Source organism: Hordeum vulgare, chromosome 4H, assembly GCF_904849725.1.
Source record: "Hordeum vulgare subsp. vulgare chromosome 4H, MorexV3_pseudomolecules_assembly, whole genome shotgun sequence".
Taxonomy (NCBI): domain Eukaryota; kingdom Viridiplantae; phylum Streptophyta; class Magnoliopsida; order Poales; family Poaceae; genus Hordeum; species Hordeum vulgare.
Genome location: NC_058521.1, coordinates 35,069,841 through 35,141,929, shown reverse-complemented (window position 1 = coordinate 35,141,929; position 72,089 = coordinate 35,069,841). Strand labels below are relative to the sequence as shown.

Here is a 72,089-nt window from a genome sequence, read left to right as displayed (position 1 = left end):
TTAACGGAGATATTTGCATTTGAATTCTTTTGCATTTCCATTCGTTTTCTTCGTGCAAGAAATGTCGGGAAAATTCTTTCGTCTTTTGTTTTGCATTTCCATCGCGCGAGAAAAGCCCGGGGAAAAACTCTCTTGCACGCAAGAGAGAGGAGAGCGGAGGAATATGACACTCCAAAGTGCGGGCAATTTTTGAAATGTTGGAGCCAAGAAAACCCAAAGTTCTTTTGCAAAAATAATTGCAAAAATAAATAAAGCAAATTGGGAATTTCTGAAAAAACATTTTTTTTCAAGTTTTTATTTTTGGCTTTAAAAAATGTTATTCGGGTAGAGATTTATTTTCAGATTTTTTTGGTATATAATACCATATATAGATATTTTGATTAATTTTTTTTTAGCTTTTATATTTTCTGTTTTGGAAAAGCTAGATAATAGGAAATATTTTTTTCCTTAGAACCGCAGCCGCCCTGGGCGCATCTTAGCTTGGGCCGATCCCCACTCCATGGGATCCGAGATCCCCATCCCCTAGCCGGCCGCCACCCCTACCTTTCCCTCCCCCCCTCTCTGCCCAAGGGGCCCTGCCCGAGCCCCCTCTCCCTCCACGTCACCTTCCTTCTCCTTCCTCCCTCGTCCCCTTCCTTTCTCTGCTCACCCGAGACCGAGCCCCTCCCCACCAGCGATTTCTTCCCTACTGCCTCCCTCTCCTTCCATAGTACCACCCCCACCTAGCCTATATAAGCCCCACCCCTCGGCCACCCCGTTCCCAACCCTAGTCGCCGCCGCCGCCGCCCGAGCTGCCGCCACGAGCCGCCACCGGTGCAAGTACTGCACCACTTCGGCCTCACCCTCGAGGAGCCCCCCCGAGCCCCTTCGCTCCACCGACGCCTCCCTCTCGGAGGAGGACCCCGCCGCCACCTCCCCCGAAGCCCCACCGCCCCCGGAGCTACACCCCTCCCTCGCCGGCAGCCCTCCCTCGCCGGTGCAGGCTACTGCCAGGAAGGTAGCTCCCTCCTCTCTCTAGTATTTCATGTCCTCTTTTGATAGCCATTAGATCTTAACTGGATGGTGTGGATTAAATCAATAGATACCCCTTCGGTCTAATAAGAAAAACCAGTAGGTTTTTTTTGTCACTTAAGTTTTAACCGGAGACTTTGCTAACCTTCGGCCGTTTGCCCGAAGCGCTACAACAAACACCCTCCGCAGCCAATAGCAACCTGCCACGTGTACCCCTCTGTTATTACTAGTTAGCTGCAGTTTTCTGTCTAAATTACAAAAAAAACAGAAAGTTTCAATTTTGTTTTGGCCACAACTTTTGATCCCGAAGTCCAATGACATTGATTCTTTTTCCAGTAGCTCACAAATGTCCTGTAGTTTTTCAAAACATATAATTTGTCTATGTTTGAAATTTTCAAATATAAGTTAGATCAGATTTAGTTTAAACCTTGTTTTGCCTATTCCAGGAGTTTGAAAAATGATTTTGAGTTGATTCTTTTTGCTACTGCTTTCTAGTGACAAAATATTACTGTGGTAGAAGTTTCAGAATTTTTAAAGTACTGTTACTGGTGTTTTCAACAGAAACAAGTTTCTGCCATACCGGCGCGCGATAAATTCTTTTGCTTAGACTTTCGCAAATCCTTACTCGTGATGTTATTTCTACTTGTTGTTTGATTGAAGTGCTTATGGTGTGCTTTGTGTTTGTATCGGTAGATCATCCGGAGTGCGAAGGGTGTTACTTAGAAGCGCTCGAGCAAGACAACTATCATCAAGGCAAGTCACTTTGATCATACTATCACCTATGTTTTTTATGCATCGTAGTTCTACCATCCTATGCCCATTTGCATGCTGCTTAGGTACTTGGAAATTTTAGTATAGATTGTAGTATCATGTGGTAGGCACACAACAACCCCGATACTTGGCCCCGGGACGACGATTTCTTAATGCTATGCTCGAGTAGACGGGTTTTCGGTTGAGTGTATATCACGAGTGATGCGAGGTTGATTAAATAATCAAGACCGGTTAAGACAAGATCTTCAAGACCTCGGACGCAATGCAACACTGGGTGAAGGACGGTTGATCGGCTCCCTGGAAAACCCAGTGGATGCCCGGGATGCTGGAGAGGCCATGTCATCCTGCGGAAAGCTTCACCCAGGCTCGAAGAGACGGATGGAGACTTCAAGACTCAAGGCTTACCTGCACAGCCACAAGTCATTATGGGCTCTGGCTTGGTTGAACAACGCGGCGACTCTGGACAGGCGGTGCTAGCAGATGTAGACGAACGGTAGGAATGGATGGGCACCGACAGGGATTCAGAGGGACCCGTTGAAAGACCATGTTTTGATCATCCGGTCTTCAAACACCCTGAAGTGCGAGGACATACTCGGAGGCGATCAAATCTTGTGGGGAACGTGTGCAAAACTCTGCAGAGTACTCAAACCTAATCGATTAGCCGTGTCCACGGTCATGGACAACTTGAGCCGAAGGCATTGAATTTCCCCTGAACTCTCGACACAACTTAATAATGATGTGGGTGTTAACAACTATTCGGGTACGAGAATTGGTTGGCGGAACCATCTCGTTAACAACAAACAATGTAGTAACATTTTGCTTTTCGCCCTCTTGATGTAGGAGAAAACTTGCTTTTTGCTAAAAACTTATAGCCCCACCTGCCATATATGCATATAGTATAGATGATTACTTTTCACCCCTCTCTTATGTGACTTGCCGGCGTATTCAATATGCTGACCTACACGGCTGCAACGTCTTATGTTGCAGATATTTTTCTTCGACGAGTAAGAGTACGATTTTGGGTTATGGTCTACACTCAACTTGTCGTTGGTGTTTATTGGGACTCCACTCCCTTGACCGCTTCCGTTGAGATAATTAAGGTATATATCAGTTTTACGCTATTTTACATGTGATTGCACTTTGATATATACATTGATGTACTGTGTGTGCCAGCATACTGATCCAGGGATGGCACAGATACACAGAGGCTTGACTCGTCTTGAGTCGGGTCGCTATAGAGATGGTATCAGAGCACATGTTGACTGTAGGACGTGACCCTAGAAACTGGAAACTTCTTAGGATAGGATCTCTCAAAAAAATTATTTTCAAGAACATCCTTTACTTCTCATCCCTTCTTATTTCATCAAACGTTCTCTCTCACCTCAAATATTTAGACAATGCCTTTTCCCCTTTGACCACGTGAAGGATCAACCGACTCCCACTTCAAAGTAAAGAGGATTTCACCACATATTTGAAGAATTTAAGCTACACCAATTGAAGACTCTCAAGACCCGAAGAATTCGAAGACCCTGAAGTGTTCGAATAATTATATGACCATTAGAAGTCCAAACCCCTATTATATACCACGTTAGATACGATGATTTGTGAGCCGTCTTTGGTGTGTGTTTTCCGACGGCCACAAATAAAACCCATTCTCAAACATGTTGTTTGTATTGTGTGTATCTCCCTCCCTCTTACCCATCTCATCCCCAAAACCTCAACCCTACCAGATGGAGTATGAAGCTGGACTTGTAGTCTCTGGACCAATGACCCAGCTGGAAGCTGAGATATGGATTCAGAACATGGAGAACCACTTCGGGAGCAACTTGATCTCAAGGAAGTATGAAGTGGAACACGCTCTTCAGTACTTTACACAAAGTGCTGCAATCTGGTGGAAAATGCATCATGCCATACAAGGATTTAGTGGAGCAGAAAGTTGCGGCGAATTCAAGAACACTCTGTTAAGATCCCGACTTATTCGGAAGTACTATGATAATCCGAAGGAGAATACTTGTGCATGCAAGATCTGTGGAGAAATAGGACACACCCAGGAGGAACACAAGGATGGATGCACTCATTGTGAAGAAAATCACCCACCTGAGGAATGCCCAAGTAGTCAGGTGACTTGTTTCCTTTGTGACGGAACCACCCACTACCCAGCTCAGTGTCACATTTACCCCAAGGTGCAACAAGTTGTCAAGCAGCAGAAAGATGCAGTGAAGGAAACACTCAAGAAGAAGATTCTAGAAGGACCGGTGTTGAACGAAAATATTGAAGACCCTGATGGACAAGGTCTGACCAGATTTTTCTCCAATGCATGCTACTCATGTGGAAAAGAAGGACATTATTCATAGGACTGCACGAAGAGAAGCCAAGAGTATTTGGGATACTTCCCGAAGGAAGAAGTGGAATTTGATCCACTTGAAATAGAAGAACTCGCCAAAATAAAGGAGTCCGGAAAGAAGAAAAAGTACCCTCGGAGGAACCAAACCTGTGCAGATATAGACCTGAGTCATGTCAGATGTTACAAGTGTATGAAATTTGGCCACCACAACTACATGCGCTCAGGAAGGAAGCCGGGAATCTAAGGAGCAAAAGCAGAAGCTAAGAAGCCTCGAGACTGGTCAGAACTCATTTGCTTTTGTTGCAAGGAAGCAGGACATTTTGCTAGCGATTGTCCACAAAGGAAGAAAGCTAAGAAGGAGTACTTAAGTTTTGGCCGCGGCAATTAGTGTAATATAAAGAACTCTTGTTTTTCATGAGATCATGGAGTGAAATTTTTTGTAACAGAAGTCCCCGAGATTGTAATAACATCATGAATAAATGGAATTTATTGTCTCATGATTGCCTATGTTGAAAATGTATGCATTGTTTCTCTATGAGCAAAGATCTCTGAACAATTATGAGGATATGAGAAAATATGGTCTATGCAGACATGAGTATAATTCATTTAAGTGTGGTAGTAATCAGTAAAACCACAGGATCCACTGAGTAGGAATGTACCATAACCAAGGAGACATATACATTCCTCTGAGTACCTATTTATTGGCACCTGCAGATGACAACTCTCTACGAGTCATTCCTCAAGGGCCCATAAACGATAATGACCCTGACCAGTGATCATGATTACCCGAAAATCCTGAAGGACATGATGAAGCACATTCATCTTGAAGGAGATGCAGTCTACAAAGGCTACCCATTTGTGGAAAATGGAGTGGAACTTTGGTACGTGGAAGTACACCTCCACCATGTGAAAGGAGTTTGTCCAAAGACTATGGGGCAATACTTCTTCATTTCACGTGTACCACGAGCAACCTTCTTTGATGCTGTTCGTGAAGCTGCCATGGAAGCCATACGTCAGATCGGAGAAATACTTGAAGCAAGACTCCGTCATACCCAGGAATACCTGAGTGAAGTACGTGCGGAGATGATGGAGATGAAGCTCATGACCACCATGAGAAAGCAAAAGATGGATGATTTCAAGGAGCACATTGGAAAGTTCCAGTGGAACTAAAGTACCTCCAAGAGAGACAGATGAATAAAGTTGGGAGAAATGCTCAACCATACCGAACCATGTGGATGGCAGCATGTGTAATAGAGTACTTTTGAATTGGAGTTTTTGAGGATAAAATTAAGGATGTAATAAAGGATTGATTATGAAATGAATATGATTTATGGAAGAAGCTATGATGGATCAGCAAATGTTTTCTTAGGAGCATACGAAAACCTAAGAGTTGTGAAGATACGATAGATGTTTCGTTCAGCTTGCAGAACCAATGGATTATCCGAACTTCGTTCGTGGACAAGGGAAATTCTGCAACGCTTGTGAGGATGCCCAAGTGTTAGAACGCGAGATTCGCTAAACCTTATACAGAGGAATGATTTGGGTGCGGAATGGATTGATCACCATGACGACTTACTCTTATCATTTATCTTGCTATTCGGAATGGTAAATCTGAGAGAGTTACCCATAGTGAGAGACGACGTTCTTTGAAGCTTTTGTTTAAGCCTTAGAATGGTATGATAAAAGCCCCAAGTACATGGCATTTGTTGTCACGCGTAGGAAATTTTACGGTGAGGATGAAGCCAAGACCTTTCTCTCTGCAGGATAACCACAAATGGTAGACCACCATGAGAACCATCGATATGTTATTTAGAATTGACCACGAGACTGTCAGTTAAGAGGACCCAGTGACGGAAGAAGCTTATATCAATGGGAGAGCATCACCAAAGGATTTAATATGAAGACTGTGCGATGTCAGTTGCCAAAACCCCATAGGATCGTTAAAGCATTTTGAGGGACCAGTATCTCTCATTTTAAGTGTGGTAGCATCCCACCTTGCCGGAGATTGGATTTGTTAGAAGAACCCCAAACCCTAACCTTTCTTTCTAGCCTCTTCGAATCTCGAGGACGAGATTCATTTTAAGTGTGGTAGTTTGTAACATCCCAAAATTATAAATTTTGGAATGTTAATATAATTATTAGATTGTTTGTTAGTTTGTTTGCAGAGTGATTGAAACTTGTGTGAAATTTGAAACTTTTCGAAACTTTTGAATGAGAGGGAATAAAATGACTTTCCCCTTCTCCGGTGAATTCAAATTCAATTTTTTAAAAGCAAAGAGAGAAGATGACATGACTTCTTCAACTATAAATAATTTGAATGGAGATATTTGCATTTGAATTCTTTTGCATTTCCATTCGTTTTCTTCGTGCAAGAAATGCCGGGAAAATTCTTTCGTCTTTTGTTTTGCATTTCCATCGCGCGAGAAAAGCCCGGGGAAAAACTCTCTTGCACGCAAGAGAGAGAGAGCGGAGGAATATGACACTCCAAAGTGTGGGCAATTTTTGAAATGTTGGAGCCAAGAAAACCCAAAGTTCTTTTGCAAAAATAATTGCAAAAAGAAATAAAGCAAATTGGGAATTTCTGAAAAAACATTTTTTTCAAGTTTTTATTTTTGCTTTAAAAAATGTTATTCGGGTAGAGATTTATTTTCTGATTTTTTTGGTATATAATACCATATATAGATATTTTGATTTATTTTATTTTTTTAGCTTTTATATTTTCTGTTTTGGAAAAGCCAGATAATAGGAATTTTTTTTTCCTTAGAACCGCAGCCGCCCTGGGCGCATCTTAGCTTGGGCCGATCCCCACTCCCTGGGATCCGAGATCCCCATCCCCTAGCCGGCCGCCACCCCTGCCTTTCCCTCCCCCCCTCTCTGCCCAAGGGACCCTGCCCGAGCCCCCTCTCCCTCCACGTCACCTTCCTTCTCCTTCCTCCCTCGTCCCCTTCCTTTCTCTGCTCACCCGAGACCGAGCCCCTCCCCACCAGCGATTTCTTCCCTACTGCCTCCCTCTCCTTCCATAGTACCACCCCCCACCTAGCCTATATAAGCCCCACCCCTCGGCCACCCCGTTCCCAACCCTAGTCGCCGCCGCCGCCGCCCGAGCCGCCGCCACGAGCCGCCGTCGGTGCAAGTACTGCACCACTTCGGCCTCGCCCTGGAGGATCCCCCCCGAGCCCCTTCGCTCCACCGCCGCCTCCCTCTCGGAGGAGGACCCCGCCGCCACCTCCCCCGAAGCCCCACCGCCCCCGGAGCTACCTCCCTCCCTCACCGGCAGCCCTCCCTTGCCGGTACAGGCTACTGCCAGCAAGGTAGCACCCTCCTCTCTCTAGTATTTCATGTCCTCTTTTGATAGCCATTAGATCTTAACTGGATGGTGTGGATTAAATCGCTAGATACCCCTTCGGTCTAATAAGAAAAACCAGTATGTTTTTTTGTCACTTAAGTTTTAACCGGCGACTTTGCTAACCTTCGGCCGTTTTCCCGAAGCGCTACAACAAACGCCCTCCGCAGCCAATAGCAACCTGCCACGTGTAACCCTCTGTTATTACTAGTTAGCTGCAGTTTTTTGTCTAAATTACAAAAAAACAGGAAGTTTCAATTTTGTTTTGGCCACAACTTTTGATCCCGAAGTCCAATGACATTGATTCTTTTTCCAGTAGCTCACAAATTTCCTGTAGTTTTTAAAAACATATAATTTGTCTATGTTTGAAATTTTCAAATATAAGTTAGATCAGATTTAGTTAAACCTTGTTTTGCCTATTCCAGGAGTTTGAAAAATGATTTTGACTTGATTCTTTTTTATACTGCTTTCTAGTGACAAAATCTTACTGTGGTAGAAGTTTCAGAATTTCTAAACTATTTTTACTGGTGTTTTCAACAGAAACAAGTTTCTGCCATACCGGCGCGCGATAAATTCTTTTGCTTAGACTTTCGCAAATCCTTACTCGTGATGTTATTTCTACTTGTTGTTTGATTGAAGTGCTTATGGTGTGCTTTGTGTTTGTATCGGTAGATCATCCGGAGTGGGAAGCGTGTTACTTAGAAGCGCTCGAGCAAGACAACTATCATCAAGGCAAGTCACTTTGATCATACTATCACCTATGTTTTTTATGCATCGTAGTTCTACCATCCTATGCCCATTTGCATGCTGCTTAGGTACTTGGAAATTTTAGTATAGATTGTAGTATCATGTGGTAGGCACACAACAACCCCGATACTTGGCCCCGGGACGACGATTTCTTAATGCTATGCTCGAGTAGACGGGTTTTCGGTTGAGTGTATATCACGAGTGATGCGAGGTTGATTAAATAATCAAGACTGGTTAAGACAAGATCTTCAAGACCTCAGACGCAATGCAACACTGGGTGAAGGACGGTTGATCGGCTCCCTGGAAAACCCAGTGGATGCCCGGGATGCTGGAGAGGCCATGTCATCCTGCGGAAAGCTTCACCCAGGCTCGAAGAGACGAACGGAGACTTCAAGACTCAAGGCTTACCTGCACAGCCACAAGTCATTATGGGCTCTGGCTTGGTTGGACAACGCGGCGACTCTGGACAGGCGGTGCTAGCAGATGTAGACGAACGGTAGGAATGGATGGGCACCGACAGGGATTCAGAGGGACCCGTTGAAAGACCATGTTTTGATCATCCGGTCTTCAAACACCCTGAAGTGCGAGGACATACTCGGAGGCGATCAAATCTTGTGGGGAACGTGTGCAAAACTCTACAGAGTACTCAAACCTAATCGATTAGCCGTGTCCACGGTCATGGACAACTTGAGCCGAAGGCATTGAATTTCCCCTGAACTCTCGACACAACTTAATAATGATGTGGGTGTTAACAACTATTCGGGTACGAGAATTGGTTGGTGGAACCATCTAGTTAACAACAAACAATGTAGTAACATTTTGCTTTTCGCCCTCTTGATGTAGGAGAAAACTTGCTTTTCGCTAAAAACTTATAGCCCCACCTGCCATATATGCATATAGTATAGATGATTACTTTTCACCCCTCTCTTATGTGACTTGCCGGCATATTCAATATGCTGACCTACACGGCTGCAACGTCTTATGTTGCAGATATTTTTCTTCGACGAGTAAGAGTACGATTCAGGGTTACGGTCTACACTCAACTTGCCGTTGGTGTTTATTGGGACTCCACTCCCTTGACCGCTTCCGCTGAGATAATTAAGTTATATATCAGTTTTACGCTATTTTACATGTGATTGCACTTTGATATATACATTGATGTACTGTGTGTGCCAGCATACTGATCCAGGGATGGCACAGATACACAGAGGCTTGACTCGTCTTGAGTCGGGTCGCTACATGTGCTTCAAAATAGCACCATGTTCTTCATGATAGAGAGTCTCTCGTTTTGTCACCTCCATATACTAGTGGGAATTTTCATTATATAACTTGGCTTGTATATTACAATGATGGGCTTCCTCAAAATTGCCCTAGATCTTCGTGAGCAAGCAAGTTGGGTGCACACCCACTAGTTTTCCTCTTGAGCTTTCACACGCTTATAGCTCTAGTGCATCCATTGCATGGTTCTCCCTACTCATTCACATTGATATCTATTGATGGGAATCTCCATAGCCTGTTGATATGCCGAGTCAATGTGACCATCTCCTCCTTTTTGCCCACAACCTCCACCACACTTTATTCCACCTATAGTGCTATATCCATGGCTCACACTCATGTATTGCGTGAGAGTTGAAAAAGTTTGAGAAAGTAAGAATGTGAAAACAATTACTTGGCCAATACCGGGGTTGTGCATGATTTAAAATTCGTTGTGTGAGGATGATGGAGCATAGCTAGACTATATGATTTTGTAGGGATAAATTTCTTTGGCCTTGTTATTTCAAAAGATCATGATCACTTTGCTAGTATGCTTGAAGTACTATTGTTTTCATGTGAATAGTAAACTATTGTTTTGAATCTTACGGATCTGGACATTCTTGCCACATGAAAGAAGCTACGAAGGACAAATATGTTAGGTAGCATTCCACATCAAAAATTCAGTCTTTATCACTTCCCTACTCGAGGACGAGATAGAGTTAAGCTTGGTGATGCTTGATACGTCTCCAACGTATCTATAATTTTTTATGGTTCCATGCTATTATCTTGTCAACTTTGGATGTTTTGTATGCATCATTATGCTATTTTGTATATTTTTTGGGACTAACCTATTAACTCAGTGCCAAGTGCCAGTTTCTGTTTTTTCTGTGTTTTTGACCCTTTTCAGAGAAGGATATTAAACGGAGTCCAAACGGAACAAAATCTGCGGAATGATTTTTTTCGTAACAGAAGATACGTAGGGAATTGAGAACCAAGGCAAAGGACCCCGGGGGAGGTCAAAAGCCCCCTAGCCGCGGCCTGGGGGGCGCGTCTACCAGGCTTGTGGGCCCCACGTGGCTCCTTTGCCCTACTTCTTTCGCCTATAAATTCCCTAAATTCCAGAAACACCAGAGGGAGCCACGAACATACTTTTCCGCTGCCGCAAGCTTCTGTCTCCGCAAGATCCCATCTGGGGCCGTTCCGGTGCCCTGCTGGAGGGGGATTCGGACACGGAGGGCTTCTTCATCAACACCATTACCTCTCCGATGATGCGTGAGTAGTTCACCACAGACCTTTGGGTCCATAGCTAGTAGCTAGATGGCTTCTTCTCTCTCTTGGATCTTCAATACAAAGTTCTCCATGATCTTCAGGGAAATCTATCCGATGTAACCTTCTTTTGCGGTGTGTTTGTCGAGATCCGATGAATTGTGGATTTATGATCAGATTATCTATGAATATTATTTGAGTCTCCTTTGATCTCCTATATGCATGATTTCGTATCCTTGTAATTCTCTTCGAGTTGTGGGTTTCGTTTGGCCAACTTGATCTATAATTCTTGCAATGGGAGAAGTGCTTGGTTTTGGGTTCATACCGTGCGATGTCCTCACCTAGTGACAGAAGGGGTAGCGAGGCACGCATCGTGTTGTTTCCATCAAGGGTAAAAAGATGGGGTTTATATCTATTGCATGAATTTATCCCTCTACATCATGTCATCTTGCTTAAGGCGTTACTCTGTTTGTTATGAACTCAATACACTAGATGCATGCTGGATAGCGGTCGATGTGTGGAGTAATAGTAGTAGATGCAGAAAGTATCGGTCTACTTGTCTCATACGTGATGCCTATATGTATGATCATTTCCTTAGATATCATCATGATTTTGTGTGATTCTATCAATTGCTCGACAGTAATTCGTTCACCCACCGTAATACTTGCTATCATGAGAGAAGCCTCTAGTGAACACTATGGCTCCCGGGTCTACTTGACATCATATTTTCAGCTCTACACTTTTACTTTGTTGCACTTTCCACCTTCAGATCTCACCTTGCAATTAATCGTGAAGGGATTGACAACCCCTTTATAGCGTTGGATGCAAGTTTGTTTGTTTTTGCGCAGGTACATTGGTGACTTGTCTTGATACTCCTACTGGATTGATATCTTGGTTCTCAAACTGAGGGAGATACTTACTGCTACTGTGCTGCATCACCCTTTCTTCTTCAAGGGAAAAACCAACGCAATCTCAAGAGGTAGCATAGGGACCCTGATCCTAAGCCATAGGAATCTAGCCTGTAACACATCACATCACTTTGCGGTCTCACGAGTGGTTATCTCCACGACTGCCACCTTACCTTGGCCAGGACCTTTTGCGTCTTTTCACTCGCGTATGTGAATGTGTCGCTAGCATTCCAATGTCAAAGAACCTGGGTTGACATAACTAGTTATAAACCCAAGTGGAACATCCGTAGAGAGACATGCATACATAACCCAGCAATGTAGGTGTCGGTCAACAATGAGTGTAGACGAGTCGTAGCAAGCTACATGGACTCCATTACATCACATGCCATTTCCTCGAAGGGATAGACACAACAGCAAATAAGGATACATGTCGGTCAACCAATGTGTCCGGAGCAGTAGCAAACTACCAAGGCTCAGTGGAAGCACAAAGGGGCATTTCCCTGTAAAGAATACTACTAAAGGCACACAACTAGGTGTCGAACCCCACACATATCGTAGCACATCACACGTACGCATGACATACTCGGTATGCATAGATACAACAATGGCATCACAACATAACCATACAACATCACAACATTAATTTAGAAGGCTCAGAAGAGTCTTGCATAATATGTTCATACAGGTAGGGGTCACATGACCCGGCACTCAAGTCATACACACAAAGTCATACAAGCCATGCGGAAGCTTAAAGTTGTCTAAGTATAGACAGATGAAAGGTAAAAGGTGTTGGGGAACGTTGCATGGGAAACCAAAATTTCCCTACGCACACGAAGACCTATCATGGTGATGTTCATCTACGAGAGGGAGATCGGATCCACATACCCTTGTAGACCACTAAGTGGAAGCGTTAATAAACGCGGTTGATATAGTGGTATGTCTTCATGATCCGTCCCACGAACCGTCCCATGATCCGTCCCACGAACCGTCTCAATATTCGTCCCACGATCCGTCCCGATCAAGTGCCGAACGGACGGCACCTCCGTGTCTCGCACACGTACAGCTCGATGACAATCTCCGCCTTCTTGATCCAGCAAGAGAGACGGGGAAGTAGATGAGTTCTCCGGCGGCGTGACGGCGCGCCGGTGGTGGTGATGATCTATTCCTGCAGGGCTCCGCCCGAGCTCCACAAAAAACCGATCTAGAGGAAGAACTACGAACGAGAGGAGAGGGCAGCACGTGGCAAAGCCGTGTCTCAAAAGCCCTAAACCTCTAGTATATATAGGAGGAGGGGAGGGGCAGCCTTGGCACGCCAAGGAAGACCTCCTTGGGTCGGCCGAAGTGGGGAAGGGAGGAAACCTCCTCCAGTCCCACTTGGACTAGGACTCCTTCCTTATTTTCCCACCTCTTTTGCATTTTCCACTTTTTCCTCATGGGCTTTCCTTGGATGACTTTTTCAGCCCATTATACCTTATTGCGCATCCAATAAACCCATGTGGACCCCTTAGGGCGTGGTGGGCCCACCCAGTGGGCCCCCGAAACCCATTCGTCACTCCCGGTACACTGTCGGCAATGCCCGAAAATCTTCCAGAATCCAAACACCAACTCCCTATATATCAATCTTTGTTTCTGGACCATTCCGGAACTCCTCGTGACGTCCAGGATCTCATCCGGGACTCCGAACAAAACTTCGGTCACCAACACCTATAACTCAACTATACTGAAACGTCACCGAACCTTAAGTGTGCCGACCCTGCGGGTTCGAGAACTATGCAGACATGACATGAGACACTCTCCAGTCAATAACTAACAGCGGGACCTGGATGTCCATATTGGTTCCTACATATTCTACGAAGATCTCTATCGGTTGAACCTCTATTTCAAGGATTCATATAATCCCGTATACTATTCCCTTTGTCCTTCGGTATGTTACTTGCCCGAGATTCGACCGTCGGTATCTCTATACCTAGTTCAATCTTATTGCCGGAAAGTCTCTTTAATCGTTCCATAATACAAGATCCCGTAACTAACTCCTTAGTCACATTGCTTGCAAGTCTTGTTGTGATGTTGTATTACCGAGTGGGCCCCGAGATACCTCTCCATCACACGGAGTGACAAATCCCAGTCTTGATCCATGCCAACCCAACAGACACCTTTGGAGATACCTGTAGAGCACCTTTATAGTCACTCAGTAACGTTGCGAAGTTTGATAACACACAAGGTATTCCTCCGGTGTCTGGGAGTTGCATGATCTCATGCTCGTAGGAACAGATACATTGACATGCAGAAAACAGTAACAATAAACTGACACGATCATATGCTATGTTTATAGTTTGGGTCTTTGTCCATCACATCATTCTCCCAATGATGTGATCCCGTTATCAAGTGACAACACTTGTCTATGGTCAGGAAACCTTGACCATCCTTGATCAACGAGCCAGTCAACTAGAGGCTTACTAGGGACATTGTTTTGTCTATGTATCCACACATGTATTTGTGTTTCCAATCAATATAATTATAGCATGGATAATAAACGATTATCATGAAAAAAGAAATATAATAAATAATAACTAATTTATTATAGCCTCTAGGGAATATTTCCAACAGTCTCCCACTTGCACTAGAGTCAATAATCTAGTTCACCTCACTATGTGATTTTAACGAATCCAACACCCATACAGTTCTGGGGTTTGATCACGTCTTGCTTGTGAGAGAGGTTTTAGTCAACGAGTCTAAACCTTTCAGATCTATGTGTGCTTTACAAATCTCTATGTTATCTTGTAGATGCTACTACTACGTGACATTTGGAACTACTCCAAATGACTACTCCACTATACGAATCCGCTTTACTCCTTAGAGTTATTCGGATTAGTGAAGCTTGCATCGATGTAACCCTTTATGACGAACTCCTTAATAACCTCCATAATCGAGAAAAAATTTCTTAGTCCACTAGTCACTAAGGATAACTTTGACCGATGTTTAGTGATTCAATCTTGGATCACTCTTTGTACCCCTTGACAGACTCATGGCAAGGCACACATCAGGTGCGGTACACAGCTTGGCATACTTTAGAGCCTACGGCTAAGGCATAGGGGACGACCTTCGTCCTTTCTCTTTCTTCTGTCATGGTCGGGCTTTGAGTCTTACTCAAATACACACCTTACAACATAGCCAATAACTCTTTCTTTGCTGATCTATTTTGAACTCCTTCAAAAACTGGTCAAGGCATGCATTTCATTGAAAGTTCTATTTAGTGTTTTGATCTATCTCTATAGATCTTGATGCTCAATGTTCAAGTATCTCTATCCATATTTTCCTTTGAAAAACTCCTCTCAAACAGCCCTTTATGCTTTCCAAAAATTCTACATTACTTCCGATCAACAATATGTCAACCACATATACTTATTAGAAATTCTATAGTGCTCCCACTCACTTCCTTGGAAATACAAGTTTCCCATAAACCTTGTATAAACCCAAAAGCTTTGATCATCTCATCAAAGCGTATATTCCAACTCCGAGATGCTTGCACCAGTCCATAGAAGGATCGCTAGAGCTTGCATACTTGTTAGCATCTTTAGGATCGACAAAACCTTCTGGTTGTATCACATACAACCTTTCCTCAAGGAAACCGTCGAGGAAACAATGTTTTGACATCCTATGTGCAATATTTCATAAATAATGCAGCAACTGCTAACATAATTCCAACAGATTTTTAGCATCGCTATGAGTGAGAAAATTTCATCATAGTCAACTCTTTGAACTTGTCGGAAACATCTTTGCGATAAGTCGAGCTTTTCTTAATAGTGAGTTTTCACCATCATTGTTTGTCTTCCTTTTAAAGATCCATATATACTTAACAGTCTTACGACCATTAAGTAGTTCTTCCAAAGTCTACACTTTGTTTCATACACGGATCCTCTCTCGGATTTCATGGCCTCCAGCCATTTGTCGGAATCTAGGGCCCACCATCGCTTCTCCATAGCTCGTAGGTTCATTGTTGTTCAATAACATGACCTCCAAGACAGGGTTACCGTACCACTTTGTAGTAGTACCTGACCTTGTCGACCTACGAGGTTTGTAGTAACTTGATCCGAAGCTTAATGATCACCATCATCAGTTTCCACTTCAATTGGTGTAGGCGCCACAAGAACAACTTCCTGCGCCCTGCTACACACAGGTTGAAGTGACGGTTCAGTAACCGCATCAAGTTCCACCACCCTCCCACTCAATTCTTTCGAGAGAAACCTTTCCTCGAGAAAGGACCCGTTTCTAGAAACAAACACTTTGCTTCCGGATCTGAGATAGGAGATGTACCCAACTGTTTTGAATATCCTATGAAGATGCATTTATCCGCTTTGGGTTCGAGGTTATCAGACTGAAACCTTTTCACATAAGCGTCGTAGCCCCAAACTTTCAAGAAACAACAGCTGAGGTTTCTCCAAACCATAGTTCATACTATGTCATCTTATCGGAAATACGCGGTGCCCTATTTAAAGTGAATGCGGTTGTCTCTAATGCATAACTCATAAACGATAGTGGTAATTCGGTAAGAGACATTGATACATCCATTTGACATCATGCTTTGATGTTGATATTTATCACTTTTTGGGTTGTTATTTCACTTCACGGTACAATACTTATGCCTTTTCTCTCTTATTTTGCAAGGTTTACATGAAGAGGGAGAATGTCGGCAGCTGGATTCTGGCGTGAAAATGGAGCAAGTTTGAGATACCTATTCTGCGCAACTTCAAACGCCGTAAAAACCAACAAGGATTTTTTTCGGGATTTATAAAAAATACTGGGCCGAAGAAGTGCCAGAGGGGCGCCAACACGTGGCCACAAGCCTGCTAGGCGCGGCCACCCCCCTGGTCGCACCTAGGGGGCTTGTGGGCCCCCTCTTCTGCTATATGAAGGGTTTCGTCCGGGAAAAAAATCAAGAGGAGGCTTTTTCGAGGATTCGCCGCCGCCACGAGGTGGAACCTGAGCAGAACCAATCTAGAGCTCCGGCAGGACGATCCTGCCGGGGAAACTTCCCTCCCGGAAGGGGAAATCATCACCATCGTCATCACCAACACTCCTCTCATCGGAGGGGACTCATCACCATCAACATCTTCATCAGCACCATCTCATCTCCAAACCCTAGTTCATCTCTTGTAACCAATCTCCGTCTCGCGACTCCGATTGGTACTTGTAAGGTTGCTAGTAGTGTAAATTACTCTTTGTAGTTGATGCCAGTTGGATTATTTGGTGGAAGAGTTTATGTTCAGATCCTTGATGCTACTCATTACCTCTCTGGTCATGAAAGTGATTATGCTTCGTGAGTAGTTACTTTTGTTCCTGAGGACATGGGATAAGTCATGCTAAGAGTAGTCATGTGAATTTGGTATTCGTTCGATATTTTGATGTGTTGTATGTTGTTTTTCCTCTTGTGGTGTTATGTGAACGTTGACTACATAACGCTTCACCATTATTTGGGCCTATAGGAAGGCATTGGGAAGTAGTAAGTAGATGATGGGTTGCTAGAGTGATAGAAGCTTAAACCCTAGTTTATGCATTGCTTCGTAAGGGGCTGATTTGGATCCACTAGTTTAATGCTATGGTTAGACTTTGTCTTAATTCTTATTTCGTAGTTGCGGATGCTTGCGAGAGGGGTTAATCATAAGTGGGATGCTTGTCCAAGTAAGGGCAGTACCCAAGCGCCGGTCCACCCACATATCAAACTATCAAAGTAACGAACGTGAATCATATGAACATGATGAAAACTAGCATGACAGAAATTCCCGTGTGTCCTCGGGAGGGTTTTTCCACCTATAAGACTTTGTCCAGGCTTGTCCCTTGCTACAAAAGGGATTGGGCCACTTTGCTGCACCGTTGCTACTTTTTTTACTTGTTGCTTGCTATGAATCATCTCACCACACAACCACTTGTTACCGATAATTTCAGTGCTTGCAGATATTTCCTTGCTGAAAACCACTTGTCAGATCCTTCTGCTCCTCGTTGGGTTCGACACTCTTACTTATAGAAAGGACTATGATAGATCCCCTATACTTGTGGGTCATCAAGACTCTTTTCTGGCGCCGTTGCCGGGGAGTGAAGCGCCTTTGGTAAGTGGAAATTGGTAAGGAAACATTCATATAGTGTGCTGGAATTTATTGTCACTTGTCACTATGGAAACTAATCCTTTGAGGGGCTTGTTCGGGGTATCTTCACCTCGAACGGAAGCACAAAGAGTTGATTCTCAACCTGCTGCACCTACTGAAAATATTTGCTTTGAATTTCCTTCGGGTATGCTTCAGAAACTGCTGGCTAATCCTTTTACAGGAGATGGAACATCACATCCAGACTTGCATCTAATCTATGTAGATGAAGTTTGTGGTTTATTTAAGCTTGCAGGTTTGCCCGAGGATGAGGTCAAGAAGAAGGTCTTTCCTTTATCTTTGAAGGATAAGGCGTTGACATGGTATAGGCTATGTGATGATACTGGATCATGGAACTACAATCAGTTGAAATTGGAATTTCATCAAAAGTTTCATCCTATGCATTTAGTACATCATGATCGGAATTATATTTACAATTTTTGGCCTCATGACAGAGAAAGCATCGCTCAAGCTTGGGGGAGGCTTAATTAAATGTTATTTTCATGCCCCAATCATGAGCTCTCGAGAGAAATTATCATTCAGAACTTCTATGCTCGGCTTTCTCATGATGATCGCACCATGCTTGACACTTCTTGTACCGGTTCTTTTATGAAGAGAGATATTGACTTCAAATGGAATTTATTGGAAAGAATTAAACGCAACTCTGAAGATTGAGATCTTAAAGAAGGTAAGGAGTCAGGTATGAATTTCAAGTTTGATTGCGTTAAATCCTTTGTTAAAACAAAATCATTTGCTGCTCATATTGATCTCCCCAAAGAGAAGTGGTTTAAATATCATCCTCCCTTAGAAGTCAATGTAGTTAAACCCAATCCATTTGAAGAGAAAGTCATTGCCTATAATGATCCTATTGTCCCCGGTGCTTACATTGATAAACCACCTTTCCCTGTTAGGATAAAGGATCATTCTAAAGCTTCAACTGTGACACGTAGAGGCTACATTAGAACACCTACACCCCCTGAGCAAATTAGAGTTGAACCTAGCATTGCTATTATCAAAGATCTTCTGTCCAATGATCTTGAGGGACATAATATTCACTTCTGTGAAGATGCTGCTAGAATTGCTAAACCTCACGCTAGAGACAAACATAGGCCTGTTGTTGGCACGCATGTTGTTTCTGTTAAGATAGGAGATCATTGTTATCATGGTTTATGTGACGTGGGTGCTAGTGTTAGTGCAATACCTCAATCCTTATATGATGAAATCAAAGACGAGATTTCACCTATTGAGATAGAACCTATTGATGTCACTATTCAGCTTGCCAATAGAGATACTATCTGCCCTGTGGGAATTGTTAGGGATGTTGAAGTCTTGTGTGGTAAAACGAAGTATCCTGCTGATTTCCTCATTCTTTCTACCGCACAAGATAGCTTTTGTCCCACCATATTTGGCAGACCTTTTCTCAATACCGTCAATGCTCATATTGACTGTGAGAAGCAAATTGTCACTGTTGGCTTTGAAGGTATGTCACATGAGTTCAATTTCTCCAAGTTTGGTAGACAACCTCATGAAAAGGAGTTTCCTAGTAAGGATGAAACTATTGCCTTAGCTTCTATTGCCGTGCCTCCTACTGATCCCTTAGAGAAATACTTGCTCGAGCATGAAAATGATATGCATATGGATGAAAGGGATGAGATAGATAGAGTTGTCTTAGAAGAATATCCTATCCTTAAAAATAATTTGCATGTTGAACTGCTTGGGGATCCACCCCCACCAAAGGGTGATCCTGTGTTCGAGCTTAAACCGTTGCCTGATACTCTTAAGTATGCTTATCTTGATGAAAAAGAGATATATCATGTTATAATTAGTGCTAGCCTCTCAGAGCATGAAGAAAAGAAGTTATTAAAAACTCTGAGGAAGCACCGTGCTGCTATTGGATATACTCTTGATGATCTTAAGGGCATTGGTCCCACTCTATGCGAGCACAAGATTAAAACTGATCCTGACTCCAAACCAGTTGCTGATCATCAAACGAGATTAAATCCTAAGATGAAAGAAGTAGTGAGAAAAGAAATACTAAAGCTCCTGGAAGCATGTATTATCTATCCTGTTGCTCACAGTGATTGGGTGAGTCCGATGCATTTCGTCCCTAAGAAGGGAGGCATTACCGTTGTCCCTAATGATAAGGATGAATTGATCCCACACAGGATTATTACTGGTTATAGGATGGTGATCGATTTTAGGAAATTGAATAGAGCCACTAGGAAAGATCATTACCCTTTGCCTTTTATCGACCAAATGCTAGAAAGACTGTCTAAACACACACACTTCTACTTTCTAGACGGTTATTCTGGTTTCTCCCAAATACCAGTTGCACAAGCTGATCAGGAGAAAACCACTTTCACCTGCCCTTTTGGTACCTTTGCTTATAGACGTATGCCTTTTGGCTTATGTAATGCACCTGCCACCTTTCAAAGATGTATGATGGCTATATTCTCTGACTTTTGTGAAAAGATTGTTGAGGTTTTCATGGATGACTTCTCCGTTTACGGGTCTTCCTTTGATGATTGCCTCAGCAACCTTGATCGAGTCTTGCAGAGATGTAAAGACACCAATCTTGTCTTGAATTGGGAGAAGTGCCACTTTATGGTTAATGAAGGCATCGTCTTAGGACATAAAATTTCTAAAAGAGGTATTGAAGTGGATAATTCTAAGGTTGACGCGATCGAGAAAATGCCATACCCCACATATATCAAAGGTATAAGAAGTTTCCTAGGTCATGCTGGTTTCTATAGAAGGTTCTTTAAAGACTTCTCTAAGATTTCTAGGCCTCTTACCAATCTCTTGCAAAAGGATATTCCTTTTGTTTTTGACGATGATTGTGAGGAAGCCTTCGAAATACTTAAGAAGGCCTTGATAACTACACCTATTGTTCAACCACCTGATTGGAACTTACCTTTTGAAATCATGTGTGGCGCTAGTGATTATGTTGTTGGTGTTGTTCTAGGGCAAAGAGTTGATAAGAAGTTGAATGTTATCCACTATGCTAGTAGAACTCTAGACAGTGCCCAAAGAAACTATGCTACTACGGAAAAGGAATTTTTAGCAGTCGTGTTTGCATGTGAAAAGTTCAGGTCTTACATAGTTGATTCCAAAGTCACTATTCACACTGATCACGCTGCTATTAAGTACCTCATGGAGAAGAAAGACGATAAACCTAGACTTATCAGATGCGTTCTCTTGCTACAAGAATTTGATTTGCACGTTGTCGACAGGAAGGGTGCTGATAACCCAGTAGCAGATAACTTGTCTAGGTTGGAGAACGTTCTTGATGACCCACAACCTATTCATGATGGCTTTCCCGGTGAGCAATTGAATGTCATCGATGCCTCACGTAATGCACCGTGGTATGCTGATTATGCAAACTATATCGTTGCCAAATATATACCACCTAGTTTCACATACCAGCAAAAGAAGAAATTCTTCTTTGACTTGAGACATTACTTCTGGGATAATCCTCACCTTTATAAGGAAGGAGTATATGGTGTTATTAGACGCTGTGTACCTGAACATGAACAGGGATAGATCCTACAGAAATGTCACTCGGAGGCCTACGGAGGACACCATGCGGGAGATAGAACTGCACACAAGGTATTGCAATCAGGTTTCTACTGACCCGCTCTCTTAAAGGATACTCGTAAGTTTGTCTTGCCTTGTGACGAATGTCAAAGATTAGGTAATATCGGTAAACGTCACGAAATGCCTATGAACTATTCACTTGTCATTGAACCATTTGATGTTTGGGGCTTTGATTATATGGGACCTTTTCCAAAATCCAACGGGTATACTCACATCTTAGCTGCTGTTGATTACGTCACTAAGTGGGTAGAAGCTATCCCCACTGGTAGTGCTGATCACAACACCTCTATCAGGATGCTTAAAGAAGTTATTTTCCCTAGATTTGGAGTCCCTAGATATCTAATGACCGACGGTGGTTCACATTTCATTCATGGTGCTTTCCGTAAAACGCTTGCTAAGTATGATGTCAACCATAGAATTGTGTCTCCCTATCACCCTTAGTCCAGTGGTCAAGTAGAGCTAAGCAATAGAGAGATTAAACTAATTCTACAAAAGACTGTCAACAGGTCTAGAAAGAATTGGTCTAAGAAGCTCGATGATGCACTGTGGGCTTATAGAACTGCCTATAAGAATCCCATGGGCATGTCTCCGTACAAAATGGTGTATGGTAAAGCATGTCATTTACCTCTTGAGCTAGAGCATAAAGCTTATTGGGCAATCAAAGAGCTCAACTTTGATTTCAAACTTGCTGGTGAGAAGAGGTTATTTGATATTATCTCGCTTGATGAATGGAGAACTCACGCATATGAGAATGCCAAGTTGTTCAAAGAAAAGGTTAAGAGGAGGCATGATAAGAGGATACAAAAGCGTGAGTTCAATGTAGGTGATTATGTCTTGCTATATAATTCTCGTTTAAGATTTTTTGCACGCAAGCTTCTCTCTAAATGGGAAGGTCCCTATATTGTTGAGGAAGTATATCGTTCCGGCGCTATCAAGATCAACAACACGGAAGGTAATTGTCCGAGAGTTGTAAATGGGCAGAGAATCAAGCATTATATCTCAGGTACTCCCATAAATGTTGAAAGCAATATCATCAATACCATAACTCCGGAAGAATACCTAAGGGATATTTATCAGCCTATTTCAGACTCCGAAAACAAAGAGGTCTGTGATTCGATAAGAAAACAGACTCCAAAACTTTTCCAGTAGGAATTTTTCTCCGTTTTTGAATTTTTGAAAAAATAGAAAAATTGGAAGTAGTCCGGAAAGCGCGCGAGGAGGCGACAAGCCTGACAGGCGCGGGCCCACCCCTGGCCGCACCTGGGGAGCTTGTGGCCACCTCGTGTGCCTCCCGGACACCGTTTTCGTGTGGAGTACTCCTTTTGGTCTGGAAAAAATCATTATATATTCTCCCGAAAGGTCTCACCCTCGTATCACGCAGATTTCCTCTGTTTTCGTTTCGAGCCTGTTTTCTGCCGCAGATTTAGGTCAACATGTCGTCTCAGGATTCAGAGGGGGAGAGCTACGTGGCTGATTACCTCTCTAACCCCAAGGTCTATGGGGACTTGGATCCTTATGGTTGGACCACTGATGAGGAAGAAGATTATGATCCCAAGGGGAAGGAACAAACAAGTCCCGATGAAGAATAGGCTCCTCTACCTCAACCTAGACACACGCATGTGGACTTCAAGAAGTCGAGCCTCCCTGGCTCAAGGAAGAAGCCTAAGACTTTGTTTATCCCTTCTCGATTCTTGCAGGAGAGTAAGCAGGAATTACGCCAGAGGGTGTTGAAGCTTGAAGAGGAAAATGATGATCTGAGAGAGCGGAATTTTATGCTCAGGTGGAAATTAAACAAGCTCAAGACTTCTGTAACAACTCCACCACCATCACCTCCAAAGGAAGACAACTGAGCATGGGTATGGGCAATCCCCTTGGCTTGTGCCAAGCTTGGGGGAGTTGCCCCGGTATCGTATCACCATCACATCTTTTGCCTTTACCTTTGTTTTAGTTTGTTCCTTTTTCAGTTTTCTCTTTCTCTAGTAGAATAAAGGTCTTAGTGTTTTAGTCTTGAGTTTTGCTTTGTGTCACCCCCGATGTATTCGAGCTCGTGAGCCATATAATAAAGAATGTCTTAGTTGAGGGCTTTGCCTCTTTCCATGATCAAAAGAGTGAGAAAAGAACAAAAGCATGAAAGATCATGTAATAATCTTACGGGAAGTGATGGCTTCACATATAAAAAGAATGTTGATTGAAACTTGTTGAGAGTAGACAAACGTAGACCTTGGTCATTGTTGCAATTAATAGGAAGTGATAAAGAAGGAGAGGTTCACATATAAATACATCATCTTTGACACCATCTATGATTGTGAACACTCACTAAACTATTGCATGCTTAGAAGTAGATGTTGGACAAGGAAGACAATGTAATGAATTGTGTTTGCTTGGTTCCGAACAATGTTATATGATTAGAGATCCCTTAGCATGTGACGATTGCTTCCACCTCATATTAGCCAAAACTCCCGCACCAAGTAGAGATACTACTTGTGCATCCACAAACCTTCAACCCAGTTTTGCCATGAGAGTCCACCATACCTACCTATGGATTGAATAAGATCCATCAAGTAAGTTGTCATCGATGCAAGCAATAAAAATTGCTCCCTAATATGTATGATCTATTAGTGTGTAGAAAATAAGCTTTGTACGAACCTGTGATGAGGAAGACATAAAAGCGACATACTGCATAATAAAGTTCTTTATCACAGGAGGCAATATAAAGTGACGTTCCTCCGCACTAAGAGGACATGCATCCAAAACTCAAAAGCGCATGACAACCTCTGCTTCCCTCTGCGAAGGGCCTATCTTGTACCTTTACTTTTTGCCCTTGAAAGAGTCATGGTGATCTTCACCAATTCCTTGTTTCGCCTTTATCTTGGCTAACGTCATATGCTAGGGAAAGATATATATTCATATGTCAATTTGGAGGTAAGTATTCATGAATTATTATTGTTGACATTACCCTTGAGGTAAGCAGCTGGGAGGCAAAACTATAAGCCCCTATCTTTCTCTGTGTCCAACTGAAACTTTGATCTCATGAGTACCATGTGAGTTGTAGCAATTGTAGAGAACGAAAGGATGATTGAGTATGTGGACTTGCTTTACAAGCTCTTATTTGACTCTTTCTGATGTTGTGATAAATTGCAATTGCTTCAATGACTACAGGCTATCGGTTGTTACATCTCGGTAAGGTTCTTGATCCATACTTTACTTTGTGAAGGAATTGTCACTTTAGCATGAGCGATTATATGTTGGTATTGCTGTTCTGAACATGATCATGATGCCTGCATGTTCGTATCTTGTTTTGTCGACACCTCTCTCCCTAAACATGTGGACATATTTATTGAGCTAGGCTTTCGCTTTAGGACAAGCGAGGTCTAAGCTTGGGGGAGTTGATACGTCCATTTTGCATCATGCTTTCATGTTGATATTTATCGCTTTTTGGGTTGTTATTTCACTTCAGGGTACAATACTTATGCCTTTTCTCTCTTATTTTGCAAGGTTTACATGAAGAGGGAGAATGCCGGCAGCTGGAATTCTGGTCTGAAAATGGAGCAACTTTGAGATACCTATTCTGCGCAACTCCAAACACCGTAAAAATCAACGAGGATTTTTTTTCGGGATTTATAAAAAATACTGGGCCGAAGAAGTGCCAGAGGGGCACCAACAGGTGACCACAAGCCTGCCAGGCGCGGCCACCACCCCCCCAGGCCGCGCCTAGTGGCTTGTGGGCTCCCTGCTGGCCCACTAGCCCCCTCTTCTGCTATATGAAGGGTTTCGTCTGGGAAAAAAGCAAGAGGAGGCTTTTCGAGGATTCGCCACCGCCACGAGGCGAAACTTGAGCAGAACCAATCTAGAGCTCCGGCAGGACGATCCTGTAGGGGAAACTTCCCTCCTGGAGGGGGAAATCGTCGCCATCATCATCACCAACACTCCTCTCATCGAAGGGGACTCATCACCATCAACATCTTCATCAGCACCATCTCATCTCCAAACCCTAGTTCATCTCTTGTAAACAATCTCCGTCTCGCGACTCCGATTGGTACTTGTAAGGTTGCTAGTAGTGTTAATTACTCTTTGTAGTTGATGCTAGTTGGATTACTTGGTGGAAGAGTTTATGTTCAGATCCTTGATGCTACTCATTAACTCTATAATCATGAATATGATTATGCTTTGTGACTAGTTACTTTTGTTCCTGAGGACATGGGATAAGTCATGCTAATAGTAGTCACGTGAATTTGGTATTCGTTCGATATTTTGATGTGTTGTATGTTGTTTTTCCTCTAGTGGTGTTATGTGAACGTCGACTACATAACGCTTCGCCATTATTTGGGCCTAGAGGAAGGCATTGGGAAGTAGTAAGTAGATGATGGGTTTCTAGAGTGACAGAAGCTTAAACCCTAGTTTATGCGTTGATTCGTAAGGGGCTGATTTGGATCCACTAGTTTAATGCTATGGTTAGACTTTGTCTTAATTCTTATTTCGTAGTTGCGGATGCTTGCGAGAGGGGTTAATCATAAGTGGGATGCTTGTCCAATTAAGGGCAGTACCCAAGCGCCGGTCCACCCACATATCAAACTATCAAAGTAACAAACACGAATCATATGAACATGATGAAAACTAGCATGACAGAAATTCCCGTGTGTCCTCGGGAGGGTTTTTCCACCTATAAGACTTTGTCCAGGCTTGTCCCTTGCTACAAAAGGGATTGGGCCACTTTGCTGCACCATTGCTACTTTTGATACTTATTGCTTGCTACGGATCATCTCACCACACAACCACTTGTTACAGATAATTTCAGTGCTTGCAGATATTTCCTTGCTGAAAACCACTTGTCAGATCCTTCTGCTCCTCGTTGGGTTCGACACTCTTACTTATCGAAAGGACTAGGATAGATCCCCTATACTTGTGGGTCATCAGACATCATAGTATGCACCATATCAAATAGGGCGCGGCTATCACGTTCGGACACACCATCACACTATGGACTTCTAGGTGGCATGAATTGTGAAACAATTTCCACATTGTCTTAACTGTGTAACAAAACTTTCAACTCAGATATTCATCTCTATGATCATATCGTAGACAGTTTATCCTCTTGTCATGACGATCTTCACTTTGAAATAGCTTTGAACTTTTCAATTTTTCAGACTTGTGATTCATCAAGTACTCCTGTATCTACTCAAATTGTGAGTGAAGTAAGAACATCATGATATCCAATGTGTCTCGGCACTCATTGGACTGCACACATCAAAATGTATTACTTCCAACAAGTTACTTTCTTGTTCCATCTCACTGGAAAACGAGGCCTTCAGTCATCTTCCCGTGAGGTATGATTTGCATGTCTCAAGTGATTCAAAATCAAGTGAGTCCAAATGATCCATATGCATGGAGTTTCTTCATGCGTTTATACCAATAGGTATGGTTTGCATGTCTCAAATGTTTCAAAAATGAGTGAGTACAAAGATCCATCAGCATGGAGCTTCTTCATGCATTTTACACCAACATGACCCAAGTGGCAGTGCCACAAGTAAGTGGTACTATCATTACTACTTTATATCTTTTGGCATCAATATTATGAACATGTGTATCACTACGATCAAGATTCAATAAACCATTGAAGGTAATTATTCAAGAAAATACAATAAGCATTATTCTCTTTAAATGAATAATTGTATTGCAATAAACACGATCCAATCATGTTCATGCTCAACGCAAACACCAAATAACAATTGTTTAGGTTTTAACACCAATCCCGATGGTAGAGGGAGCGTGAGATGTTTGATCACATCAACCTTGGAAACACTTCCAACACATATCGTCACCTCGCCTTTAGCTAGTCTCCATTTATTCCGTAGCTTTTATTTTGAGTTACTAATACTTAGCAACTGAACCGGTATCTAATACCCTCGTGCTATTAGGAGTACTAGTAAACTACACATCAATATCATGTATATCTAATATACTTCTGTGGACTTCGCCAGCCTTCTCATTTACCAAGTATCTAGGGTAGCTGTGCCTCAGTGACCTTTCCCCTCATAACATAAGCAATTAGTCTCGGGTTTGGGTTTAACCTTGGGTTTCTTCAATAGAGCAGCAACTGGTTTTCCGTTTCATGAAGTATCCCTTCTAGCCCTTGCCCTTCACTAGTGGTTTTAGTAACCATCAACAATTGATGCTCCTACTTGATTTCTACTTTCGCATTGTCTAACATCGCGAATAGCTCAAGGATCATCATATCTATCCTTGAAATGTTATAGTTCATCACGAAGCTCTAGTAGCTTGGTGGCAGTGACTTTGGAGAACCATCACTCTCTCATCTGGAAAATTAACTCCCACTTGATTCAAGCGACTGTTGTACTCAGACAATTTGAGCACATGCTCAACGATTGAGCTTTTATCCTTTACATTGTAGACAAAGAATCTTGTCGGAGGTCTCATACCTCTTAACAAGGGCATGCGCATGAAATCCCAATTTCATCTCTTGGAAAATCTCATATGTTCCGTGGTGTTTCCAAAACGTCTTCGACGCCTCAATTCTAAGTTGTTAAGCATTACGCATTGAACTATCACGTAGTCATCAAAAACGTGTATGACAGATGTTCGCAACATCCACAGACGACGCTCGAGGTGCAGCACACCGAACGGTGCATTAAGGACATAAGCCTTCTGCGCAGCAATGAGGACAATCCTTAGTTTACGGACTCAGTCTGCAAAATTGCTACTATCATCTTTCAACTAAATTTTCTCTAGGAACATATAAAAAACAGTAGAGCTACAACGCAAGCTACAACATAATTTGCAAAGACCTTTTGACTATGTTCATGATAATTAGTTCAATTAATCATATTACTTAAGAACTCCCACTCAAATAGACATCCCTCTAGTTACTTGAGTGTGACATGATCCAAATTCACTAACTCAAATCCGATCATCACGTGAGTTGAGTATAGTTTCAGTGGTGAACATCTCCATGTTGATCATATCAACTATATGATTCATGCTCGACCTTTCGGTCTCTTGTGTTCCGAGGCCATGTCTGTACATGCTAGGCTCGTCAAGTTTAACCCGAGTGTTCCGCGTGTGCAATTGTTTTGCACCCGTTGTATGTGAACGTTGAGTCTATCACACCCGATCATCACGTGGTGTCTTGAAATGACGAATTGTCGCAACGGTCACAGTCGGGGAGAACACAATTTTATCTTGAAATTTTAGTGAGGGATCACCTTATAATGCTACCATCTTTCTAAGCAAGATAAGGTGCATAAAATTATTAACATCACATGCAATTCATAAGTGACATGATATGGCCATGATCTTGTGCTTCTTGATCTCCATCACCAAAGCACCGGCATGATCTTCATCGTCACCGGTGCCACACCATGATATCCATCATCGTGTCGCCATCGAGGTTGTCGTGCTATCTCTGATATTACTACTAAAGCTACAACCTAGCAATATAGTAAACGCATCTGCAAACGCAAACGTTAGTTTAAAGACAACCCTATGGCTCCTGCAGGTTGCCATAGCATCGACTTGCAAGTCGATATTAACTATTACAACATGATCATCTCATACATCCAATATATCACATCATGTCTTTGTCCATATCACATCACAAGCATACCCTGAACAAACAAGTTAGACGTCCTCTAATTTGTTGTTGCATGTTTTATGTGGCTGCTATGGGTATCTAGTATGATCGCATCTTACTTATGCATAAACCACAACGGAGATGTGCAAATTACTATTTAACCTTTCTCCAAGGACTGCCTCGGTCAAATCCAATTCAACTAAAGTTGAACAAACAGGCACCCGCCGGTCATCTTTATGCAACAAGTTGCATCTAAGTCAATGAAACCGGTCTCTCGTAAGCGTATGAGTAATGTTGGTCTGGGCCGCTTCAATCCAACAATACCGTCGAATCGAGAAAAGACTAAGGAGGGCAGAAAATCGAACATCAACGCCCACAAAAACTTGTGTGTTCTACTCGAGATTACATCTATGCATGAACCTAGCTCTGATACCACCGTTGGGGAACGTTGCATGGGAAACAAAAAATTTCCTACGCACACGAAGACCTATCATGGTGATGTTCATCTACGGGAGGGAGATCGGATCCACATACCCTTGTAGATCACTAAGAGGAAGCGTTAATAAATGTAGTTGATGTAGTGGTATGTCTTCATGATCCGTCCCATTAACCGTCCCACGATCCGTCCCGCGAACCGTCTCAAGATCCGTCCCACGATCCGTCCCGATCAAGTGCCGAACGGACGACACCTCCGCGTCCCGCACACGTACAGCTCGATGAGGATCTCCGCCTTCTTGATCTAGCAAGAGAGGCGGGGAAGTAGATGATTTCTCGGGCAACATGACGGCGCGCCGGTGGTGGTGATGATCTATTCCTGCAGGGCTCCGCCCGAGCTCCGAACAAAACCTATCTAGAGTAAAAACTACGAACTAGAGGAGAGGGCAGCACGTGGCAAAGTTATGTCTCAAAAGCCCTAAACCTCTTGTATATATAGGAGGAGGGGAGGGGCAGCCTTGGCGCGCCAAGGAAGACCTCCTTGGGTTGTCCGAAGTGGGGATGGGATGAGTCCTCCTCCAATCCCACTTGGATTAGGACTCCTTCCTTTTTTCCCACCTCTTTTGGATTTTCCACTTTTTCCTCATGGGCTTTCCTTGGATGACCTTGTCAGCCCATTATACCTTATTGCCCATCCAATAAACCCATGTGGACCCCTTGGGGCGTGGTGGGCCCACCCAGTGGGCCCCCGGAACCCATTTGTCACTCCCGGTACACTGCTGGCCATGCCCGAAAATCTTCCGGAATCCAAACACCAACTTCCTATATATCAATCTTCGTTTTCGGACCATTCCGGAAGTCCTCGTGATGTCCAGGATCTCATCCGTGACTCCGAATAAAACTTCGATCACCAACACCTATAACTCAACTATACCAAAACGTCACCAAACCTTAAGTGTGTAGACCCTGCGGGTTCGAGAACTATGCAGACATGACCCGAGACACTCTCGAGTCAATAACCAATAGCGGGACCTAGATGTCCATATTGGTTCCTACATATTCTACAAAGGTCTCTTTCGGTTGAACCTCTATGTCAAGGATTCATATAATCTCGTATACTATTCCCTTTGTCCTCCGGTATGTTACTTGCCCGAGATTCGATCGTCGGTATCTCTATACCTAGTTCAATCTTGTTGCCGACAAGTCTCTTTACTCGTTTCGTAATACAAGATCCCGTAACTAACTCCTTAGTCACATTGCTTGCAAGTCTTGTTGTGATGTTGTATTACCGAGTGGGCCCCGAGATACCTCTCCGTCACACGGAGTGACAAATCCCAGTCTTGATCCATGTCAACCCAACAGATACCTTTGGAGATACTTGTAGAGCACCTTTATAGTCACCTAGTTACACTACGATGTTTGATAACACACAAGGTATTCCTCCGGTCTCCGGGAGTTGCATGATCTCATGGTCATAGGAACACATACATTGACATGCAGAAAACAGTAACAATAAACTGACACGATCATATGCTACGTTTATAGTTTGGGTCTTTGTCCATCACATCATTCTCCCAATGATGTGATCCCGTTATCAAGTGACAACACTTGTCTATGTTCACGAAACCTTGACCATCTTTGATCAACGAGCCAGTCAACTAGAGGCTTACTAGGGACAGTGTTTTGTCTATGTATCGACACATGTATTTGTGTTTCCAATCAATACAATTATAGCATGGATAATAAACGATTATCATGAACAAAGAAATATAATAATAACTAATTTATTATTGCCTCTCGGGCATATTTCCAACAAAAGGCATAAAGCCTAACTATCTACATTTCCCTTCCGAAGGCACCAGATCGTAGCTCGGACACCAGCTACTCGACGCCATCGACATCTAGGTAGAATCCACCTCATGGTTCGTGGGTGTCGTCTACAATAGTTATTAAGCAAACATGAGTACGAAAGTACTCAGCAAGACTTTAAATCAAATCTATCTACTCATGCACATGTATCAACAAGGGTGGTTGTGGGGTTTCATGCAGCAAGCCAGCTTTGACTCTTGGCTAACATGTACTACGACTACGAGTACTTTTGAATAAGTTTGAGAAGTCATACACGAGTCCACTATCTCCACAACAATACACTACCATGGATCCTTTCTCGTCTGCCTACGAGATTGACATCCATGGTACTCACACTTGCCTTGATACTTTTATGTGTACCCATTAAAGTTATCTATGAACAACATATGTTTCCAAGTAGTCCGTATCCAAGGACGCGGCTATTTGAATAGATCATAACCCTGCAGGGGTATACTTCTTCACACACGCTCTAGCCACTTATCGCCATATGCACCTCATGCACCTCGACAACCATCAAGCGGAAGCCTAGGGAGGGAGTCGGCCACGACCGTTAACCACTCAAGCACATAGTCCAGGTTTATCACATATTTGAGACCGAACCTGCATGGAAGTCCGGCTGAAGTTTCTGCTACGGCCTCAAACAATGTGCGCAGGGTACCCAAGCCCACCATCCGGGTGCCACTTGGTACACCGTGCCACTGCCTACCACATCACAACCCACCCCTAAGGTCAGCGCTATGCACGGCCCCCAACATACGCTACAAACACTAGAAACTACTTGCAACTCCTGGACAGAGTACTAGGCGATTAATAAGCCGAGAGGGTCAATTAAGTATCCCAAGGTGTGGTAGCATCTAGTCTCGGATCACATACACGAAACTCAGTTCCTAAGAACGGTTCCAATGAGACAACCCGCCATGTACTCCTACACAACCTCTCATCGTTATCTTTACCAAATCAGGATCTACACTTAACTTTGGTCACCAGAACACATTCATTCACTCCAGTTCATCATCCAGATGAAATAGGCCTCACACAACTCTAAGCATAACAAGCATAGCAAGGTAAGACACATCATGGCTCAAGCATCTACCAGTTATGCTAGGTTTCTTGGTTGAGCTATTTACTGTGACAATGATAGGTCATGCAGAGGAATGGGTTCAACTACCAAAACAAGTAGCATTTGAAACATTGTGTCCTAATGCAATAAATGAGAGAAGGAGCGAGAACATGGGATTTTATCAGAATGCTCAAAAGGGGTGCTTGCCTTGATGATCAGTGGAGGGAAACTCTTCTTCGTTCTGATACTCGGAAGTATTGGGCGGAGCAGAGCCTACCGCAATTCAAACAGGTTACGATCAATACACGACAAGTGCAACAATATGATGCATGATCATGACATGACAAGAATATGTTGGATGAGCTAATGCACCTATTAACAAATTGGTTGAAGCTCGTTTGAATCAAAGATTCAAATTCCACTTCAAATAAGGTATTTTCAAATACCCTTTAATTGATTTGACCTGATGAGCAGGTATAACTTGTTCTACAATGCATGATAAGAGCACCAATGGATTCCTTGGATTTTTTGATAATTTTTCATATATAAATTATTTCAATCTAAGTTACAGATTAATTTCTATGAATTTTATAACTTTTATCTATTTTCTAGAATTATTATAAATCAGAAATGTCTTTATTGCATCATCAACATGTCAGCATGACATCACCTAGTCAAACGACCGTTGCCACATCAAACCTAACCAGTGGGGTCCACTGGTCAGAGATACATGCACTAACTGAGATTAAAACTAACCATCAAACCTAATTAGTGAATTTGGGCCCACTATCAATGAGTGATTAGGTTAACTAAACGAATTAATTATTTTTAATCTAACACGAAATTAACCAGGACTGGGCCCACCTACCAGTGACCCAGGGGGGTCAACCCTATGGTCAAAGGGGTCAGGCTTGCCGGCGACCACATAGACGGCGGAGGGGGTCGGAAACCCACCTTCCGCGACCATTTGGCCGGTGGTTTGTATCAAACAAATGTCCTCTCTCGCACGCATCTAAAGGGAGCAACCCTAGGGACTAGCGTGGCCTCGAACGTCGCTGGCGGCGAGCCTTGCGGCTGCCGGAGCTCGGGCCCGACGATTTGGCGCGCAACAAGGCGTGTGCTTCGCTCATATCGCATCTACATGGCTACATGAGCGAAACGGTGGCCTCAGAGGGACCACAGGGACACCGGAGTGTCGCCGGCGTCGAGCTCGCACGTCGGAGCTTCTTGGCCTTGATGGAATCGGTGGCTATGATGCACAATCGACCAGGTGGGAGGGGGAATTGATCCAGCGGCTCATGACGAGTTTGTAGCCATTGAAAGCGGGCTCGGGGACGATCTGCAAGCGTCGAACGACGGTGGCGATCTCCGGCGGCCGAAGGAGGAAGACGACCTCGGGGCGGTGATTGGAGGTGTCGGGCGAGGCATGGCTCAACGAGGAGCGGCAGCAGCTCGGTGCAGAGGCCGTGAGCTTGTCATAGGTGAGGGGGTGATGGTGACGGTCTTCGAGAGTGGCGGCCATGGTGGCAGGGAGGAGCGGAGAGAAGAGAAGGGGTGAATGGTGAGTGAGGGGATGTGGTCGGCTTTGGCGAGCTTATCCCCCTCGCTGGTGCGACGGAGGAGGCAGCCAGGCAGCTGTCCGCATGGCGCCTAGCCAGCCCGCCATGGCCTCCTTCTCATGTGTCTACTCGCAAAGGAAGAAGACGACATGGGGGGACTCGGTGGTGGGTTGGGCCACGACTGGACCAGGTAAGTGGCCGAGGTGAGCTTTCCTTTTAATTTTATTTCTATTTTTTATGTTTTTCTATTTCTGACATTTGTTTTATTTTTATTTGGCCAAAAATACTTAGCACAAAATGATTGAAACATTTTATGAAATATACTTTGAATATTTTCAAACTCTCACAAAAGTTTTGAGCAATTTTGGAGCAACTAAATAATTATAGTGCATTAATTGCCATTTTCAGAAGCGTTGTTCGATTATTTTAAATGCCAAAGGGATGTGTAAAATAAAATGCACCTCTAAAATATTTTTGCCAATATTTATCAAAAAAGATGAACATTTTTAAGGCCATTTTGGGTTTATTGAAAATCACACCTATTTGAATTGTTTGAATCACTAAAGTGCTAGGGTTTGTTATTCCCCATTTCAGTTTAGAAAAAAATTAAACATGATGCACACTCTAGCTAGCACAAGCAAATGAAAGACTATGGATGTGACAAAACATCTTCATCCTACACCTCCCGCAGATTGATAAATCTTAGGTCATCAACTTGAGGGAAAATTGCTACTGTCCTACAAAACTCTGTGCTTGGAGGCCCAGTATAGTCTACAAGAATAAAGTTGTGTAGTAGACATCAACAACCCACATATTCAATCGGCGAGAAACGTTTCCATTCGTTTGCATATCCCACACAGTATATCCCAGAAAACCGTTATGTTCGTCTCCATAGATGAACGTCTATGTTCGTATATGCACCCCACATAGTTTTATGTATAGCCCCATGCGTGATAGGTGTAAGGACCACACACGCTCTGCCTTCGTTAACCATTTGCTTTATTCAACTATATCACACATAATTTGATGAATAAAACTATATGACATTGGGCTATCCATCACAACCGCTTCTACTGCTAGAACCGTTTGCAAAGTTCTGTGACCCATTTAGCAGGTTTATTAGTTTACAATTAATAATTCCAATATTACAAAAATTCAAATTTCATACCTAACAACTTTTTGCCAATTTGATACCAGTCACATAAATATATTTTAACATCACGGTACGATAGCTACCTGAAAACATCACACTGCATCATATAGCTAGTTCACCTTCACATATAAGAACAATATTAGAACCATATATTCATTTCTCTAATCGACTGATGCATGATCAACCAGGTTCGTCTTCTCCGCCTCTGCTTTCAGTTCACGAAAAACCTGTTTTGCACTAACCGACACCATCTTAGCATAGTCTAATTTAAAAATATGAGCTCATTCTCCATCTTGCTCTTTTTTTCCGGCATCTTGAATTATTCTTTAGCGTTGACAACACTTTCTCTAAGCCCATCTCTATTCTCTTCCTCATACTTGTTCGAGAGATTTGCTAGTCACATCTTCAAATACTATGGCCACTCTTGATCAACCCACTCCAGGTAAGAACACTTCCGTTCATCCTATAATATTTAAAACTAAATCAGTAACAATTGTTGGGAAAATGGGTTCTAGCAACATAGAAATTCACCAAATACATATTTTGAAAACCTGAAGAAACAGGTTAATTATGACATATCTTCTCAAAAAGATCAATGTGCAAATGAATTTACTACTATTGAGACATCAACCAAATTCAGAAACATCACAAGCTTTAATTAACTGCAACAATGCTACAAGTTCTTAGTCATGTACTATAAATAACAAATTGAACATTTTATGGGGAAGCTAAATATAACTGCAACAACATAGCGACAATGTTTGGATGACATCAAATTGATACTAACATGTGTGTACATGCACAAATTTAGTAACATAGAACTAATCGCACTAAGGCCGTCCACTATGTATGCCAAAATCGGTGTCAAGACAACTGTTGCTACATTTGGCACCAGTGCCCTGCACTGGCGAGCCGATTCAGAGGAAAAACTCACGGAACCGGACTCCAGAGCACCTAGTTTCTCTGATGCCCAATTACTTTGTACCATAATGTTTTAGTATTTTACTGCTTGGCTGCTCGGATGTGAGGACCAAAGTTGGCTGCACAAACTGCTGAAGCGGTGCCAAATAATTTTCTAATGGCACCGTTGATGAGATGACAACATTTTTAGACACTAGGTAGAAACTGTGATACTGTCTTAATCACATCCAGAATAAAATAGCATAGTGACATTGTCTCAATCACATCTAACAAATGATTTGTAACAACAGAAGTGGGGCTAACCTTCTCTCACATGCCAAAAACTTCCTCCCACTGTCCATACATTCAAACGCAACTAACTTCACGCATGGAAATTGAGGGTGACAACAAGCAGGCAGATCTTCAGCCACCCCGCTCCATTCATTGCAACTGATGGCCCTATGGAGCTACAAGAGGAAGAAATGACTCAAATCGACCGCCGGGTTAAAATCCTCCATTCCAAACCATAACGTGTGAGAGAGAAGAGAGGCATACCTGGGTGGTGGAAGATTCGTCGGAGGAGGAGAAATCGTTAGAGAGGTCATTGAAGAAGAGCATGGCGACCGGAGTGGTTGGATGCAAGACGGCGAGGGCCAGGAAGCAAGCGAGGAAGCGGTTATAGCTTGGGAAGGAAGGAAGGAGGAAACATGGGAAATGTGACTTGTGGTCGGGGAGAAAAGGGGGTGGGGAGGGGGAGGGGAGTTAGGTATTTCGGTGGTAGGCCAAAAAATTCGAAAGGTGGAGGGAAACTTTGTGCACGGTGCCGTCGGACACTATTCACTTTGAACGAATGTGTGCATCACAAACGATTCTTCCGCTTTACGCGTATGCGATGAGTTTGATCACTCAAATTTGGTGGAAATTTCCCTGGGTATTGTCCTCATCCACATCATTGAATAATTTAACATCGCTTGCTAATTTGGGCAAACAAAAGAGCCTACAACACACATACCACACTTACTGAATCGAGCAATTTTAGTAATTAAACAAAGCTAGTTGACTGATACTTGTGATATGCGTTGGATTTTCCGTGAAGAGGAACGGTTATCACAACACAATGTGAGTAATTATTTCCCTCAGTTATGAAACCAAAGTTTATCGAACCAATAGGAATATCAACCACAACCGTCTTCAGCGACTGCACACAAAAGAACAAATAACTTGCACCCAACGCGGGCAAGAGGGTTGTCAATCTTCTTGTCTTGTTATTTGCAAGCAAGTGAGGGGTGTATATAATTGTAGATAGCAAGTAAAAAACAAAAACAAGTAAATGACAACAAGGTAATGAAGGATTTATCAATACGTTGTGAATAGACCCACAACCATAGCTTTCCCTAATGGAATCTCCCATGAAAAATAACATACGATGGATAAACAAATTACTGTTGGGTGACTCCTCGCAGGTGCGTTGGTCTCCCTCCAATCTTAAAGGGTGATGTAGCACAGCGACGATAAGTATTTCCCTTAGTTAAGAAACCAAGGTATCAATCAGTAGGAAGATCCATAAGACTATGTAAGCAGCACCTGCACACAAATAGCAAATCCTCGCAACCCAACGCGTAGAGGGGTTGTCAATCCCTTGAGGCTAAAGTAAGGATAGATTGATAGATGCAAATAAGAGTGATAGAAAATAGAACACAACAAGGTATTTTTGATTTTTTTATAACATATATCTAGAAACAAAAGAGAAAATAAAGTAGAAACACAAATAACAAAGTAGATATTGAAAATAGATGATGTGAAGTAGACCCCGGGGGCGTAGGCTTCACTAGTGGATTCTCTCAAGAAAATAGCAAGCAGGGGGTAGACAAATTACTGTTGGGCAATTGATAGAAAAGCAAATAATTATGATGATATTCAAGACAATGATCATGTATATAGGAATCACGTCCAAGATAAATAGACCGACTTCTACCTTTGGGATTAGTGTTGGGCCTAAATAAATATTATTTGGTATCTGCATTGAGCATGAAAATGATTAGATCATGTTTATTGCAATACAATTATTCATTTAGGACAAAGAATAATGGTTATTTAGTTTACATGAATAATACCTTTCTATGGTCATGCTCCCAATGTGAATGGTTTATTGAATCTCGATCGTAGTGATACACATGTTCAAAATATTGATGCCAAAAGATCCAAAGTTAATAATGATAGTACCACTTACTTGTGGCACTGCTGCTAAAGGTCATATTGGTGTAAAGCGCATGAAGAAACTCCATGCTGATGGATCTTTGGAATCACTCGATTTCGAATCTCTCGAGACATGCGGACCATGCCTCATGGGCAAGATGACTAAGACCCCATTTTCCGCTACAATGGAGCGAGCAAGTGACTTATTGGAAATGATACATACCGATGTATGTGGTCCAATGAGTATTGAAGCACGTGGTGGATATCGTTATTATCTTACCTTCACAGATGATTTGAGTAGATACTGGTATATGTACTTGACGAAACACAAGTCTGAAACTTTTGAAAAGTTCAAGCAATTTCAGGGTGAAATTGAAGATCATCATGATAAGAAGATAAAATATCTATGATATGATCATGGAGGTGAATATCTGAGTTACGAGTTTGGTATGCAAGACAATACGGAAATTGTTTCACAACTTACGCCACGTGGAACACCATAGTGTAATGGTGTGTCTGAACGTCATAACCGTACTCTATTGGATATGTTGCGTTCTATGATGTCTCTTATCGATTTGCTACCATCATTTTGGGGTTATGCATTAGAGACAACTACATGCACTTTAAATAGGGAACCAACTAAATTCGTTGAGATGACACCGTATGAATTATGGTTTGGCAAGAAACCTAAGTTTTCATTTCTTAGAGTTTGGGGATGCGACACTTATGTCTGATAAGCTCGAACCCAAAGCGGAAAAGTGCATCTTCATAAGATACCTTGAAGCAACAATTAGTATACCTTCTATCACAGATCCGAATGCAAGGTCTTTGTTGCTAAGCAAGGTTGTCAGAATCGCGATTCTGAATCGGATCGGAGCTTCGTCGGTAGGATCGTGAATCGTAGAATCATAACTACTAGGATCGTAGAAACTTAGATTCTATGAGCAAAATCATAGAATCGGAGGGGCTAGTTTGGATCGTAAAGTCGTAAGGTTCTAAGACTTGAGTCACGATTCTGACAACTTTGTTGCGAAGAATGGATCCTTTCCAGAGAAGGGGGTTCTCTCGAAATAAGTGAGTGGGAGGAAGGTAGAACTTGATGGGGTTATCGAACCTTCACTTGAATTGGAAAGTAACACATCACAGAAAGGTGTTCCTGTGATGCGTACACCAATTAAATAGGAAGCCAATGATGATGATCATGAAACTTCAGATCAAGTTACTACCAAACCTCATAGGTCGACAAGAACACAAACTGCCCCGAGTGGTATGGTGATCTTGTCTTGGAAGTCATGCTGTTAGACAACGATGAGCCTACGAACTATGAGGAAGCGGTAATGAGCCCGGATTCCGACAAATGGCTAAATGCCATGAAATACGAGATAGGATCCATGTATGAAAACCAAGTATGGACTTTGGTAGACTTGCCCGATGACTGGTAGGCCATTATGTACAAATGGATCTTTAAGAACAAGACATGCACTATAAGGCTTGACTTATCGCCAAGAGGTTTCTGAAAAGTTCAAGGAGTTTACTAGGATGATACTTTCTCATCTATAGCGATGCTAAAGTTTGTTGGGATTATGTTCAAGGAGTTGCTGCATTTTTTGATTACGAAACCTGACAGATGGATGTCAAAACAACGTTTCCTTTATGGTTTCCTTAAGGAAAGGTTGTATGTGATACAACCACAAGGTCTTGTCGATCCTAAGGATGCTAAAAGGCATGCAAGCTCCAACAATCCTTCTTTGGACTAATGCAAGGATCTTGGAGTTGTAATATACGCTTTGATGATATGATCAAAGATTTTTGGTTTATACAGAATTTATGAAGAAACTTGTATTTACAAGAAAGTGAGTGGGAGCATTGTAGCATTTTTGATAAGTATATGTGGATGGAGTGTTGTTGATTGGAAACGATGTAGGATTTCTCAAAAGCAGAAAGGGATGTTTGAAAGGAGTTTTTGAAAGAAAGACCTGGGTAAAGGTGCTTACATATTGGGCATCGAGGTCTATAGAGATAGATCAAGATGCGTTATAAGACTTTCACAAAGCACATACCTTGACAAGATTTTGAAGGAGTTCAAAATGGATCATTCAAAGAAGGATTTCTTGCTTGTATTGTAAGGTATGAAGTTGAGTAAGACTCAAAACTGGACCATGGCAGAAGAAAGAGAAAGGACGAAGGCCGTCCCCTATGCCTTAGCCATAGGCTCTAGACTGTATGCAATGTTGTGTACCACAGCTGATGTGTGCCTTGCCATGTGTCTGGCAAGGTGGTACAAGAGTGATCCACGAGTGGATCAGTGGACAATGGTCAAAATTATCCATAGGTACCTAAAGAGGACTAAGGAAATGTTTCTCGGTTATGGAGGTGGTAAAGAGTTCGTCGTAAAGGGTTACGTCGATGCAAGCTTTGGCACTAATCTAGATGACTATGAGTAGTAAACATGATACGTATAGTGGAACAGTCATTTGGAATAGCTCCAAGTGGAGCGTGGTAGCAGCATCTACAGTATGGCATATAGATTTGCAAAGTGCACATGAATCCGAATGTTGCAGACCCATTGACTAAAACCTCTCTCACAAGCAAAAGATGATCAAACCCCAGAACTCATTGGGTATTAATCACATGACGGTGTAAACTAGATTATCGACTCTAGTGTAAGTGGGAGACTCTTGAAAATATGCCCTAGAGGCAATAATAAATTGGTTATTATCATATTTTCTTGTTCATGATAATCATTTATTATCCATGCTAGAATTGTATTGTCCAAAAACTTAAATACATGTGTGGATATATAAACAACACCGTGTTCCTAGAGAGCCTCTATTAGACTAGCTCGTTGATCAAAGATGGTTAAGGTTTCCTAATCTTAGACATGAGCTGTCATTTGATAATGGGATCACATCATTAGGAGAATGATGTGATGGACAAGAACCAACTATAAGCATAGCATTTGATCATATCACTAAGTTTATTGCTACTGCTTTCTTCATATCAAGTATCTGTTTCTAAGGCCATGAGATCATGCAACTCCCTAACACCATAGGAATGCCTTGAGTGTATCACTTCGTAACTGGGTGATCATAAAGTTACTCTACATGTGTCTTTAAGGGTGTCTGTTGGGTTGGCATGGATCAAGACTGGGATTTGTTATTCCGTATGACGGAGAGGTATCTCTGGGCCCTCTTGGTAATACAACATCACAAGAATCTTGCAAGCAATGTGACTAAGGAGTTAGTCACGGGATCTTCAACTACGAATGAAGTAAAGCGACTTGCTGGTATGGAGATACCAACAGTCGGATCTCGGGCAAGTAGCATACCGATGGACAAAGGGAATTGTATATGAGATTGCTTGAGTCCTTACATCATGATTCAACCGATAAATATTTGCATGGAATATGTAGGAACCAATATGGGCATCCATGTCCTGCTATTGGTTATTGACCGAAGAGGTGTCTCGGTCATGTCTACACGATTCTCGAACCCGTAGGGTCTACACGCTTAACATTCGATGAAAATATAATATTATTGGGCTATGTATATTGTTGAGCGAATGTTGTTCAGAGTCGCGAATGAGATCCAGGACATGACAAGGAGCTCCGGAATGGTCTCGAGGTAAAGATTTATATATGGAAAGTTGTTTTCACGGTTCCAGAAAAAGTTTCAGTTTTTTCGGTATTATACCGGGAAGCTTCCAGAAGGTTCCGAAAACTTCTAAAGGAGTCCAGAAGTCCACCAAGGGTACCACCACGTGCCGAGGATCAGCATGGGCTAAGGGAAGGTGCCTTGGCCTTATTGTTCCAGGTGCACAAGTCCCTCAAGCCCATCCAGTTGGGAAAGGTGGAAAGTCCACGTATGTATGGAAGGGAAGGAGGAGGACTAGGATTCCACCCCCCTTGTCAGCACTCCTAGGGCTTGAGGGGCTGTCCACCACGCCCCTCCACCTATATTTAGAGGGGAGGGGCACCCCAAGAGGACACACCAAGCCCTTGGCGCCCCTCTCTCCCCCGTTACTCCATAGCTCCTTCGTCCTTGTTCTAGTAGCGCTTGGCGAAGCCCTGCTGAACTAACTCCACCACCACATCCATCACGCCGTCGTGCTGGTTGAGAACCCATTTACTACTCTACCCTCGCTCGCTAGATCGAGGAGGCGGAGACGTCTTCAAGATGCACGTGTGCTGAACGCGGAGGTGTCGTCTGTTCGACGCTTGATCGGGACGGATCGCAATTGGATCGTGAATACGTACGACTACATCAACCGTGTATTTAATCTTCTCACTTAACGGTCGTAGACACACTCCCCCATCTCGTTGCTATCCATCTCCATGAATAGATCTTGCGTGTGCGTAGGAATTTTTTGTTTCCCATGCAACGTTCCCCAACAAATTTATGTACCATTTTTTGACAAAACAGAGAAATGTGTGATTAATTTTAGATATTTTATGTATCAAATGTACAAAACAGAGATAATGCAAAGAGCCTGGACGTGTGTGCTTCTGGTATCTATGATTGGTTTGCCCTCTTTTGTTGTTGCCCGCTGCATCTGCTTGCCACCGCTGCCTCTGCTTATCGTCGACGAAGCCGTGGCTGCTTCTCCCCTCTGTTGCTGCCACCCACTGCCTCTGCTTGCAAGCACTGCTGCTGCTTGCCACAAACTCGACGGCATCCATGTGCAGGGGCAGGCAGAAGCCGACGTTGGCGAGCAGGCAATGGAGTGTGTCAGACGGAGCCGTGGTGATGGCTATGGACGCCGAGCTGCTCCACCCATCTCGAGCCAACGCGAGGAAGAAGGAACATAGCTCTGAAGCGGTGCCATGGCTGTTGGTCAACGAGGGCCTCACTATGGCTGCTAGTCGGCGAGCACATGGGAGCTCGGGTGCTGGGATGGAGGGCCGGGGACGCCGAAGGCGGAGGAGGGAACCGGGCGGCCGTTGGAGGCGGAGGAAAGCCGAGAGGGCCGAAGGCGGAGGGAAAGCCAGACGACCGTCGAGAGCCCAATCGAAGCTGCCCCCCTTCCACCTTCTCGTGTCACTCGGTAAGATGAACAAAGAAGCACGAGCAGAATTCTTAGAAAATGCAAGGGTCAATTTGCAAAATGGAATCATTTTCCCAGTTCTACTTAAATAGGGACTATGGGTTTAATTATTAAAAAGCATAGGTACTTTTTTGCAAAAAGACTGTGACGATAGCAAAGATGTGCACAAATGAGCCGACCCAATTACTGTACACCATTTCACCGAGACATATTATCATCTCACTTAATGCGAGATATAGTCGCTGCTGCCATGGGCTAGGACTGAATAGTAAGAGGGTTTCCTACAGATTATTTTGGGCCTAGATTTTTGACTTTGGCCCCATTTCGTGTTCTTTCTTTTTGGTTCTTTTTTCCTTTTCCTTTTGTGTTTTCCGCCCCTATTTTCTACTATGCTCCTCTCTTTTTTTGGATTTTTCCATTTTTCATTTTCTTTCCTTTTTTGTTTGAAAAATAAAACTTACTTTTTAAATAACTGAATGCTTAATATATGTATTAAAATGTGTGAACTCTCTAAAATTACATACACATTTTTAAATGCATGAATATTTTAATTACATTAATATTTTTCAAATGCATGTGGAAAAATTTTCAGTACATAATATTTCCTTTTGATTTCACACGATGAATTTTATAAATACAAAATGAAATTTTGAATACACAATAAGCATTTTTTAATACACGATGTCCATGTTATTAAAATATACCACGAACATTTTCTTAATACGCGATAAAGTAATGCATAATGAATATTTTTTAAATACCCAAGGAGCTTTCTAATACATGTTGAACATTACAAATATATAACAAAGAAAAACAAATCCTGCAAAACTGTACGTAGCCTTTACCTAACTAGCTATCAGGCTTAATTGGTTCCAGTACAGTTACATTCCCTTTATTCCAAATTATTTGTAGTTCTAGTTTGTCCCAAGTCAACCTCTTTTTATTTATCCAAGTTTATGAAAAAATATATTAACATCTACAACACCAAATTAGTTTCATTAGATTTTCCCATAAGATGTATTTTCATACTATATGCATTGATGTTGTAGACATTAGCATATTTATTTGTATGTTAAGTTCAAAAAATTGACTTAGGACAAAACTAGAACTTTAGTTGTCTTGAAACTGAGGGAGTATTATAGGGTGAGCATAAGATTATCAAAAAATATATATTAACATCTACAACACCAAATTAGTTTCATTAGATTCTTTCCATAAGATATAATCATCTATGCGAAGGTGGCTCCGTACCTAATATGTCGCCTCAGTTGGCAATAAGAGCTGGCTATCGAGCACCTACGAACCACGTAGGCAGCCATCTTTTCAAACACTAGCATAACTCACACACACACACACACACACACACACACTTCCTCCATGCGATGGAGCACTCAACATAACTCCACATTATACAGTAGTTACAGTGCCAGTGTTTTATCGAATTTGTTAAATTCATGGATTACTTCCGCTATGCAACCGAGGCAGATTATGTACTTGACTGGACAACTGAAGCAGCTTTCTATCGCACCTTATGCGGTAAAGAGCTTCAGTCTTCTGAAGAATCAAGTTGCTTCTTGATGCCGCTAATAAGGCTCGAGGTTTCATTTGGCTCAATAGAGCTCCTCCTAAAGCTCTGCAATATTTTAGTTTTGATTGTGATGAAGAATACCAGTAGGTAATAAGACAGTTATTTTGCTACTAACAGCCGCAACTTAAGGCTAAAGGTTTTGAAAATGGGAATATAGAAATGTGGAAGACAATATACCTCTGTAGGCCACAACTTGTCACCAGATCTACGTGGAATTATGTGGAAGTGGGTCTGTAGATAGTTGAAAGCACAATAAAGACCAGTAAATAATTCTAAAGTTAATTATAAACAAATGCAGAGGAATCATATGGAAGTGAGCATGCTGTAATAATAGAAAACAATGACATAGAAAATAGAGCCTATGCACTTAAGTTTGAGATATTATTACTCACATGGAAAATAACTTGTCCTGCAGCTTCTCCATTATTGACGACCAAGTTGAATGCATCTGAGTTCCAAGACAATCAGATCATATTAATATGCAAATCAGCAAATGTTAGATAACAAATGGCATCACAACAAATCAGCGCCATTGAAGAGCTATGATTCTGAAAGATCAAGATATAAGTCTAATTGACTAATCAAGTTGCGACAAATAACACATACATTGTATTGGTTTTGTATAGATGCACGTAATACAAAATACCAGACTGCAAAAACTAGTCATATTACAGAATCCATTGTCTGTGCAAAAGGGATAACTGAGTGCCTTTTTAAAACACTGAAAATGGCAAATATATTGCAGAGTGTGGAAAGCAAGAAAGTTGTGCTCATGTTTCTTGAAAATTCATGGAAAAATACATGAACTCTGGAGATTAAGTCATCCACATAGTGCATGTTGACAAATGCAGATGCGTTATGCATATGGAAGAAACTGTGGGAGTACCAGATTGAAACACTGCTATCTTGAAATGGCACACCTATTTTGTTTCTAACCTACTCATGCACAAGCTTATTAATAGTGTCAAACTCAACATTGCCCCAGTTTGAGTGATGAATGATACATGTGGAGGTATTTTTTTTCCTGTCACATTAGCTTCACATTTAGTTGGAATCAGCAAATAAATCGACTTTATGTGCAATGCGTACAATGTAGGGATTATTTTCTCATTTTGGGTTTCTATTACGGTTTTGAAGCAAAATACTTCAATCTCAGGACAGTGTTCTCATATTTTTGTAGATTTATGAAAGATTGAAATTTGGCACCATTTTAGCTAGTCAACACATAATCTGGCATTGAAGATACTCAGGCATTCCTAATCATATGCATGTTTGGGATTAATGTAGAAAACAAATTGAGAAGTTCATTTGGAGAACTCAACAGCCTATGTTGATTCTTTTAAGTTTAGTCCAAACAACAATATTTGGACAAAATTATGTGCAAGAGACTGATCACAAGTCATGAAAAAGTATTCATTGGGTTATACACAAGCGATGAAATTTTTAATTCTGCTGCCCGTCTTCAGTTTATACAGACAGTTCTATTACGAGAAAATATATAATTTACTTATGCCAAAAGGGAATAGAAAATATTTGTAGTCTACCTACCACAGTCAGTAGCTTTCATAATTGCATTGCTCAGAAAAGGTACTTTGGAACACATGGCTGCTATGACCTGGCTCAAAGACAAGATATCAATATCAGAAGACGTCCTTATGTGATTAATCTGGTAGATGATCAAGAAACTGAGCAATGGGGGTGCAAAATTTCTAGCTTGCTTTGTGCATTTTTTTTTTACTTATTTCATTGAGATGCTTTTCGCCAGATTAAAATGCGTCCTTACAAGTGGAAACATTACTAAAGTAAATAAATTTCATTAACATATAAAAGAATATATGAAATTATGAACAAAAATAAAATTCGGATTGCACATCAACTCTTGTCTCCACGCAGATCCGCCAATGAACAGTTGAACACCAACCATTTTGGTGAAAAAACACGCATAGTTTAACTAACAGATAAAATAAAACTCAGGAGTATGATGAACATAAGGATACAATTTGAGATGATTAGCATGACGTGACGAGGATTAAATAGTTTCCTGTAGTACATGCAACAATGTATCTCAATTCAATAAAATAGCTGTACTAGCAGCTCACTCGGAAAAGACTAAACATAAGAGACAAAGATAAACTACATGATATGAACTAATATATGTTACATTAAAGTAATGCTCCAATATTAGTTCTTTTTTTCCGAATAGAAACTGTAAGGGAGGATCCAGGGTAAATTTCATTAATACAGAGCATATGAATTATGTACGAGAGAGACATGACACAGGAGAGGAGAATGGGGAGGGGTAGCACACAGAGGGAAAACTAAACAACAAGGATAGTGCTAGAGTCGAGCCAATCCAGCCAGGGCCTGAGGGAAGCAGCAAGCTCCTCCTTCATTCTGTAAGAAAGAAGAACGAGATCCCTCTTGAAGCTAAACAACCAAGAGGGCCTCCTAGGAGTAACGTTGTAAAAAAAGTTCGCATCCCTCTGCTCTGTTGAAGCATGTCCCTGGTGTTAAGTTCATCATTCAGAAGGAGTCACACAAAGCCTTTGTCTGAATCCAAAGGGTCTTGGGTGGTAAGGACATCATGGACCGGTGACAGATTATCAAGGGCAAAAGAATGCAGCCTCAGAAATCTTCTATGCAGGAGTTGATCAGACCAGTGATCACTCCAAAAAAGGGCAGTGTCCCCTCTAGAAATGGCAAGGAGGAAATTTGTCTGAATTTATGAGATGGTTTAAAAATGTCACGCCACCAGAAGGAACCAACAAGTCTGGAGGCGTATGGAGGAATGGTCCAATAGTAGTTACGAAATGAATCTACCAGCTGATCATCAGATTTCCCTTAGTAACATCAGGACTAGGCATGACTATTTGGCTAGTTAAGTAGCTTGCACAAATGGCAAATAACCAAAAAAAAGGTTGCATGTCATCTGTTTTGGCTTCAATCTGCTACAAAGATTCGTATGTGGTATTACAAATTTTTTGTGCTCAAATCTAGTTTCGAATCTAAAATTAAGCTTTCATACAACAAACTATGCGATTTGCGAAAAACCAATGCAAGGGTAAATTGGTAATCAGCTCACGGAATAAATACTGCAGCATTTTGATTCGTTTGGTCCCTAAGAAGAAAATCTATTTGGGTGTGGCATACGATACTATTTGTTCCTTTTTTTTTTCCAATCAATGAGCCCACTTAAATGCAAAGTCAAGATGACAGAATGGATGTTACTTACCTAACTACATATTACTTGCAGAGAAAATATCAAAAGAAAATCAAATACCAAATAGGGTTATTTCTTTGCTGAGGTACCACTTCAAATCGAGAAACAATAATTTCCTAGAAACAATATCATGCATATTATAGTAATAAAACACTCACATGAGGTGGAGTGGCCTCCATAGATGAAAAATGGCGTTTTGGAATTATCAATGAATGCCTGAAGATGTGAAAATGACAAGGAGACAATATCACTTAAGAAATTGAAAATAAAATGAACAAACAAGTATAGGTTAACACTCATTTAACTAGGTAATTTTTGTAACTAAGCATAGCAAGGCAATTAAGATGAATGGTTATTCAAGAGAGAAAGTTCAAGGGAGATTAACCTACGCATCTAGTAAGCTAAGCAGCACTAATTGAATTTAATTTAAAGCCAGAACAAATGAATGAGTATGGTTTACTAAGATATATTATGTTCCATCCACCCAACCAACCAATTGCTAAAACGTTATTTGGCAGGAAAATGTGTTGGTCACTATTCATTTACAGTGTTTCTTGGGCAAGAAAATATGATAAAAGTTCCATTGTTTAATAAACTAGTGTTCAAAAGTATAAAGAGGCATACAAAATGTAGAGAGACAAATCTAAGTGCATTTCACTGACTCACTCTTCTCCACATTTCCCTCTAATTTACTTTCATACTTAGAAATTAACTGTGAAGATCTGGCGAATAAATTAAAGCGGCTGGGAATTATGTTAATCTAGATTTATTTCTGGAACTAAATATGGATATGCTCCAACAAATGCATTTGTATTAAGTTATAAATCATAGCAATCCACCGGATAGAAAGTTCAGACAGTTGCCATAAAACATTATGATCATCGATGGATGAAACTTTATGCATTATGTATAGCGCTGTAATCTGAACCTGCAAACTTGGTTCTGCAGGTCGATTCTATTGAAGTTTATGTGGATTATCCAACCTTCTCCATTAGTTCAAGCTTTTGGTTCTATTGGTTGGTGCATAAAATTGAATAGATTAAATAAAATATTGCCGGATGAGACCTTTGTCTTCATACTCCACACAATCAAATGGGCTAAGCGATGCCCTAAAAGTAATACTAAATACTGGCAAAAGTTGAATTGCACTCATTTCGCCAGTTTTGAGCGAAGGCGTAAATCAACATTACACAATCATGTACTCCCTCCGTCCCAAAATAAGTGTCTCAACTTTATACTAGCTCTAGTACAAAATTGTAGTAAGCTTGAGACACTTATTTTGGGACGGAGGGAGTAATTCTTAAAATCAAGGAGATAGAAAATTCTTCCAAGCAACGACAAACATTTATACCACAAGCTGGAAACTTCCAACCATATAAATCGGCAAATATGGGGGCAAAAAAGGGATCAACTTACCCAGGAGCCAATGGATGAGAATCCAATATGCAAATGCATACATCGTCTTCGTAGAGCTGCAAATTACACAGACGACGCTGTTCAAAGCAATGAACCGGTCGGCCCCCACAAATAAACAGGTAACGGAAAAAACGGATGCTTGATGAATTCATCCAGTTATGGCCCTCATTCAATTCATGTACAAGCACCTTAACTACGAACATTTACTGTTTATTTATGGCAGCATAGAATTAGAGGTTCCTTCGATTACGCGCTCTCAGAGAGCAAGCTTCGGGTATATGCTGTGAGACATTACAGTTTGGATAAGTGAACGAAGCAGCCATGTAATCCCCTCTCTGAGGCAGCAGAAAGGACTCGCGAGCGCGGTGGCGGCAGCAACCGACAAACGGGAAGGCGGAGGAAGGGCCCGACGCACCTTGAACGCCGGCGCCTCGTCGCGTATGATCCGGCAGAAGACGCAGCTCTCCACCCCCCGATCCCCCACGCGACCGTCCGCCGCGTCGTCGACGGCGGCGGCGCACGGAGAGGTAGATATCACCGTTTGCTGCCCGGCCGTCCGCTCATTCTCGGCTGGAGGCTCCGGGCCGTCGGGCCGGAGGTGGGAGCAGAGCACGGCGAGGCGCCTCGGCGGGGACATTTGGGAGTGGGTAAGGTGGTCGCCTGGCCGTGTGGCTCGTACGCGCTTGCGCTACCGTGGGTCAACGACACGACAGTGAATAATAAGCTCACCAGGCCGGGCCTCCTTCGGATGAATCAGGGCCAGCCCGAACCCGGCCCAGTTCTAGCCCTCGACCTCATCGGGTTCGTCGTCTTGGGCCAGCGTAACAGCCTCATCCTCCTCTCCCCGTCTCCCGTAGCCTCATCGGGTTTGTCTAAAAAAAAGAAAATCTCTCCTCTCTCCTGAACACTCGTATCAGTCGGCTGCCCACCGTCGCCGGTCCAAGAAGCCGCCTGCTCGTCGGCTACTCCGCCGCCCCGCTCCCCCCTCCCTCCGGATCCACCTTCCCCTGTAAGTCTTACCCCAATTTCTCCGGTGACGGATTAGGCTCAGCTATCTTTGCAAAAGCTTTCAGCGATCCGTTCTTGGTGGTAGGGCGTAGTTCGATTCCGATAGTCGACTAGATTAACCGCGAAACTGCGACAACTGACATGCGATTCTGATGAGTTGTGATGTGCTTGACGCGCCTACCTTCCGCGTGTAGTGTACAGGCACAGGGTCGGTCGTTGGAGTTCCACCCTGTCACCGAGCGATCTTTCTACTAGCACCGTCTGACTATATATTTCTTGGTAAGAGCCGGTTGACCAGTGTCAGTGTTTCACTGAATTCTTGAGCTGTCTTTCTGGTCCGGGTTTAGTTGCTGGCTCTCTCTGTGCTTTGCCTCGATTAGATTACTGCACATATTTGACCTGGCTTGCGCATACTTTCTAGTGAAGTTCAACGAGCATGTGATGTTCTTTGAGACCTCTGTTTTTTTTTGTATGTATCATTCAACAAGGGTGGAAATGAACAGTTAGGAGGCATAGACAGCAGGGAACACAATTCAGCCCTTTTTCTTGCCCCTTGTAATAAATCTAGCGATTTTGGCTCGTGTTTGGTTACTGGAATGAAATGCATATATATTTTTTGTTAGTGGTTCTTTTAGTTACATGTGAAAACTTTGGTTGACCAACTAGTGAATTGCCCTATGCAAAGTAACATAATTGTGGAAGATCTTATAGTTCCTAACCAATATATCAAAAGGGACGGGAGAAGAAAGGTTGTGCAAAATATCTAATCATGTTGACTTCCCTATCTCTAAGTGACAATTGGTAACGAAAATTTCCTTATTAATTAATGTGTCCAACTCTCATTTCTTAATCTGTTCTTGGCATTGTTCCAAATATCCCCCGATATGTCGATAAATCGGCCAATTTGTCGCTTACCGGTGTGTGACCGTTAAGATAAATCGACCGATAAGTTGACCGATATGCCGATAAATCAGCCGTTACGCCGATAAATCGGGCGATTTACCCCTTATCGTAGGTCGACCGATAAGTTCCCGATAAGCTATATCCCCAACATTGTTTCTTGGTGTTTAGACATGATCCCGTGTCCATGTCTTCATTCTCTTTCTTCTTCTCTAGCTGTAGATGGAAATCACAATTAATTCCTTGACGTACAAGGGTTCGATTCCAGATGCAATTAATCAATCAAGAAGGGAGAAAAAACTCTTTGTAATTTACATATCAGGTGAGTTTGTTGTTAGATTCAACATTTTGTAGCTATGCTATCTATGTCTTCCTTTTTGATAGCCTGACAATGATAGGCAATATTCTTTATTGTTCTGCATAAGGAAAATATACTATCCAATACAATCCTGTCTGGACTGATATTCTACTATGAGAGTTTGTCCAGTCTATTGACAGCACATCTATTGTTTCATTTCAGGTCAAGATGAAACCTCAAGTAATTTGGAACAGTCTACATTGGTTGATGAACATGTGGGTTCCCTTAAACTTCCTTCCTTGTACAGAAGTTCATTTTCTATTTTGGTAGTTACATATTGAAGGGGCAAATTGCTTAATGCATCCACTTATGTTTGTATTCGCAGGTGGCTGCAGTGATAAGCAGATGTTGTGTGTTCTTGCAACTAAAACAGGGCGATGTTGATACGCTTCAATTTTCAGCTATCTGTATCCTTGCACACACATATTTGCTATGATACTGTGATGATGATTGCTCTGGATCAGTTGCTAGATTGACAGCACGCTATTGATTTGAAGCTCTAGTATCAATTACTTGACAACGTTCATCTATAAGCCTTAGTTCACAATTTTTTTGATTGTGAAACATGTTAAGCACATCATACTGACATCATGGAGAGTTAGTGGTTTGATAGAAAAACATAAAATAATTTATCACAAACTGAAGTAGTTGTTCAAAATTTCCATGGCGACAACAGAGAAATGGTTTGCTGTCATAAATTTATGTTGGTATCATATTTTGTATCACCACAAACAAAATTCGCGTAAAGACTAGTCCTTATGTGGGATGGATCTTCATGTTGCCCTCTTGGGGCACCGTCCTTGTTTTGCCCAAAATGACTAAGCTTCAGTTACTCTGTATGATTCCGTAACTCAATCATTATATGCAGTCGGACTAACCCAGTGGTATTACCACACTTTGGTGGCATAGGCCTTTGGCACTTTGTTAGTGAGGTTTGAAGAAATGAATCATCCATTTTTTTGGGTCTCATATGATCTTCTAATTGATTACTGGACATATATCATACAATCCATGTATGGTTGTCGAGATGTATCCATGTCAAATGATCCAAATCCAATGGAACCTTTCCTATCCCAATCCTACATAGTATCTAATTTACGTTGATACATATGTTTTAGCTAGACTCATATGGTTTTGAGATCACAATTTTCTGTTTATGACCCTACCAACATCATACAGTAGCATGGATTTCGAGTCGCGCGATTAGTCGTCGACTAGTTGATGAGTCGCAAAAAAAATGTTGACTCGACTGGAGTCGCGAGTCACGACTGGTCGCAACTGCAGGCTCGACTTTTTCCGAGTCGCTACCCCAAAGCGACTCGGATGAGTCGCGACTCGAAAACCATGTACAGTAGTACAATCCCATGATGCTGGTGTTGCCAACACAAAAACGAACCACCTAATGTTCCCATCCCAGAGTCCTTTTGATCATGTTGGATTTGTTTATTTACTGCTATAGTTATAATGTCGGTGCTATACATCTATATACCTGTCTTCGTACTTGTCATAGCTTCAGTATATTTCATGCATTTTGTCAGCACATCTATTTTGGTACTTGTATAATGCATCTCATCTTAACAACCATGGAACGGGTCCTGCAACTAATGAAGAATCTGTTTGTTTATTCATGTCTATAATCACAATGTTCTAATTTGTTTGTGCAGTTTCATCCTTGACTTTTTGTCAATCAGATCCACAGAAGTCTGTCCCAAGTATATCTGTCATCGGACTGAATGGTGCTATGCTATGGAATCATGGTACGAATACAACTATGCTTCCAGTTTTCTTTGTGGAAACTATCTTTTGTTAAGTGACAGTTTGGACCAGTGCTTAATTGGCTCTTTTGGCAGAGGGGTATATTAGCCCAGAAGATCTTAAGGAAAGCATTGAGAAAGCTTGGGCTGCCCTTCATCTGCAGGTATAAACTGTAGTTAGAATATTAGATTACTTGTTAAAGTTTACTAAGCCTGTCTTGTAGTTGTTTTGAGTTGCATTCATTTCTATATTTGCATTTTCTTATCACTTTGTGTAGCAGAGTTCAATTGGCAGGTAAGTTCTTGTAGATAAGATACCGGGGAAATGGTAGGTGCAGCTTGCCTAGTTATAATTGCAACTATATGATATAAGCAAATTACTTACTCCCTCCATCTACTAATACAAGACCACTTCATATTTTTATGTCTAGCTTTGACCATAAAATGTGAGTCATATGTCATAAAAAGTATGCCATTGGAGGCACATTTGAAAGAACTTTTCAATAATCTATTTTTTATGAATTATGTCCCATATTTTGTTGACCAAAATTACAAGTCCAAGCTTGACACGAAAAACGAAGTGGCCTTGTATATAAAAATGAAGGAAGTACTTGAAGAACTATAGTTGGTATTGTCCTGTGTCAAATCTTGGGCTATCGATTCAAAGACCAGGTTACAAGATTATTACTAGAAGTTGCAACAAATTGATCGTATGTAACCTAGAAATGCATTTGTACTGAAGTGTTCTGACACATTGCATGATATGGGGGCTGTAGTAGGCTCGTACGGGCCATAGCAAACTCTTAAATGTGCTAAAGCTGCACAAAGGGATAAGCTGCTGTATAGCATAATGCGCTATATAAACACTATTTGGTACCAACAGATAGAACTATATTGGTGAGGGTATAAATAGCTGCCTCTTCTTGTCTCTTTTGTTTTGGTCAAATAATTGTCGAGTTCGTAAGTTTAATTAAATGCTGCCACATGCCAAATGATATGACTTTATAATCATATCACTACATGTAAAAATGGGTGGTACAAATCTGGAGTGTTATTAATGTTCATGTGCATGTTTCAGAGAAAGTATATAAATCAATGTAAGAAAATAGGCAACTCTTTTATTAAAATTCAGGAGTGATCTGCCCTCCTTAGAGTCCGTTTGAGTTGTTTTGGTTCCATAATAACAGTGATAAAGTGTCAAAGTATATTCTTGTGTTGTTTTATTTTTTTTACATATGTACTGTTACAGCAAATCTGGCCTTTCCTGATTGAACTACGGGATAAAGTATGTTTGAGAAAAGAAAATAAGAGTGGTTTTCCTCCATAGGAAATCTTGTAATTTTGTTAGCTGTTACTGTATGATCCGTGTTGGGTTATTCTTCACACTTTCGCACTAGTGCTATAGATTTGCTAAATACGAGCTACTTTTGTTCCTTCTAGGAGACAGCGGCCACCCTGTTAACTGCATCACTTGCTTCAAGAATGGCTGAACCTGCAAATACTGCTTCTTCAACCATGCCTGCTCAAGAAGGTTCATCTACTTCAGAAAATCATTCCAATTCATCAGGTCAATCCTCAGAATCTTCTGCAGTCCGTGGATTTGCTAATTCTACTAATTTGGTAGCACAACCACCTAGTAGCACAAGCCAAGCTGTAAGTTTTTCTCTCCATAATCTGTTACCTTTCAGTTGAATGAAAGTTCTGTTTGGTGTAGTGCATGAGAAAGAGAAGGAATGACTCACCGCTTGCATATGCACCAGGAACTTCTCAAGACAAGTGAAATCCCCAAATCAGATTCAGCTTCATGCAACATAGCTGTTGAGGAAAAGCTAGATTCAGCATGCCAGGCTGTGTTGCCAGATTTTTCAGCGAGCTCAAATATAGAGAATTCCACAGAGCCAAATCAGACAGTTAGTACGCCCAAACCAAAAAGTAAGAATAAAGTTGATGGGAGTAGCACTAAAGATCCTTCCAAGCCAGCTTCTAGCATACCAACTAGGAGTACTCAACAGTTGCCTGTGGAACAAGATAAGGCAACTACTAGCAGAGCTATTGAAGTGACCACAGATTCTGCAAAGAAAGATGATATTCAGCTGGCCATTCGTATGCCTGATGGACCTAGCCTGCAGATTAAACTGACAAAAGAAGATGTTTTAAGGAAGGTGAAGACTTTTGTGGATGAAAACCAAGGTAGTGGGATTGGATCATATAATCTTGCAATGCTTTATCCTAAAAAAGTGTTCACGGAACAAGGTACTGAATCTTCACCTTGCACCTATGGACATATTTATAATATAAAGCTTTGTTTTATCCTGCATCTTGACCAGAGACCAATCCCATTCAGTTCTCTACTTCAAGGGACTTACACACAGTCTTCAGTTTTTGCATGGACGAGGCCTTGTTCTTTATTATTAGTCGTTAGTTAGCTGCAAATGAGTAATAATTTGCCTCCTGGATTGAAATCTATGATAAGTTTCTTTATACTTAAAAAGTGTGCTTGCATGTTGCACAAAACGTGCTTCCTACATCCTACTACCAGTGGGGGAAATGATTTGTAGTGTGTCTTTGCATTTTCTTTGAAATGATGATAAATGCTGTGTCTCGTTGATAGCTATGTGTAAATACCCAACAAAGAGAGTAAATAAACTAGTACAGAGAGAAGCTAGCATTAAATTCACAAGGCACACTTCATAATAGGAAGAAAAATTGAAATGCTCGCATGCTTCATAAAGGGACATTTACATTTGTGCCCTTAACTCGAACCCACTACTCAGATTTATCCCTAATTTTGAAGGGTGCTCAAATTTACCCCTTTGCCGTTAGTTCCCCTTATAGAAATGCCCTTTTGTGCCGTTACCGTCCAGTCAAAGGGCTTTGACCGTTTATTAGACGTTTTCTGGACATTGTTGCCCCTGCCTAATTATCTCGCTGACATACGGCACCCACTGAAAAATTTGAAGGAAAAAACTCTTTCTCTCACCCCTTCTCTCTCAGTCACTTACATGTGAGCCCAACCAAAATAATAAAAATAAAAAACTTTCCCCCTCATAACATCTCTCTCCCTGACATGTGGGCCATGGGACCCACTGTCAGGGTTAACAATGGTCCACGCATGGCTGGCCATGAGCGGCTGCGCTCACCGGCCGCTGCGTTCGCTGGCGGCTTGCTGTAGGGAGCCGGAATACAACGAGAGGAGGGGGGAGGCACGCGGTGTAGCTGCGCGAGAGGTGCCAGATACGCTGGGCACAACAGGGTAGGCGGGCGCGCGCACGGCCTATCTAGCCGAGGTCGGTCATGGTGACCGGCTTTGGGCCGGGGGCACTGGGCATGGTATAGGGCGGGGGAAAATGGGAGTGGAGCTACGCGCACGTGGGGAAGGATGTGATGGTCGCGACCATGTCGGCATGGACATCAGCAGGTTGCGAGCTCGAGAACGACGATTAGGTTGGCCGGCGGGAGAACTGCTCGAGGTGGCACATGCTGGAGGATTCGTGGAACGATGGGGAGAACGGCAGAAGCTTCGGGATGACTCCCCGGATCTGAAGAAATAGACTAGAGTCCTGTGCCCGCAAGGAGAGGAAATCAGGGCGCGGTGGTGCAGTGTCAGAGGCGAGGAAGACGAGAAGGGCGCGGCTAATTTGGGGAGTTTTCCGACAATTAATTCTACAGGAAAACTAATAGAGCAGAAGCAAAGCTAATGGGCAAGCCTTTGAGGCGCAGGGTTGCATTGGCCACAAAAACGACGGAGGTGGCGGTTGCCGGAGTACTGTGTCGCGACGAGGCAGAAGGAGGAAGAGAAACTTGTTGAGGTATTGTTTGGAGGCTTCATGAGGTCATCCCGGAGCTAAGAGAACGGAAGGGGAACCGGAACTCATCAGTGCAGGTCCAATCGGGTGCGACGGTCGGCGGTCAGAGTTGGAGAAGATGGCCACAACACGTCTGGTTGAGGACGAAACATCCTTCTAAATTAGGTGAAGAGCCTCGGCGGTGAGATAGTTGTCAGAGTATTTTGACTGGATGGAAACAACACGGAAGGGCATTTTTATAAAGGTTCGTAACGATGGCAGAGGCGCAAATTTGAGCATGCTTCGAAATTAGGAGCAAATCTGAGTAGTGGGTTCGAGTTAGGGGCACAGATGTAAAATGTCCCCTTTATAAATGGTACGGAGTTGGTAAGACTTAAGACTAGTTAATTTTATTAGAAATAACTTGTAAAATATATGCGGTAATAGTTTTTGTAGATAGATTTTTGTACTATCAGGTATTCTTCCCCTCTGCCTCTACTCTTCTCCATTACTTATCCTAACCATTCCTTATGATTTATAAACGAAGGCGCAAATCTTCCTTTGCTAAGACTAAAGCAGCGACGTGCAGCGCAAATTTTGCTGTGGCTTGGAGGATTTTGCTCCTCCAGTTATAAGCCCACACACAATCTTCTCACCAGTTGCCATATATTTGATGTCTTTGCGTCATATCTGTGCATGCAAATGGCCTCAGAGAAATCCGCGTGATATCTGCTATCCACTCCCCGCATGCAGCCCACCTGTATCTCGCATCAAGCCCACGTGCTGCATGGCACATGCAAGCGTACACAGGCCAATGTGAAGCAGCCTTGATGTAGTCCATTCGCGCTGGCGTGTAGCCATGAGTCACTCCTAACTCTTCATCATTCAAGCTTCCCAGACTTTGCAAATTGATCATGGTGCCAGATTTTGAAAGTGAACCTCCTGCTCTTGATCAGGGTATAAGTATTGTGTCATTTTGAAACACCACCGCCACCGCTCCTTTCTGTTGTTTAATCTACCATGGCTAATTTCAATCGTAACCACTGATAAACTGGGATGACAACTCACGGACTTCTCTCTCCTCGCTGTTGCGGATTTTCGGGTCTGCCATTGAAAAGGAAAGAGGAAGAACCTCGCTGTGGAAGAGAAAAGACGGAGAAGGCGAAGGGATAGGAAAGGCAAGGAGTTATTGTGGTATGGAAAAGGAAAGAAAAAGGATATGTCACAGTCGAAGGAGTTACTGTGGTATGGAAAAGGAAAAAAAATCATGTCTTGCTTATAGGAGCATAGTGATTCTTGGTGAAAATATACTATCACCATTTGCATGTGAAATATCTAAATATTTTGTACATCATTTTGAAGATCTACGCGAGTGTCTTTTTGGCTTAAATTATACACCACAGGTTGGCTTGAAGTTTTGCTTCACCAGGAGTTTCCTGATGAATTACCAGGGCTTGCACTATATATGCATAGTGTAAACCATTTATTTGCTTAACGTTTGGTTGCACAAGGCCATACATTCTAACACACCATCTACTTGGTATGAATGATAGTATGAATTATGGATTTTATTTGGTCCATAAGATGTCCTTGTATGCTTGAACTATTTCTTGCTGTTAGTTCATATAAGTAATCTTTTCATAGACTTCAAAATAAAATTCTGCATGTGAATGCCCCTCTTGAGGTTAATTTAACTTCCTGGGCATTTGACTGTAATGATGTAAACTTGAATAAGGTGTTTCGGGTATGGTCCCATTGTGTTTTACTTGTGTGGTGAGATTGCATCACACTTTTGTTTTCAAACATCCATATTGTGATTTTATACAAGACTTTCTATTTGGAAGCTCATTACTTCATTGTACTAACTTTGCATCATACTGTTGAATTGTTGGATCTAACTGATCGTCAAATTCTTGTTCAGATATGGAAACCACATTGTATGAGCTGGGTATTGAAACCCGCCAGGCCCTTGTCGTCGTTCCGTCTGTTAAAGTGGCAAGGCACCAATCGTCATTGCCATCCAGCGATCTGGATCGTACTGGGAATTCAGACAAGTCGGGTGGTTGGGGTTTTCTGGGGGCAGCGTTATCATATGTGAATCCATTGTCCTACTTGAGAGGAAATCCCACCCCATCAAATCTTGATCAACTGGGAAATGAGGGCTCGCAGCAGTACAGTATGTTTTCTTATTTAGATTCTTCTGCTGATATTTCCTTGTTGGTCTGTTATTTTGAGTGATCGTGATTGCAGAGTAGTGTTTTTGAAAAGACACACTTCTGATCTGTGAAATTATGTTTACTTCTCTGGCAGAACCAAGCTCTGAATCCCAACCTCTTCGTGGTGATGGAAGTCAACAACCAGCTACTCATAGCTCTGGAAATACCTTGAGAAGGCGGCCCCGACAGTTCGGTGGCAACATTCACACTCTAAACAGTGAAGAACAAGATCCATCTGATAATAGAAACGTCTTCTGGAATGGGAATTCTACAGAGTTTGGAGGCGATGAAAAGAAATAGGGGGTGACGGGACTGTTGGAGTTAAATATGTTGGGAAATAAATATGTTGGGAACAACTGAGGTGTTGAACAACAGTGTTTATACATATGCTGGGAACAAACCGAGGTGTTAAATTATAGCCCTTATACATAAGTATTAATATGGCATGTGCAATCCTAGAAATTACTTTGTTCACCCCAGGAATGACCTTTTTCACACATATGAATGAGGGTAATTTTTCTTTCCACGTGAGCGTATATAATTTGATGTAGTATCTCATCCTTGGAGTACAACCTTTAAGAGCTTTTACTAGTTATTTCTTTGTAGATTATTATGGCTGTAAATTTTCATATATTTAGGCCTCTTTTGGTTCAAAAGAATAGTGGAGCAAACACATAGGAAAATAGAGGAGATTTTTCTTGGTTTCAGTTTCAGAGGAAAAATGCAGGAATTTTACAATTCACTTGGACCTCTTTACTAATTTCCTACACACGGGATTAAGATCATTAGTGGCATATAATGACATGCTAATAATACCTTTCCATGTGGTTTTATTTTGAATTTCTCAAGAACTCATGGTTTTATTATGATTTGACTATTGTAGTAATGGGAGGGAGAGAGGAGTACCTCCAGCAGCTGTGTATTTTGTGTGTGGCGGCTGGGATAGGAACGGGATGGCTGGGAGCATCCTTTTTAGGTCAATCCCACTACATGGGCCTGGGCCCTAAGAGATAACTTGTATGTGCTGGGCCATACCAGTTCAACACTCCCCCTCAAGATGGGTGGTAGATATCTATCATTCCCACCTTGTCACATGCCAAGTTACAATCCTTTGTTCCCAGACCCTTTGTCAAACAATCTGCAAACTGCTGCCCAGAACTGACATGAGTAAGGCTGATGACCCCGACATCAAGCTTCTCCTTAATGAAGAACCGATCAATTTCCACATGCTTTGTCCTATCATGTTGAACTGGGTTATTAGCGATGGCTATAGCTGACTGATTGTCACACCACACCTTCAAGGGCCCCTTCCTCAGAAGTTTCAACTCGCTCAGTAGGTACTTCACCCAGAGCATCTCACACAACCCTTGAGATAATGCTCTATACTCAGCTTCTGCTGTTGATCTAGACACAACCGGCTGTTTCTTGCTTCTCCATGATACCAAATTTCCTCCCACAAACACGCAGTAACCAGAAGTTGATCTTCTATCATCTTGACAACTGGCCCAGTCAGAGTCACTATAGCCATCCACCTCAAGATGTCCACTCTTCCCAAACCACAACCCTTTACCTGGAGTCCCCTTCAAGTATCTCAGGATTCTGTGCACAATATCAAGATGCCCACTCCTTGGTTCATGCATGTATCTGCTCACACCCCCCGTAGCATACGTAATGTCAGGCCTGGTATGACACAAGTACAACAACCTTCCAACCAGTTTCTGATACTCTTCCTTATTCACTAGCTCTCCTGATTGTGCTGTCACTTGGTGATTTTGTTCAATCGGAGTAGGGGCGGTACGACATCCCATCATGCCCACGTCACTCAAGAGATCCAAGGTGTATTTTCGTTGGCACAAAGAGATTCCCTTCTCTGTCCGAGCCACTTCAATGCCAAGAAAGTATTTTAGGTTACCCAAATCCTTTACCTCAAACTCCTTGCTCAAACAACCCTTCAATCTCTCTATTTCCTCCTCATCATCTCCAGTGACGATAATGTCATCCACATAAACAGCAAGAATGGTGATCTTCCGATCAGAGTGCTTGTAGAACATCGTGTGGTCACCGTTACACTGACCATACCCCATACCACGGACAGCACGTCTGAACCTATCAAACCAGGCCCTTGGTGATTGCTTCAGTCCATACAAGGATTTCTTCAGCCTGCATACCTTCCCCGTAGTCTCTGAAGTACCAAAACCTGGTGGTATTTCCATGTACACTTCTTCTTGCAACTCACCATGCAAGAAGGCATTCTTGACATCTAATTGATGCAACTTCCACCCAAAGTTTGCAGCACAGGAGACCAATATCCTTATTGTGTTCATCTTTGCCACGGGAGCAAACGTCTCATAGTCAATTCCATAAGTTTGACTATATCCTCTGGCGACCAATCTGGCCTTATACCGTTCCACCTTCCCTTCAGGATTCTGCTTCACTGTATAGATCCACTTACAACTCACTGCTTTCTTTTCTGCCGGCAATGTGGTTAGCACCCATGTCTTGTTTTTCCTTAGTGCTTCCAACTCTTCTATCATCGCTTCATGCCACCTCGGATCTTGCTTTGCAGCCTTCCAATCCTTTGGAATTGACACAGTTTGAAGGGAGGCAACAAACGCCTTATATGTGGGTGACAAAGCCTTATAAGACACAAAATTGCCAATATCAAGATCATCACAAGCATCATCCTTCGGTAGAGCCTTTCTTGCGACTTCACCATTTCTTGCTGCTTCACGTGTAGCCTTTCGCAATGCAATGGGCAACTCCACTGTGTCAGATGAGCTCGTCTCACTATCATGCTGCTCCCCCTGCACTCTTGCCTCATTGCCTTGCTGCTCCCCTTGCACTCTTGCCTCATTTCCTTGTTGCTCCCCCTGCACTCTTGCCTCACTGCCTTGCTGCTCCCCTTGCACTCTTGCCTCACTGCCTTGCTGCTCCCCTTGCACGTGTGGTTGCCGTCGAGAGTACACTAGGGTGTTCGTCTGCCATCGATCCCGAACAGGAACCCGAAGAGCACCAATCTTAAGTGTATCGACGGTTGGCTCGACAGGAACCTACACATCATCATCAGTGAGAGTACTAACAGGAATTGTTCCCACTATTGGTTGGACCTGAACTTGCACATCATTAGCAGTGTTATTGCCCACAGAATCACCCTGAGACACATCCTTCTCCCCCTCTTGACCATCGTGCACATGATGTAGGTGGTCAAGCTCTGCAAATAGCAGACTGAGATCAGTCGGCGTACCATAGAATGGCTCGGACTCCCTGAAGGTAACATCCATACTCACGAACCTGCGTTTTTCAGAGGGAGACCAACATTTATACCCTTGCTGACTAGAAGAGTATCCCAGGAAGACACACTTCACTGCCCGAGGATCAAGCTTTCCAACAGATGGTCGGTGATCACGAACAAAGCAAGTACTGCCAAACAACTTTGGGGAAACAACAAACTTATTATCTCCAATGAGCAACTCAGACGGAGATTTCATACCTAATATCCTGGAAGGTGTCCGGTTGATCAGGTACGTGGCTGTCATAACTGCTTCATCCCATAAGAACTTAGGCACATTCATGGTAAACATTAATGACCGAGCAACCTCAAGAATATGACGATTCTTCCTTTCGGCCACTCCATTCTGAGGTGGGGTGTCCGGACATGAAGTTTGATGAAGAATTCCTTGGTTAGCCATGAAATCCCCAAAAATATTGTTCACATACTCTGTACCATTGTCAGTCCTGAGCACGTTGACCTGCACCTGAAACTGGTTCTTTACAAGAGCATGGAAGTTCTGAAAACAGCTAAACACCTCATCCTTGTGACGCATCAAGTAAATCCAAGTCATACGAGAATAGCAGTCAATGAAGGTAACAAAATACTTCTTTCCATTCATTGACACTACCGGGCTAGTCCATACATCCGAATGAATGAGCATAAAAGGAGATATGCTCCTAAGCCCCTTACTCACATATGAGGCTCGTGTGTGTTTTGCATATTCGCAAGCATCACATGTCAACTTGCCCTTGCCTATTCCACACATAACATCCGGAAAGATTCTACTCATCTTATCAAAAGATACATGACCCATTCTACAATGATGGATCATCGCCTGCTTCTCCTTGTCCTCCATGGTCGCAGCACACACCAAGTCCGGTTGCACCTCCTGGTCCATGTACCAGAGCCCCCTACGCCTGGTGCCAGTCCCAACCGTCTGGCTCGTCTGTCGCTCCTGAATCAAGCAACCGAACTTGTCAAGGATCACACGACAATCTATTTGATCAATGAGAGCACTGACAGAGACCAAATTGATAGGAAAAGCTGGCACATGCAAAACTGACGATAAGGAGATGGCTGAAGTGGATTTGACTGTGCCAACCCCTACGACAGGCTGATTGGTACCATCGGCAGTTTGTATAGTGCCCTTGTGAGTAGGAGCATGCTTATGGTAAGACTCAAACACACAGGAATTACCCGCAACATGCTTAGATGCTCCAGAGTCTAAGACCCACTCTGAAGCACTCTCATTAGGAGTAAGAAATGCCTTCATTGAATTACCTTCATCAGTGGAGGCCAAGTGAGCAAAGTCTCCATAGGCAGCCTCATCAACTCCCTTGCCCTGTGACGTCCCAGTGTCCTCTTCAACTACCATATGCGCCCTGCCCCCTGAGTAGCCACCTCTGCCCCTAGAAAGTTGACCCCCTGAGTTCCATGGGTATCCACCTCTGCCTCGAGCATACCTGCCTCTGCCAGTGCCCCCTCTGTTGTATCCCCTGCCTCTACCACGAGTTGGACATTCCCTCTTCCAATGACCTACCTCCCCACAAATATGACATGTGTTGGGATCTCCCCACTCCATGAGCTTCTCGAAAGTAGCAGCGAGAGCATTTGGTTCAGCCATCTTTGGTGTTCCAGCAGCACCACAACCTCACTTCTTCTCCACAGCAGAACCAACACACAGCAGCAAAAACAGCAACTCAGATGCACAGCAGCAGCTCCAGGAACAGACCACCACCAGCACCTTCTCCTCTAGCAGCAGCACCCAGCTCCCGGTCTCCCCTGTAGTGCACACCACCACCAGCAGCTGCAACCTTCTTCTCGGGAAAACAGCAGTAGCCGCAACCCCAGACTCCAGCAGCTGCCCTTCTTTCGCTTTCTCCTCTCTCCTTCTCCCTTCCACCTCCAGAAACACAGCAGAACAGAGAGAGATAAGAGAGCCGGGGCAGGAAGGAACCAGCACCAGCCGTCGCCCTGTCACCCGCGCAGCCGCTTCTCCTCCTCGCGCGCGCGCACAGCCCGTGCACAGCCGCCTCCTCTCCAGCGCGCAGGGCCGCCGTCGACCCCCCTCGGACCCCGCAGCCACGCCGGCCGCCGCCGCCGTCCGTCAGGCCTTGCCGGACCTGGCCTCTGATACCATGTAGTAACGGGAGGGAGAGAGGAGTACCTCCAGCAGCTGTGTATTTTGTGTGTGGCGGCTGGGATAGGAACGGGATGGCTGGGAGCATCCTTTTTAGGTCAGTCCCACTACATGGGCCTGGGCCCTAAGAGATAACTTGTATGGGTTGGGCCATACCGGTTCAACAACTATTTATTAGTATTCCTGTATAAATTCCTATGTTTTTCCATCCGTTGTTTACACATGCATTCCAATCTTTCTGTTTTTCTTTTCTTTTCTTCGTTTTTTGAATCCTCTGAACCAATGGTGGCTTTAAGCTCTCGTTACAATTTATTTGTTTCTCCTGTAGTCTGTAGAAAAGTTTGGATATTAATTCTACTGTAAAAGGCTAACTATGTACTCCCTCCGTCCAAAATTACTTAGACCTAAAAATACGTCTATTATGATGACTAGTTTAGTGCCCGTGCGTTGCCACGGAACAACAAAATTACTGTCCCTATCATTGTTGTTGGTTGTCAAATCCGATCCAATCTATTAGATTGTCTTGGCGCTACACTTAACACCTTATCTTTTGTTGTCGTTGGTCAATGAGAGGGTCAAGAATCATCCTTTCATCGTCCTAGCTGAATGCTTGTGCGTTGTCACGGGATCAAAAAATATTTTAATTCATAAATCTTTTGAACTGGTACAAACATTGTTTCAGTCATAGAGTGACAAGTATCCATTTCATTCTTGCTTGCTTCTTTCATAATTGCATCAAATATATCCTTATCTAATACTCTCATATGACAAGGAATGAAAAACAAATAGAATGGCATCAAACAGAGGAATACGGATATGCTTTACAACCCCTAAGCCAACAATAAGCTGGAAACGAACAAATTAATAATAATATAAAACTTATCTTTGAGGACATCTAGATAATAATTCATCTTGTATTGAAATACGAGAATACAAAAATAGAATTTTGAATCTGTCATGCGCTGCATACATAGAAGGAAAAATCTTGTATTGAAATAAATTTATATTATAATATTTCATATTTATGGACACTTCAAGACAAGGTTTTTAGCTATTGCTGTACTTCCAGCTACATATATATTTTCTTCTAAACTATAATACATACACAGGAGCGTGCACAAACAAATCTCCTGATACAAAATAAAAACTGAGTAATATGCCCAAAATAAACGTCAGTGTCAAATTATACAAGTACAATAATAATTTTGAGGATAGACAGACTAAGACAGACCAAGAAACTGCTTGGAAGTCTATTCATTGCGGTACCAAAAAAAAAAGCATCTGCTTCTCATTCCTTCAAATATGATAATATCATCAAAAAAGTAACGCACTCATATAATCAAACATGCATAAAGTAAGACACCGAAGATCTCTACATGAGGCTCGACCGTGTCCCTTGTTATGTCCATCCTCTGCGTAGAGCCTCTCACAACAGATCAACTTGTTGATCAGTAAATCAGCGCATTTCTTTCCTTAGAAGCCTCCATGGAGTCGCTCCTCGGCCATCTTCGCCTTTGTGTCCAAACATTGGGGTCCACATAAATAGAGAGATAACCAAATACTTGCAATGTTGTTAATCTGCATTTCAATATGTAGTCAGTAATGGTGTGAAATTGAGCTAGTTTCGTACCTATGGGTTGATAAACTTCCGAGTGAGAAGTCATGCATCCGTCATACTTCAGAAATATCAGGTAGTCATGCATCCGTCAAGTATCATGCATCCGTCATACGCTAAATGCAGCATGGCAACATAGAGAAATACTGCAGAAATAAGTCATGCATCCGTCATACGCTAAATGCAGCATGGCAACCATGAACCAATCATTTGTGTAGAAACAGAGTGAGGGTATATGAGAAAAACAACCGACATTTAATACTTTGACATTCACGGCTTTGTTGGCTTTGTTTCCCGTGGCAACGCACGGGGATTAAACTACAAAGAATAACTTATGTATGATAAGAGCAAAAGGAAAAAAAGGGAATCTAAATTAGCCTATGCTAGCAATGACTTGGCATGCCAAGTCATTAAAATGGTATTAGCAATGACTTTCAACCCCAAGAGTAGTTTTTTGGGTCTGATTTGGACGGAGCACTTGCCCACATCTGCTTATTTGTATTTGATTACTTGAAGCCATGCGTTATCGAAAGGTTATGGAGGTCGTATGCTTGCTTAACCCATGTATAAATCTATTAAACTTGTACCGTTACCTACAATTTTTTAACCCAAAAAATCCTATTTTGTTCCGTTACATATAGACCTTTTCCTCAACCCAGAATTACAGCTACAGTGATCTATTTGTAAATAAAAGGAACAATATTTTACCATTCGTTGAAGAGTTCTATTGTTTGTCAACTAATCTTAGGGGTTATCATGAGTGTTGCTTGCATATTATTAAGACACAGATACCAAGTACTCAAATTCTAATAGAAGGAACTACCTGTTGAAAAGTTGTACGTTGACGAAGGAGAATAACTGAGTGATCAGCTTACGTATAAAGAACGATGGCACCTGCAACACAAACATATAAGGTTAGTAGAATCACTTGGATAAAGCTATCAAATCCTTTCTAGTGGAGAGTTGTGCCAAAATAAGAGGAGTTAAATGAAAGGCTTACATGATTTTCACGCAGAGTATCCATAAGCAAATTTAGAAAACTGACAATGTTGTCCCAATGGGAGTTCGATGGCTGTTGAGCACCAACCCCTGGTGCTTTGGGAGCTTTTCCAGGCCGTGTTGATTTTGGAGCCTGACATGCAATTTTCCAAAGGATAAAAAATGATCTCGTTGTACAATGCTGTCTGTAACCAAATCACAAAAGAGAGGAAAGTATATACCTGAATGCAAAGACTGAGAAGAGGTGATATACCTGAATATAAATCGCCATAACCAGTTGTTGTGAGTGTTGTAATGGACCAATAAATTGATGTCACATATCGAACCCATAGACTCTCTGATCTGTAGTTTGGTATTGCTGCTCCTATCCAGGTTCTTGATGGATCGGGGTATGTATCAGCTATTAAGTAAATGAAACATCCTGAACAATGTATTGCAAAAAGAGTAACCTACGATGCTCACTCAAACATGCAGAATTATGTTTCATTCATCAGGCATTAACACATCAATTTGTTTCATACTTGCAGAGGAGAGGATGCAGACTTACAGAAATTAGTTTGGTGCACCTTATCCAGTAGTAGTTCAATCGGATATCCTTTTCAAGCCTAGAGGGGCCAATTTACCTTAGTAATTTTCAGTTCTCTTATTTTTCAAGTTTCATATAAGAGAACATACCTGGCAAATAAAGTACTGAGGCGTCGGAGATGCCATAATCGAAGCATGTTAAGTATCCTATAGGCAAGGCCATTTCCATGCTTGTTAAAGAGCAGCCCAAAGGGTTGATATGGAATTGTGGAACAGGCGTCAAAAATGAACCAGGAAGAGAGATATTTGTGTACAAGTTCATGTTAGCATTGTTCAAATTGATAGCTTTGCACATGTGCTTTACCATTAAGAATGACGTAGTTGAGAAGAGTTGAGGTGCAAGTACCAACCTAGCTGCAATCCTTTTTGGATTATCCTCTCTCAGAGAAAAAACATACCCGCATTCTCCTTTCCAGAGTAAGTCTTAAAGTAAGATCATCCAACTTTTTCTCAAGCTTATTCTTCGCCTCCCGGAGTGCACCAGCTTCATTTGCAGTCCGAAGAAGCAATCATGCATAAAAATACCCCCGATGGACACCAATAAAACAAAGGCGTTACACAAGCTTGGGAATTACAAACAGTAATATTCACAGAAGAAATCGAAGATAACATTAGATTAGAATGCTTTTCTTTTAGGTGTATATGGTTGTTAGGAAAAGGTGTATATGGTAGGCTCTCCCTCTAAACCTCGGCAACTTAGCTAGCCTACCCACACTCCTCAGAGTCATACACCTGTCTTCAGATGACTGAGTTTAGACATGAAAATCCACAAGGAAAGAGCGTTCAAAAGACCCTCGCTTCTTGGACTTAACCTGGCCCTCAAGATCTTAGCCATGTCTAATTAAGATTTCAGGCTAAGCCACACAGCTGCTGCTTGACATGGTGCTGATAGGTGGCTCCCTCAAACGAGTTGACATTAACAAAGGAAATTGTGCGATGTTTTAGGAAAAGAACATATCTTCAAAATTCTTAAACTGGGTACAAAAAATTAATAATGTTATTTTCAGCACTGCTAGAAACATGCCAATTAATTTATTAGGCCATAAATAAATTACATAATTGCAACCAGAAAAATACCATTCTGAGTTTCCTTAGCTCCCTTCTTGCAAGCTTTTGTCTCCAAGCACGCTGAATTGCTATAACGGCTTGCTTGTAACGATGGAAAAGCATGGCAACCTTCCGTTTTCTCCAGAAGGACTACGAAGTGGCAACAAGAAACTCATGTCACATAAATTCAACAATACAAAGTGTTACCTCTTATAAGCAAGTGATGACATAACTACTGTCGTGGGTATAAGTCTGACAGTAGATGTGTAGGGTATGAAAGGATGGGCAGAGCCTTAGCTACGGCGAGGTTGTATGAGTTCAGGCCCCTCTACGGTGGAGGTAAAAGCCCTACGTCTCAGTGCTCTTGGAGCTTGATGTCGAGTGGAATATGGATTACAGTGAATTGCTCACCCCTGCACCAGTGGGGAAGAGCGACTTATATAGAGCGCGCTGTCCTTCACAACGGTTCGGTGCACAGGGGTGGAGAAGTGGCGAATAAATGCCTACGTTACAGGTAACGTATGTCTTAAATGCTAATAAAGGTACATGGAAACGTATGACCGTTGCCCTTCAGGGGGGTTACGATGTACAGAGTGGAATCCAGTCGGTAAGTTTGATACGCTCCGAATGCTCATCTCCGACTGGATGATGGAGGAATCGTCACCGACTGGATGATGGGAAGTCCTTAATTCAGTCGGAACTGACTAAGGGCCTTATCCTTTATGAAGGGTAGTCCTTGGGTAGGACCCATAGGCAGACCTATGACCATACCCTAGGACTATAACCCCATCAACTACAGTACCAGCAAAGATATAAACATAATTACTTATCAACATTCAAGAATAGAAAGATTAAAAACTACTACTAGCATACTATTTCTATGCTTAGTCAGTGGTCACAAAAATTTATCACTGCGGCAAGCGCAGAATGAAGTTTGATATCTTAGGACAACGTTTCTTCTATTTAGGGTGTGATTGCATGAAACTGTATATGGTTATCTGAATTCAGATTGCAGGTTGGCGCCGTACAAGATAACAAACATAGCAATTGACTAAGGACACATATTTACCTCTACAATATGCTTGTATTGATATTGTAGCCTTCTTTGTTTTCACAAACTCTTTGCGGGCGGCGAATGTTCTGAAACAACTTTGAATGCGCCGCACAACATTGTCCAAAACCTCAGCATGACGCACATCTAGTATCGCGATTTGACCGGCTCTAAGGAAGACCTTATTTCGACCAAGCTATCAGGTAAACAAAAGTGTCAAATTCTTATGTTCTAAACTTGAGATGATTTATTAGTAAACTATTAATTGATACTTCAAAAGGGATCAGAATGAGAGTGTGCTGAAAAAAATGCAAGGGCACTTTTTGGAAATTACATAATCAATTAGAAAAACACAAATTACTCTTCATTAGCTCAAAATATTTTGTATTATTTTCCATCATACACCATGCATAATCCAATCTTTACATATATGCAAAGTTCTACTTCAATGAAAGAATGCATCCAGTATAGATCCTCATGCTACTTCTCTTGATACAAAATTGACAAAAACAACACCAACCTAAGCATCCAAGGAATAAGAATAATTAAACATTGATTAAAAATGTGTTATGCAAGAGGTGCATACCTTTGGTTTAGAAACCATATTAGAACCCTAGTAATCCATCATCTCTTTTTCTACTAAGTAACGATCAGGTATGACACGTTATGAGTTCATGTTCTACACATGGTTACCCACATCAACTGCGCTTAGGAAAGACATTGTAAATTATGCAACATGCTTCCATTTTTATTACCTGGTTAATCTGCATAAATTATAAAAGAGGTCGCATAGTAAGAGCCCTGAAAGAAAAATATAAAATAGGAGATCCCGAGGTTAATCTGCATTAATTATATAAACAAAGTCTCTTCCTGACTTCACAAAAGGAAGATGATCCAAATCGCTAAAAAGTCTAACGACATTAGATACTGAGAAAATATTTTGACTGAGTAGGTTATTCTGCAGAATGATTGTCAACATAAAACAAGAACAAGTAATAGCAAGGGTTTGTCCACTGAAAATACCTTATTAGTTTCAGATGAGGCCAGTCGAAATGATATTGTCGAAATTTCATTACAAATAAAAAAGAATTGCATGTGTGATCTTAACAATGAACTAAACAATTATATGGATGGCTCAACCTACATATATATACGAGCGTTGGTGCTATATATGTAAAGATCCTCCATGTGATGACTTAAGATAGTCTCTGCTTCTGCTTATTTTTTGAAGTGACATAAGAAACCTGACTAAGTGCTCTACAATGTCTAGCCCATGACAGTAGCCACACCTGATGTTGAGTGACAAAAGATGTGTTTTTGGTCCTTGGCAGTGTCATCAATTCTGTTGATGCTGGTGGGGGATGCAATTTGAAGCCCAGTCTAACCTGTATATATTCTTCTTCTTTTTTTGAACTCCTGTATATATTCTTCGTTTGTGTGAAGGGGGGATGCAATATCGTAGTTACATTTTGACGTTTTGAGCTGAATAAATGTATGAGAATATCTATCATTGGCACACATTTCCCCTGTCGTTAACTCCTAACCTCGTCCAGTCCCCATCTTGATGTCAGAGATTAAACAAAGATAACTAAGGTGATTAGGTGAGCATGCCTGACCCCTTTTTTCACCAACTTCTCCTTCTCTGGGATTTCTTTCAGGTACAGGCAGAGGCAAGGAAATCATATCAACGAGCTACAACTCTCGAGTATCAGCCAACATTAAGTGACCCTATACGGTAAAATAAATAAACCGTCTTATCTTACCGGCAAAGCGAGCCTGACGTCGTCGCCGTCCTGGATCCAGAGCTCCATGGGCCCGGCGAGCTAGAAGGGCGGCAGTGTGGGTTCGAAGCTCCCCCGTCCGATCTCGGCGAGCGTCGTGTTGTCGGCGTCGGCCTGGGACCGGAAGATGGGCAGGTCGACGAAGTCCCAACGGTTGACGTCCTCGAGCAGGCG

General features: G+C 42.3%; 2 protein-coding genes, 1 long non-coding RNA gene and 1 pseudogene across 5 annotated transcripts; 1 reads left to right on the top strand and 3 right to left on the bottom strand.

Annotated features, from left to right (window-relative positions):
- Positions 1–44,336: 44,336 nt before the first annotated feature.
- Positions 44,337–50,108, bottom strand: LOC123447747 (adenylylsulfatase HINT3). The gene is made up of 7 exons (XM_045124399.1): positions 49,821–50,108; positions 49,406–49,461; positions 48,148–48,205; positions 46,318–46,384; positions 45,162–45,217; positions 44,947–45,000; positions 44,337–44,814 (listed from the first exon to the last, which is right to left on the bottom strand). The coding sequence occupies exons 1-7, from the start codon at positions 50,040–50,042 to the stop codon at positions 44,728–44,730; spliced, it is 600 nt and encodes a 199-aa protein (XP_044980334.1). The 5' UTR covers positions 50,043–50,108; the 3' UTR covers positions 44,337–44,727.
- Positions 50,109–50,246: 138 nt separating this feature from the next.
- LOC123447746 (plant UBX domain-containing protein 11) lies at positions 50,247–59,950 on the top strand. Of its 3 annotated transcripts, XM_045124396.1 has the most exons (11): positions 50,247–50,414; positions 50,608–50,692; positions 51,530–51,635; positions 51,834–51,886; positions 51,997–52,078; positions 53,363–53,428; positions 53,522–53,589; positions 54,866–55,078; positions 55,186–55,678; positions 59,132–59,386; positions 59,521–59,950. In XM_045124396.1, exons 3-11 carry the CDS (start codon positions 51,536–51,538, stop codon positions 59,724–59,726), a joined length of 1,536 nt encoding a protein of 511 aa, XP_044980331.1. In that variant the 5' UTR covers positions 50,247–50,414; positions 50,608–50,692; positions 51,530–51,535; the 3' UTR covers positions 59,727–59,950. The 3 variants fall into 3 exon arrangements, with proteins under 3 accessions (XP_044980331.1, XP_044980333.1, XP_044980330.1); XM_045124398.1 differs by lacking the exon at positions 50,608–50,692 and having other exon boundaries at positions 51,536–51,635; XM_045124395.1 differs by lacking the exon at positions 50,608–50,692.
- A 6,059-nt stretch (positions 59,951–66,009) lies between these two features.
- Positions 66,010–66,632, bottom strand: LOC123451122. The gene is made up of 2 exons (XR_006632100.1): positions 66,468–66,632; positions 66,010–66,349 (listed from the first exon to the last, which is right to left on the bottom strand). It is a non-coding gene; the product is annotated as an uncharacterized LOC123451122 (long non-coding RNA).
- A 5,256-nt stretch (positions 66,633–71,888) lies between these two features.
- Positions 71,889–72,089, bottom strand: part of LOC123450230 — a 563-nt pseudogene continuing 362 nt past the window's right edge.

Excerpts from the sequence above, each read along its gene's own strand:
- LOC123447747 (XM_045124399.1), bottom strand. The coding sequence starts at position 50,042 with ATGTCCCCGCCGAGGCGCCTCGCCGTGCTCTGCTCCCACCTCCGGCCC. Across the intron at positions 46,385-48,147 it reads TGGAGGCCACTCCACCTCAT|GTCATAGCAGCCATGTGTTC; the intron begins GTGAGTGTTTTA and ends TCTTTGAGCCAG. Across the intron at positions 44,815-44,946 it reads ACAAGTTGTGGCCTACAGAG|AGCTTTAGGAGGAGCTCTAT; the intron begins GTATATTGTCTT and ends AAAATATTGCAG.
- LOC123447746 (XM_045124398.1), top strand. The coding sequence starts at position 51,536 with ATGGAAATCACAATTAATTCCTTGACGTACAAGGGTTCGATTCCAGAT. Across the intron at positions 52,079-53,362 it reads GCTTCAATTTTCAGCTATCT|ATCCACAGAAGTCTGTCCCA; the intron begins GTATCCTTGCAC and ends TTTGTCAATCAG. Across the intron at positions 59,387-59,520 it reads TGAGGGCTCGCAGCAGTACA|AACCAAGCTCTGAATCCCAA; the intron begins GTATGTTTTCTT and ends CTTCTCTGGCAG.